At 36.0% G+C, this 72089-nt stretch overlaps 2 protein-coding genes and 1 pseudogene across 2 annotated transcripts; 2 read left to right on the forward strand and 1 right to left on the reverse strand.

Moving 5' to 3' along the window:
- Positions 1–16676: 16676 nt before the first annotated feature.
- On the forward strand, positions 16677–21173 carry LOC11405162 (mannose-1-phosphate guanylyltransferase 1). The gene is made up of 5 exons (XM_003616427.4): positions 16677–16842; positions 19174–19305; positions 19619–19681; positions 19802–20041; positions 20140–21173. Exons 2-5 carry the CDS (start codon positions 19195–19197, stop codon positions 20809–20811), a joined length of 1086 nt encoding a protein of 361 aa, XP_003616475.1. The 5' UTR covers positions 16677–16842; positions 19174–19194; the 3' UTR covers positions 20812–21173.
- Positions 21174–24963: 3790 nt separating this feature from the next.
- Positions 24964–29114, reverse strand: LOC11406605 (histone acetyltransferase type B catalytic subunit). Its single transcript, XM_003616428.4, has 10 exons — positions 28943–29114; positions 28809–28850; positions 28013–28122; positions 27831–27899; positions 27656–27694; positions 27491–27567; positions 27320–27395; positions 26377–26458; positions 26122–26282; positions 24964–26008 (listed from the first exon to the last, which is right to left on the reverse strand). The coding sequence occupies exons 1-10, from the start codon at positions 29025–29027 to the stop codon at positions 25349–25351; spliced, it is 1401 nt and encodes a 466-aa protein (XP_003616476.1). The 5' UTR covers positions 29028–29114; the 3' UTR covers positions 24964–25348.
- A 40350-nt stretch (positions 29115–69464) lies between these two features.
- Positions 69465–71971, forward strand: LOC11418972 (uncharacterized protein At2g39795, mitochondrial-like; annotated as a pseudogene).
- Positions 71972–72089: the final 118 nt, after the last annotated feature.

A 72089-nucleotide genomic window follows, 5' to 3' on the forward strand; every position in this document is an offset into this window, starting at 1 on the left:
CATCACTCGCCGTGGCGAGCGATGAACAGAAGCACGGGCAGACTAGGGTTTTTCTCAAAAATCCATCACACAACATGGTTCAAAGCCTAATTTGATTTCAGAATTCATCCTAAACATATTCTAAGGTTATAGGACGGTTCTTACATCAATCTAAACAAGTTTTACCGTTTGATCATCAATTTTTAGGGTTTTAACCTAATTCCAAAACTTTTCTAAATCAATCCTAACTTTGTCAATTAATCATCAGAATTACAACAATCAATGCTATTGAATTACTAGTCTCACCCTTACCTGGTTATGAAGAAATCGCAGCACTCTACCTTGGTTCCTCTAGACTTGGCTTTTTCTCCCTTTTCCAAAAGTTTTCACGTACAATGAGTTTCTAAAATATTAGGTCTTCTCCTATTTATACCTCTTTCTAATAACTTATCTTATCTCACTTTCTCCCCCAAAACTATCTAAAATATCAAAACAGCCCTCAACTAAATATTTTTCAAATCTTTATCTTATTTAACAATAAAATAAATTCTATAATCTTATCAATTCCTCCAAAACTCATAACCTAACACGTCATCAATCAAATCACCAAAATCACCACAATTTATCAAAACATATCAAAATCATACATATATTATATAAATATAATATAATCACTTAAACTCGATTAAATAACTATTAAACGAAAGTGGGCGTTACAACTCTCCCCCACTTAAAGGATTTTCGTCCTCGAAAATTTACCTCAAGCAAACAACTCTGGATAAGACTCCAGCATCTTACTCTCAAGCTCCCACGTCAAGCTTTCACCAGTCGCTCCCGACCAAACGACTCTCACGAGAGGTATCTCCTTGCCTCTCAACGTCTTCACTTTACGATCATCAATCCTTACCGGTAAAGTCTCTACCGTAAGGTTGTCTCTAACTTGCACATCGTCGCTTTGGATTACATGAGATGGATCCGGAACATACTTTCGAAGTTGCGACACATGGAAAACGTTGTGCAAATTCGAAAGATGTGGCGGTAAACCCACTCGGTAAGCCACCGTTCCAACTCTTTCCAATATCTGATACGGACCAATGAACTTCGGGGTCAACTTCTTTGACTTCAAAGCACGTCCTACACCGGTCATAGGAGTGACTCTCAAAAACACGTGGTCTCCTTCTTGGAACTCAAGATCTTTTCTACGCTTATCATGATAACTCTTTTGTCGACTCTGCGACGCCTTCATTTTCTCTTGGATCATCTGAACTTTCTCAGTAGTTTGCTGAACAATCTCTGGTCCTAAGACCACTCTTTCTCCTGATTCAAACCAACACAACGGAGTTCTGCATCTCCGACCATACAAAGCTTCGAACGGTGCCATTCCAATACTAGAATGATAACTATTATTATATGTGAACTCGATCAACGGAAGATGACTATCCCAAGTTCCTCCTTGCTCAAGAACACAAATTCTCAACAAATCCTCTAGCGACTGAATTGTCCTCTCCGACTGACCATCTGTCTGTGGATGATACGCCGAACTCAATCTCAACTTCGAACCCAAGGCCTCTTGCAAACTTTTCCAAAATCTAGAAGTAAATCTTGGATCTCTATCTGATACAATGCTCGAAGGAACACCATGCAACTTCACAATCTCTTTGATGTAAATCTCTGCCAACTGGGCAACAGGGAAACTAATATTAATAGGTAGGAAATGAGCTGACTTCGTCAACCTATCAACAATAACCCAAATTGCGTCGCTCCCTCTCGGAGTATTCGGCAAACTCGTCACAAAATCCATCGATATACTATCCCATTTCCATTCTGGCACGTCTAAAGGTACCATCATTCCAGCAGGTTTCTGATGCTCAACTTTCGACTTCTGACAAACTAAACAGGAATACACAAACTGTGCCACATCTCGTTTCAAACCAGACCACCAGAAAATCTTCTTTAGATCATGATACATCTTCGTAGCTCCCGGATGAATACTCAAGCTACTTCTATGACTCTCTTCAAGAATCATCTTCTTAATCTCTTCATTGTCTGGGATACAAATTCTTCCTCGGAATCTCAACACACCTTGATCATCGATTTTAAAATCACTGTCTTCAGTCTGATCTCTAGCAATCAACAAGTCCACAAACTTTACATCAACTTTCTGTGCTTCCTTGATACCTTTCAGAAATTCACTATCAATCTTCAGCATACCCAGTTTCACACTCTGAGGTGACCATTCGCAAACCAAACTCATATCTCTAAACTGTTCAAGCAATTCGAACTCTCTGACCATCATGGCGGACATATGCAATGTCTTCCTACTCAAGGCATCTGCAACAACATTAGCTTTACCTGGATGATAATTCAAACCAAAGTCATAATCCTTCAACAATTCGAGCCATCTTCGCTGTCTCATATTCAATTCCTTCTGATCGAACAAATACTTCAAACTCTTGTGATCACTAAACACCTCAAATCTCGAACCATACAAGTAATGTCTCCATATCTTCAATACAAAGACTACAGCCGCCAACTCGAGATCATGCGTAGGATAATTCTTCTCATGAACTCTCAACTGTCTTGAAGCATAAGCTACCACTTTACCTTCTTGCATAAGTACACCTCCTAAACCCAACTTGGACGCATCACAATATACCACAAAAGGTTCATCCGACTTCGGCAAAATTAACACTGGAGCAGTCGTCAACCGTTTCTTCAATTCACCGAAACTTTTCTCACAATGAACGTCCCACACAAAAGTTTTACCTTTACAAGTCAACTGCGTTAGCGGAAGAGCTAACTTAGAAAACCCTTCAATAAACCTTCTATAGTAACCAGCTAAACCCAAGAAACTTCTAATCTCAGTAACGGACTTTGGAGTCTCCCACCGTGATACCGCTTCAACTTTAGACGGATCCACTGCAATACCATCACCAGAAATAACATGGCCTAGAAAACTCACTTCTTTCAACCAGAATTCACACTTAGACAATTTAGCATAAAGCTTCTTCTCTTTCAACACTTGTAAGACAATCTTCAGATGCTCAGCATGTTCTTCTTCAGTCTTGGAGTAGATCAAAATATCGTCGATAAACACAACTACGAACCGATCCAAAAATGCATGGAAGATGCGATTCATATACTCCATAAACACTCCAGGTGCATTGGTCACACCGAAGGGCATAACTTTATATTCATAGTGACCATAACGCGTTCTGAAAGCCGTCTTCTGCATATCTTCGTCTTTTACTTTAATCTGGTGATAGCCTGATCTCAAATCAATCTTGCTGAAAACTCGTGCACCCACTAGCTGATCCATCAAATCATCAATTCTCGGAAGTGGATACCTATTCTTGATAGTTACCTTGTTCAACTGCCGATAATCAATACACAACCGCATACTACCATCTTTCTTCTTTACTAGCAAAACCGGCGCTCCCCAAGGTGAAACACTTGGTCTAACAAACTTCTTCTCAAGCAAGTCTTCCAACTGTTTCTTCAACTCAGATAACTCAGAAGCAGACATACGATAAGGTGCCATCGAGACCGGCTTCGTTCCAGGAACAAGATCAATAGAAAACTCAACTTCTCTCTCTGGAGGCACATCAGGAATCTCATCTGGAAAAACTTCAGGAAATTCACACACCACCGGTAACCTGTCAATCACTGCTTGATTCTCAATAGATATAGTAGCCATTAACGAAAACATCAAGATACCGTCGCGTTCCAGTTGCTTCAGCTGCTTAGTAGATAAAAACTCTGCACCACTTTCCTCTTCGACGGAAGAGAAATGCACTGACTTGCTAAAACAATTAATAAGAACGTGGTTGTACTCTAACCAGTTCATACCCAAAATCACATCCATACCACTCAAAGGTAGACAAACTAAATCCATTTCAAAATCACGACCAAACATAGACAAAGGACATTTCAAACATACGAGAGAAGTAGTCACCGAACCCTTAGCTGGAGTTTCGACAACCATCTCTCCATTCATATCAGACAAAACAAGACCCAAAGCAGAAACACAATCGAAAGCAATAAAACAATGCGTAGCACCAGTATCAATAATAGCAACTAAAGGAGTATTATTAATATAGCAAGTACCTCTGATCAAACGATCCTCATTCTCTGTCTGAGTCCCAGTCAAAGCAAAGACCCTACCAGTAGTCGGCGCCCTCTTAGGCTGAGTACACTGTGAACTAATGTGACCCTCTCCATTGCAATTAAAGCAAACAATGTCTGTACGGTTGCAATCAGCTACAACATGACCCTTCTTACCACACCGGACACACTTCTTGATTTCCTCAGGGCAGACGTTGCTCTTGTGGCCTTTCTCACCACAATTGAAACACACAATCTCTGCAGCATCCTTCTTCTTAGGCCGCCTAACATCGACCATCTTCTGTTTCCCTTTGTCAGCGGGGGCACTGTACGGCTTAGGACGACTCTGCTGTCCCTTGCCCTTCCTCTCATTCACTACCTTGTAGTGAGCCTTGGTATCCTCCTCATAGATCCTGCAGCTATTAACCAAGTCCTGAAAAACTCTCAGCTGTTGGTATCCAATCGCCCTCTTGATGTCGGGCCTCAAACCGTTCTCGAACTTGATGCATCTCGAGAACTCAGCATTCTCTGCAGTATAGTGCGGATAGAACTTAGACAGCTCCACGAACTTGGCAGCATACTCTGTCACGGACATATTTCCTTGCTTCAGCTCAAGGAATTCGATCTCTTTCTTCCCGCGAACATCTTCCGGAAAGTATCTTCTCAGGAACTCTCTCCTGAAAACAGCCCAAGTCACAACAGCTCCTTCCTGCTCGAGGGTAGGCAGAATAGCAACCCACCAGTCATCAGCTTCATCGGCCAGCTGATGAGTACCAAACCGCACCTTCTGATCTTCAGTGCACTGCATAACTCGGAAAATCCTCTCAATCTCCTTAAGCCACGTCTGGGCTCCATCAGGGTCATAACGTCCTTTGAAAGTCGGAGGGTTCTTCTTCATGAACGTCTCCAACATCCTAGCTTCAGCATTTGCACCAGCATTCACGTTAGGTTGTTGTCCCACAGCTTGGGCAACAGCTTGTAGAGCAGCAGCTAACGCAGCATCATTCCTTCCAGCCATTCTGATATTCTTCAAAAGTAGCAACAACAGTATAAGATAGTAATATAATATTACTAAGACTCGACACGACTCTCTAATTGACCGGACGGACCGACCTGCTCTGATACCAATTGTAACACCCCGTTTTCCCAATATACAAATTTCTTAAACAATTATCAGAGTAAAAACCATAAACGGGATATCACATAGAAACGTAATCCAAAACAGTTAAATAATGATTTAACCTTCACAAATATCTTTAACATAGCAGCGGAAATTCATAAACATAAATCATAAACGTTTTCGGCACGCAGGCCCAATAAGTATCTCAAAAGAGTTTATCAAAACATAAGCAGTTCACGTAAAAGAATGAAGCATGTTATAGCATTAAACCCCATCCCGTTACGTATCAGAGCGACCTAGACGACACAGTGAAGGCAAGGCCAACTCACGAAGCAACTGCACACTAAGCACGATCACCTGCAAGTTACCCATACGAAGGGCAACATTTTCAAGCAGAAGGGGTGAGATTTCATAATAAAATAACATTAATCAATGTAATTGTGAATCATAAATTAACATCAATCATTCCATTATTAACTTTGCATAAATGCTAAACAGTTATCACGTAATCACATATCCAATCATTATAAACAACATAACATAATCAAATAACACTTATCACATAATCACATATCCATTCATTATCAACAAGGCATCTTAATCATGACAATGTGACAATGCTCCTAGACTCCTTATATGCATGTGGTACCAATCGTCATCATAAGTATTAATATACTTTAATCGTGCGGAGGACAAAGCTCCTATAAAACGTGCGGAGGACAAAGCTCCTAATTTTCGTGGTGAGGACTAAGCTCAATGATATGCTATGCATGGACACATATGAACAAAACATCATAATCATCGTAATCATGTGCATTCAATAACTTGATGCAAAACGTCATCATTTTCCTTATATTCATATATAAACATTGCATACTCAGTTAAATAACAGCAGCAGCATAGTCAAGTCGCATAACAGCAAGGAGATATCAATATATCAACAACAATTTACTAGAATCATAATCATTTCAATTATATCTTACATATTGCATAATACCTTAATCATGCTCAAATAATATCAACTTAACTCAATAGCTTTACAGACTGCATTAAACGTTATCATAAGGTTTCATTACCAATTAGGGGTTCACTCTGGACTAAAAAGTGCGACACAGATCGCACAAACACATAATCAAGTTCATCCTGGTTGTACTCGCGAGGCGAGAGTACTTACTCGCCATGGCGAGCACCACTCAACTCACAAACTAAGCTTGTTCTAGGTTCCCTCTGATCCTACATTCATTCCTAATCAATACTAGGTAAGTTCAGGTACTCAAAGGCATACAAGATTCAACTAAAAAGGTCGAAACACGAAATATGACATGCACTCTGCCTAAGCTCGCGAGGCGAGGAAGGTTGCTCGCCATGGCGAGTTGCACCAAACAACTCGCGAGGCGAAGGAAAGGGGCTCGCGTGGCGAGCGATGAAGTTCACCACTCGCGAGGCGAGGATCATCACTCGCCGTGGCGAGCGATGAACAGAAGCACGGGCAGACTAGGGTTTTTCTCAAAAATCCATCACACAACATGGTTCAAAGCCTAATTTGATTTCAGAATTCATCCTAAACATATTCTAAGGTTATAGGACGGTTCTTACATCAATCTAAACAAGTTTTACCGTTTGATCATCAATTTTTAGGGTTTTAACCTAATTCCAAAACTTTTCTAAATCAATCCTAACTTTGTCAATTAATCATCAGAATTACAACAATCAATGCTATTGAATTACTAGTCTCACCCTTACCTGGTTATGAAGAAATCGCAGCACTCTACCTTGGTTCCTCTAGACTTGGCTTTTTCTCCCTTTTCCAAAAGTTTTCACGTACAATGAGTTTCTAAAATATTAGGTCTTCTCCTATTTATACCTCTTTCTAATAACTTATCTTATCTCACTTTCTCCCCCAAAACTATCTAAAATATCAAAACAGCCCTCAACTAAATATTTTTCAAATCTTTATCTTATTTAACAATAAAATAAATTCTATAATCTTATCAATTCCTCCAAAACTCATAACCTAACACGTCATCAATCAAATCACCAAAATCACCACAATTTATCAAAACATATCAAAATCATACATATATTATATAAATATAATATAATCACTTAAACTCGATTAAATAACTATTAAACGAAAGTGGGCGTTACAAGCGGAAGATCTAACCATCTGTGTCAATTGTAATCTATAGTGATAAAGATCATTTATTAAGCCATTTGATAATGAACAACATAGTTCTATAGTTCTTTTACTTCTGTCTAATTTTTTCATTTCCTCATAAAGAATTTTTTATTTTTTGGAAAATCATAAAGAATTTTTCTTTCATATACACCTTCATGTCAAAGAGGTATAATTGAGTTTAAAATCCATTTTCAACCAATGCTTCATTTTCTTTTGCAGAAATAAATCTCGTGACATTTTTTATGATTGAATGAAAAAGTATGATTGAGTTGAGGTTGCAAGAAATTAAAGCATTTATCAAACTTATGATGTGTTTGGTTTTACAGCCAAAACACCTTTTCCACGTCCCGAGACAATTTTTAACGTGATTTAAAGAAGCTTCAAAAGATAGCTTCTCCTCAAACGTGGGTTTTTGCCGCTGAATTAATAAATCAACCGCTTGCACAAACATGCTATTATACTACTATATATATATATATATATATATATATATATATATATATATATATATATATATATATAAATAGGACACATATACGTAACATTATACAATAGTTCAAAGTAAGTTACATTTATATAAAACTACATACACTTATATTATTCTTGTTTCCGCTAAAGTATTGATCAAATTCAAACATCTTATAATTGCATTATATAGATAGATGGTAAAGTATAATTAGGTTCAAGACTTTGAGTTAAGAGGGAACTTAGGCCAAAGAAAAGCACCCATAGCAAACTCTCTTTTGTAAGCCAAATCACCATGTGTAGGCAACCCATATTCCTTAAGGAGCCCATCAAGCTTCCATTCAGGCATGTCTTGGTAGTCTTTCTCAGTGTATCTTGGATAATGAAGAGGCATTTGAAAGAAGCTAACATTATTCTTTTTTGGACTCTCCATTCTCTGATAATGATCTTTTCTCAATATTATATGAGCTCTTTTTGTTTGAATAATATGCTACTTAGTACTTATAAAAAAAAATGTGTTCAATTGGAGTGTTAGTATAAGTTGATGGAAGGCTCTGTTGGCATGAGAGGTATCACATGAATCAGTTGGTGTACCTTCTCTCATGCATTTGGTAACTTGAGTGAGTGATTCATAGTATGTGTCCGTGTACATGTTTTTGTTTACACTTTAAAATATTTTACCGAATATCTATAAAATAAAAAGGTGCATGGTTTTTAACTTAGATAATGTGGACAGTTCTGTCTTAAAAGGATATTTTATTATTTTTAATTAAACAAGTTAATTGGAGACAAAAGGTTGAGAGATTGTTTTAATCCAAAAAAATAATGTGGTTTGTTATTGGTGTTGGGTCGGAAGTTTGAATGTAAAGTAGTGGTTGGTGGTGATGCTCGTAGTGGCTGGTGTTGATTTTTGGTGGTGATGCTCGTGGTGGCTAGTGTTGGTTTTTGGTGAGGAGTAATGGTGGTTTTGTGGTGGTTAATGGTAGTTTTGGTGGTGGTGCTATTGGCTTTTGTGGTTGTGCTTGTGGTGGCTATGTTTTTTTTTGTGGGTTTTCTTCTATGAGTTTGTTGTTGATGTGGTTTCTCAAATACATGGATGTTAGACAATGTAGCTTGTTTCAAAAATTGAGCTATGTGTTTTCTAGGTGGTGATTTTACCTGTGTTTAATTGCGCTCAACTGTAGAAGAGAAGCAAGGTGCGGTTGCACGATTTTTTGGTAGGTTTGATGGTTATTTTGGAGGGCGGTTAGACTTGTGGTTTTGGGGTTTTAGTTTTTATTGGTTTCAGGGCCCTCAGTGGAGGTTGTTTTTGGTTTGTTTTTAGAAGTTTGCATTTGATGTATGAGTGTTTGCTTGAGTGTTCCGTGTATATACGACACACTTTTTCTTTGTATGTTGCTATTTAAGTATCCTAGTCTAGCATTACTCGTGCTAGATAGGATTCTTTACGTTTTGAGTAAATTTTATTTTAACTTCTTAAAAAAAAAATCCAAAAAAAATAGGTTGAGAGCTATGGCTATATTTAAGGTAAACACTACCAGGAGAGAAAGGGCACACTAAGCATAATGAAGGCAGTCGCAAAATGTGGGGCGACTACGAAGGCAAGGGAAAGACACGATTAGGCTCACTAACATGCGAGCTTTAGCTGAGTGACGACACTTAAGATACACTCTTAGTTGATCGTGATCAATGATCATGACTAATAGAACCTACAAGTTGATATCATTGTTTATAATATCACTTCATAATATCCTTTTTAACACAACTCAATCAAACAAGAGCATATTCTTAACTCAAAACCTTAAAACATTGTATGCACTAACATGGATTAAATTCAAAAATTCAACATACACAAAATCAAGGGTTTTCTTCTCAATTTAGATCAAATTTCAATTATTGGGCCTAAAGATTTATATGATTTACATAAGCCTTTTTTTTCTGACCTCTTTTCTCTATTTTTGGCCATACATTTTTGAACTAAAATGAAATTTTTTTTATGTACAACAAAAGTGTGAATAATTTGTTTTCACGCAAGTGTAAATATCTTGTTAAAAAAAATGTAAATTACTTGTTAAAAAAAGTGTAAACAAAATCACAAGGATGATCGTTTTATAACCGGAATAGAGAATATAAACTTAAAGGTTGATTTTTTTTTTCCTTCTTGTGGTGGTTGGGATTTGATTTCCGGACATTGCATAGATGCATTATTTACGAGGACATTTAAAAGTTGATTTAACGTGAAAATATTTTCTATTTTTACTTCTAAAAAGTTATATTAGTAGTTTTACTTCCTTTTATTATGAAATATTTTCTTTTTTTAGGGGAGATTAATTTAACAATTAGATGGTGTGATATCAATTTTAAGAAAGGCTTTGTCACCCATTGTTGATCTTAACAAAGGTTGTTATGACAAGTAGGAAACATTCCATGAAAGCAAGGGTACGCCTAACAGTCAATTAATTTATAATGGAAGATTATCAAAGATCCGTATTTCTGGTACTTTTCCATATTTCCAGTCAATGGTTTCAATTAAGCACTCTTGGACCATCATCATTTGGTCTTTCCTTATCATATTATGGTTTGAGAGTGATATCATAAAAAAAATATACCCCAAAAACAAAAGTGGTTCCTTTCGAATTTGTTGTCCAAACCAACTACGCACATAAATAATATAAATCATACAAATTATAAAAATAAAAAAATATTTTATTTTAGAAAATACTACATTAGATTTAAGCTTGTGACTACACAAGTCTTGTCCATTAGCATGTAGTAATATATAATTGAGAAACTTCTACTTTTTTTTTTTTCTGCGTTAACCCTCTGATTTTTAGGAAGAAAAAAAAAATCAAATGTGACTAAGAATTTTTTTGCATAAGAATCGAAACAAAACCTTATATAAGCAATAAACAATGTGTGGCATATAGGCCTTGAAATAAAAGGTATGGCATATTCCCAGTATCAGATCACAATCGTCTTATGTACATTTTCTTAAGGTTGACATCACCTATAGTTGGATCTTGGTCCTGCATCACCCTATAATTTGGCATTAATTTATTCTTTTTATTAAAACTCACGTAAGAGAGGTTGTTTATATTAAAATGATTTTTGTTGGACAATGTGTGTCAATTAGTCAAATATTTTTCTTAATATATCTAGTCATGAAATCATTTATAGTAAAATAATTGGATTGCTGAATTATCACATTTGTTGAAATTTTTACATTGGAATGTAGCCTGCATTTCAAGTGGGGAACAACTTTCATTGAATGAGTTAGACTTAAAGGTTGAATTAGGTACAAAATCGATTTCTAAAATAGCAGCCAGGCATATGTTGGGTCATATACAAATTAAAGTCTCTGGCCTACTAGATTTGTGCTTCAAGATCTAGTTTTGGACGTGACATAGAATGAGATTCCATTTTATAGTATTATGAATATTGGGAAAAAAAGACTTGCATGAAAAAAATGCATCCCCTCTAAAGTTTAGAGTCTAAACGGCACACCTAGGATTTGCCTAAAAATATAATGTAAATTGCCTTCGGAATATACATATGTTCCGAAATGTTCATAATAATTATTGGTTTAATTGCACTTTCCCCCCTATCTTTTGCTAATTGTGCGATTTTACACCCCATCTTTTTTTTGAGCGATTTTGCACCCCATCTTTTTGCCCCCTTTCTGATTTTCCACCCCATCTTTGTGTTTAATTGCACTTTTGCCCCTTATCTTTTTGCTAATTGTGCGATTTTGCACATTCTCTTCATTTTTTTAGCGATTTTGCACCCTATCTTTAGCCCTTTTCCTCTCTTTTAATGATGATTTTGAACAAAACACAATTGACAAAAGATGGGGTGCAAAATCGCTCAAAAAAAAGATGGGGTGCAAAATCACACAATTAGCAAAAGATAGGGGAAAAAGTGCAATTAAGCCATAATTATTTGAGAAAATGTTAACTAGTACCATAGGGCACTAATATTTGTAGCTCCCTAAAAAAAAAAAAATTGTAGCAATATTCAATATATATGCATATGTATAATTTTGAGAGTTACCCAACATAAGTTTGTTCTCCTCTAATAAAAAGTGTGTTATCGAATCATTTTCCAAACACGTGATTTGCATGCATGTAATATTTCTTATGATACGTGTTAGAAGTGTTTTGAAAGTATTTAATGTAAGAAATTAAAAATATTAAATTACAATTAAAGTCTTAAAGCACTTTAAGGTATAGATATTATACGTTTCATTTTTCCTTTCTATGTAAATATACCGTTACTTCCTGTAATCAAAAGAAGCAAATACCGTTAGTGTACTTCTTAGCAAAACTTTACGTATTTCTTTTTTTGGTTACAAAAAGTTTACGTATTTTAGATTATAGAGATTTGTAGAAGTAACATTGATTAATTTATAGGAGGTACATAACATTAAGAAATTGGAGGGTATGCAGTTCGTTGCTGGCAAATATGTGTCAAGTTACTCAAAGTATAATAAATTAATTAATTGGAATAAAAAAAGGTCATCAGCACATGATTATTGGAGTGATTTTGGCCTTCAAATCTAAGCATTTTACATAAATATTATTCCCACAACAATCCAAAATCACACTGCTCTCAAATAACAGCGCAGATTCATTACGGACACGTCATGTTATTCAGGTTTATATGTCCAAATATCACACTGTCAATGATAATTTTAATACTAATTCGTTAATATATATAGTAATATGGGTTTGTCTAACATGTGCAATATTCCACATGTTAAGGTAACTAAAAGTAATAATTTTTCATTGAAAATCAACAATTGTTGATTAAAAGCTACATATTTAATATAAAAAATACAAGTTTTAAGTTAAAGTTACTATTTTAAACTTTTTAACATGTGCAAATTTGCACATGATAAAAAAATCCTTATTAAGGCAAGGTTTTGCCAAAAAATAGTTATTCAGGTGAGGTTTTGTCAAAAAATTATTCAGGTGAGGTTTTAATGTCTTTACTCAAAATATATCTTTTAAATAAAGGGTTAATTAAGTAAATGGTTCCTATAAATATTCAGAATTTTTTTTTAATCCCTATAAAATAAAATCACACTTTTTAGTCCCTATAAAATTTTCCATCAGCATTTTTAGTCCTTATAAAATTTTCCATCAGCATTTTTAGTCCTTATAAAATTTTTCCATCAGCATTTTTAGTCTCTATCAAAAATTTCTATCAACATTTTTAGTCCCTAAAGTGCTTAAGGAAAATATCACAAGGACTAAAAAGCGTAATTTTATTTTGTAGAGACTAAAAACAAAACTGTAAATATTTATAAGGACTAAAAACTTAATTAACCCTAAATAAACTCCTCATTTATTTATCTTTTGATTTCAACCAATTATGACCACATTTCATTTACAGAAAACGATCACACTTCACCTTATTTTTTGGTTAAGACATTTCACTTTAACTAAAGAACAATTTGAACTCATTTTAAAAGGATAATTATGTCAATTTAGTCAAATGTTAATATGTTGTTTAAATATTTTTATTTTTAAAATGACTAAAGCAAACAAGTACTGCCTTGGTCACAAAATAAGTTACTTTAGCACTTGACATAAAAATTAAGAAATGCTGTTAAGTTTGTCATTCATTATGAGAAATATAAATTATAAGAATTAAATATAAGAGTAATAAATAATTAAAAAATAAAATTAAGGTTCATTTAGATATCATTTTTTCTCTTGATTCTATTTTTAGTTAAAAAAAAAAAATTGGGGCTGTGGAAATTTTAGAAAAATATCTTAGATTAAATGAGATACTTTATGTTTGGAAAGAGAGAATGGAGGTTTGGGGTGAGGCGGTTGAAGGATTTTAAGTTTGCTTTACTTGATAAATGGGTTTGAACGGTATTGATGGAAAGGGAGAGTTTGTGGTTTAAAGTGTCGTGTGCGAGGTATGGTGAGGAAGGTAAGAGGTTATGCTTTTGGGGAATGAAAGGATCAGTGTGGTGGAAAAATTCGAATCAAATTACAAGCGAGGATGGTTTGCTAGTTAAGGGGTGGTTGTTTGAGAATATTAGTAGGGAGGTGGGGGATGGTGCGTCAACTTTGTTTTGGAAGGATATATGGATTAATGATTTTTCTTTAGAAGTTAGTTTTAGTAGACTTTTTGAGCTGGCTGATAATAAATTAGCTTATGTTGCTGATATATTTTTGTTGGGTTGAGGAGAGTGAATGGGGAGGCGTGAAAATAACGTAGGAGACTGTTTGTGTGGGAGGAGGAGATGTTGAGGGAGTGTGTGGTTAGATTCTCTAATCTTGTCTTGGATGTGGCGGATCATTGGATTTGGAAGCTTTATCCTTCTCAACAGTATACGGTGAAAAGTGCTTATAATAACTTAATTGTAAGTGAAGTTGTTTTTAATGCGTCATATAAGCATATTTTGTGGATAAAACCGGTACCGCTCAAGGTTAACATTTTTTTTCTTCTGGCGTTTGTGTTTCAGATTGGGCTAAAGCCCAATCCAGCTCCGCTCGGGTCCGACCCGAGTTCACTAAGCAGGTGATATCATACAATAGACACAGACCAGAAATGGCGACCACGCCTACAAGGTCTGAAGGCAACCCCTAGGGTCGAGCTTACCCACATCCGTACTAACATGTACGATTGTCATGTTTTGCAATTTTAAACTCCTTTTCAAATTTTCTTGAAATATTTTCCTACTGTTTCAATCTTAGCTGATTTACCACTAAAAATATTTGGATGTATGGATTTTGTTCAAAAACAAAAACAACTTCGTAAACTTGAATCTTGTATTATCAAATGTGTCTTTATTTGTTACTCATATTATCAAATAGGCTATAAATGAATTGATCCTAGTATAGAGAAAATGTTTGTAACAATACCTTTTTTTAAATAAACCAAGAAAAACTATTTTTAAAGGGGGGATCCTACGTTTATTTCATTTACCAATTGTATAAGCCTATGAGGACCCCGAGTCACTGAGACAAGGCTATGCAAAATTGTAATTTTATTTGTTGATTTTAACACCCATGTGCCCTAGTAACCATGGATCAATGAATCAACATGTAACATAATCAGATTTTACCTTTCAACCCACAAACTTTATATTTATTATGCTATTATGTGTGATTTACATAAAATAAATCATCACAACACAATACACGTATAAACACAAATTTCCTAACATGAACCTAGAAATGCAAATCTACCTTTTATCAATTAGAAACTGTCGTTTGGCGTGAAAGAATACAGTAGAGTGTAGGAGTGTTTTTTTTTTGACAATTAAGAGTGTAAGAGTGTTATAAAATAATATATTAAATAATATTTGTCAAAAACATATATTAAATAATACTAAAAAAAACGTCTTTGTCTGTACAAAAAAAAACCTCTTCGTCTTCAAATTAAATGAAGACGGGATGTGTAACCCGATTTCTGTTTCGATGTAGTCCTTGTCACGTCCTTTATTTTTTTCTCTGTCGATTTTTTTACCGGATCAAGCCCGATCCATTATGTTGGGCCGGGCTGGATTTCGCACACCCTCAAATAATACTTAATTCACATATTTTTTTTGAAATATTTACTGCAGTACTCTCTTGAATAATAGTTTTTTTTGGCAAATATTTTTTTTAAGAATTGTTGAGTATTAAACTAAACATCCATAAACGCTTAAATAAGATGACACGAGTCTCTTTTATCTTAATCAAGATCCTAGTTATAAATCCACAACATTGGACATGGAACATTATTAAAACTCTTAAGAAAAGTTTGTCGTCCATTTAAATTTCACAATACTCGAGAGTTTGATTTATCAGAGATACTGAATTTACATTAAAGAATATTAAACTAAACAACAAGAAAAGGAAAGTGGATTAAAAAAAACAAGAAATAGGAAAAGGAAATTTCTAGCACAAGTCTGTGTAGTTGTACTATTTCGTTCACGGTAGAGAGAGACTAGAGTGGCAAAGAAGTCACAACATTTTGTGATATAGCATGTGTAGTACTATCGTAATAGGCAAGTAAATAAAAGGTACAAATTCAAGAAGTGGCCACAATCCGAAACAACGTAGAAAGCCTCACCGACACTTTTGCCCACAGAAAAATTCATGCATTCATAATCCACTAATAATTCATGAATAAATTAATCGTACTGCTCTTAAAAGTATACAATGTTTTACATGATAAGAAACTGTTTAATATTTTATCAATCAATAATACTATCATTCTCTTTATTTGCAAAAGAAATAGGCACAAATAAATTATTTGTAAGTCAAACTTGTTTACTGATAAAAATATTTAAAATTAGTGTAAATTGTCTAGACGTAAATATTTTTCTTGTTAAATAGTTTAGTGCTTCAATTCACGTATTTAAATATAGAGAAATGAATAATTCGAGGTTCAAACTCTGACCTTTATATATTTCCAACTATCAATTGAAATGTACTTACAAAAAAGATTTAAACATTAATTAATCTTTATGAGAGACATGTTAAGATAAACTATTTTACTATATCTCAATTTAATATTCGACTAAAATTACATAATCATCGGCTAAAATTCACATAACAACTTCAATATTTTGAAGTCGAATAAAGATGTTCGGTCTAACAATATCATCAAATTTCAGTCGTGGACTCATGGTAGACCCTTGGAACTATATATATATATATATAGAATATAATTTGAGATATAAAAAGTCAAAATCTAAAAAAAAATAAATGAATATAAAAAAGAAAAGAAAATAAAATTGTAGAGTAAATAAGTGGATAAATGAGAAAAGGTAGTTAGTAATATGGTTGGCGCGTGCGTGATGTATATATAAACACGAAGACATACGAGACGAAATTGCGGCATTGATTTTCTTCACAATCTTCTTCTCTTCTTCTAGATTCCGACTCGCCGTGTTGACTCGGTCCGGGTCGGGGTTTAACCGCGCAAAACTCACTTCTCAATCTCGATTTTCAAATTCTCACACAGATCCAAATCCTCTACTACCGAGGTACATAATCGCTTTTTTTTTTTTTCTTCTTCTTCTGTTAATATGATCGTGATTATCGCAATGTAATTGCTGTTTAAATTCAATTTAGTGTTTTTCCCGCTAATTTTTTTTTGTGTTCTTTGTTGTAATCAATGTATGTGTGTGTTGTTAATGAATTTTGATTACGTAATCATAATATTTGAGTTGGTGAATTTTTGTATTTTATTGAATTGTGTTGTGATCTAATTTCGATTTACTCAGATCTGGTTCTGTGTTGTGTTGCTAAAGTTTTATTGATTTATGATTTATTTTTTTAACTTGTTGAGTAAATTTTTACATTAATGATCATGGATTTGGATTTACTACTGAAAAATTTGAACAAAGATACATATGTAATGATGAAATTAAACTAATGCGGAGCTTTTTTCGTTTACTTAAAACTAGCTACACGGACACCTAACAGAACACAAACACATACATCAGATCGACACCGTAATTATTTGAGAAAATCACATAATGATCTCTCCGGTCTCTAATATAAGCAAAAAAGTCAAAACAATGTTGATGTATTTGGTTTAATATTTGAACATGATTTTTGTTTATATTTGTGATCGGAGTAGTATTTGAATGTAATCACATGTGTCGGTGTATGGACATCTGACAATGACACATGTCAGACAGCTGACATGCTTTTGATTTGAAGTATCAGTGCTATATTAGGGGTGGGAATAGGCCAGGCCGCCCGTCAGGAGCCTATGGCTCGGCCTACTAAAAGCTCGGCTCGGCCTAACTCGTTTAATCAATGAGTCAAGCTTGAGCTTTTTAAAAAGCCTATTAATTTAATTAGGCCGGGCTTAGGCTTGTAAAAAAGCCTATCAGGCCGGCTCGTATATGAGTATATTACACTTTTCCACATTTATTATTTATATATATCAAAAAGAATTACTGATATGTCTTATTAGATTAAGTTTTAAATCGTTGTTGTTATCAGACATGATTATTCTTGAGTTTCTACCCATCTATACATTTTACAATTGTGTTTTATTAGTTTAATTTGTATCTAATTAATATTTATCTTTATATTAAGTACGTTGCACAAATTGAAAGGAGAAAAAATTGATGAACAGACTCTATTTGAAATTTGTAAGACAAACTAGGCTTTTAGACAGGCTAATAGGCCAAGCCAGGCTTTTAAAAAGGCCAGGCCAAGCCAGGCTTTTAAAAAGGCCAGGCCAGGCTTAAAATAAAGCCTCCGACAGCTAAAAGGCCAAGGCTTAGGTCTTAGTTTTTTCAACTAGGCCTAGCCTATTTAAGTAAAGCCCGGCTCGGCCCGGCTCATTCCCACCTCATATATAGTAAACTAGTCAGGACAATATTTGCTCTTTTGAAAAATTATCTAGGAAAACAATAAATGTGGGTTTGAATCACACTGAGTTTGATGTAATTACGGTGACATCGTGATTTCGTTGAAGTTCTAAAGTGTATTCTATGCCTGAATTACTGCGATTCACCGTGATTCTGCTGAACTCAATGTGAATTCAAACATGTATTAAGAAAAAACTTGTATTTCCTTTTATCCCGATGTCAATGGTATTTTTTTTTTCTTTCAATTATTTATGTCCGAGTAGGCAATTTGGTTTGTTGAAAAAAGAGACTTTTTGGGAATTACATTTTCCTTTTTGCTCTGTTTGCATCCTAACATCTCAATTTGAAGTTTATTTGCTTCTCTTAGAGACCGGATTTTGATTGATTTCTAGTTTATGAAAATCTCTTAATCAAGAAAAGTTTTTGGTTCAATTTATACGAGAAGCTATTGGTTAAATACTTGCATTTATTTCACAAGATTCTTTTAATATTTATTTTTCCGTAAGTGTTTGTGTAGAAGTTTATTCAAAGTGACTCAAAGCAATGTGCTTTACTTGAAGGATTTTCAAAGAAGGAAACAGATGCATACTTTTAAACTGCATGTTGAACACTGTATATTTACCTTACCATGCACCTTAATTGACACTTATGCCATTTATCGAGCAACCTGCGTCATATTTCAATCCTTTTTGGTCATTCTCATTGAAAGCTTGTGGCTTATTAGCTGGATTTTGTTTTTGTTTTTCATATCTAGCTAAACATTGGTATTCATGAGGTGACACATAAATTGATTCGTGTCACGCTCGGTAGTACACCCGTCTCTTCATGATCAACTTACTTGCCAGTTGTTTGCTTAAGTTCTCTGTGCAAGTCCTTCTTTCTTTACTGGCATGATATATATAGGATTTGGTGGAATCTATCTGCTCATATTTCAGATTACATTTTCTTGGCTTATCTTGATCTGCTTCTAATTTTATAATCTCTCAGGAAAACAAAGGACTTATCACAATGAAGGCATTGATTCTGGTTGGGGGGTTTGGAACTAGGTTGAGGCCATTGACACTCAGTGTTCCTAAGCCTCTTGTTGATTTTGCTAACAAACCCATGATTCTGCATCAGGTAAAGCTATTTTAAACTATTTTCCCTATAAGTTTTATATCTGTTATGTTCTAGAATATATTAGGGATATGCTTTATTGTTAAATGCTTTCTAAACCCGGCATCTCATTCTGATGCTTTTCTTTCCACATAACTCATAGTTGCGATTTCCTTTTTAAAATTAAATGACTTCTCATATTGTGAAGAACCACTTTTTATTTGTGTAGAACCGGTCATGTATTTATGTGCATATTTTATTTCTATTTCTCTTAATATGGCAAAATAAACTATCCTACTGACATACTTGTTAATATTTAATCTGGCTTGTTTTTCAGATAGAGGCTCTTAAGGCGACTGGAGTCACTGAAGTGGTACTGGCCATTAATTACCAACCAGAGGTAAGGAGGATCACACTCAATTCATGCCTCTTCTTAAAACACTGTTTTAGTAAATGCTTCAAAAACAAAATTGTGGCTCAAGTTTCTTTATTTTGACTTTGGCAATACTTCCTACGTCAGGTTATGTTGAATTTCTTGAAGGATTTTGAAGCAAAGCTTGGCATCACGATTAGTTGTTCCCAAGAAACTGAACCATTAGGAACTGCAGGGCCCCTGGCTCTTGCTAGGGACAAGCTGATAGATGACTCTGGAGAGCCATTTTTTGTTCTTAACAGTGATGTTATAAGTGACTACCCACTTAAAGAAATGATTGAATTCCACAAATCCCATGGAGGGGAAGCTTCCATAATGGTAACAAAGGTAAGTCAATGAAATAATAATTGCAAACATGTGAGACTAATATACAATATAATAGTTAGAGCATCTAATTATATCATTTTTTTCGTCTACTTCTGTAGGTTGATGAGCCATCAAAATATGGTGTGGTTGTTATGGAGGAGACAACAGGGCAGGTTGAGAAATTTGTTGAAAAACCAAAGTTGTTTGTTGGTAACAAAATCAATGCTGGAATTTACCTATTGAACCCCTCTGTTTTGGATCGAATTGAACTGAGGCCCACTTCTATCGAAAAAGAAATTTTTCCAAAGATCGCTGCAGAGAAAAAGCTATATGCAATGGTCCTGCCTGGATTCTGGATGGACATCGGACAACCTAGGGACTATATCACTGGCTTGAGGCTTTACCTGGACTCACTGAGGAAGAAGTCTTCTTCTAAGTTGGCCGGTGGATCTAACATTGTGGGGAACGTTATTGTGGACGAAACAGCCAAAATTGGTGAGGGATGTCTCATTGGACCTGATGTTGCTATCGGTCCTGGCTGCATTGTTGAGTCTGGTGTTAGGCTTTCGCGCTGCACAGTAATGCGAGGAGTCCGGATCAAGAAACATGCTTGCATTTCCAGCAGTATTATTGGGTGGCATTCCACTGTCGGGCAATGGGCTCGAGTGGAGAATATGACTATCCTTGGAGAAGATGTTCATGTTTGTGATGAGATTTACAGCAATGGTGGTGTGGTTTTACCCCACAAGGAGATTAAGACAAATATTCTGAAGCCAGAGATTGTCATGTGAGGTCTATGTTGCTCAGCATGTGGTAAGGAGGAGGTAGTAACTTATTGAGTCCGAAAATGTTTGTTCTTTTCAATTAATTTTTTCTATATCCCATTGCTTTCCTTTCTCCCTACAGTGTACAAGTCAGTTTTGGATTAGATTGAGTGATGCCATTACAATATTGAAAGGTCATAATCCTTGTAAAGGGCATCGGTTTGGTCTTTTGTGCAAAAGTTGTGTAATTTTAAGTTATGTATAGAAATAAATTATCAATTAGTTGTTTCCATCAAGTCTTTGCAACTCATTAGCAAGATGGCAAGAATGTAGTTCTATTTACTTTAATTGGGCAATATAATATAATTCATGAATGGTTGTTTTACAAATGATGATTGATGCTGGTTGAAGTATTAGAAGGATACAAGAAAGTATTAGATATGTGATTTTATTGATGAAAGGATGATAGTTGAGAATCTCAAGTCTCAACTGTCCAATATTCTCTTACCCTCTTTTGATAGCCTATAATTTGCTAAATTAAGGACTTATTTTACTTTCTGTTTGCAACTTAATTACAAAATTGTCATTTTATTTTCAGTAAATAAAATTCAGCTTAGTTACACTAACTTCCTCAACTAACAAAACTCAACCTAATGCAGAGACTAGTTCATTAGACTTTCTACATTAACATGATGTATCTTGGAAAGTTGAAGTGGCTTGGAGCTGTAATCTTGTAGTGATCACCCATCTATTCCATATTTGAATGGCTTAATTAGATTTGTGGTCCTTAATTTGCTAGAAATGACCAATGTGGGGTAATCAGTGCACAAGAACTCCTATTCTTATTTGAATGATGCAGGCTTGCCAAGAATGAGACAATTAGATGAGTTGGTGGCCTTGTTACGACACTTACATGTTTGAATATTTCCATGTTATGTTATGGGTTGATGAGAACCTCACTATATAAACCTTTCCATATGGGTCCCGTCCAGCGTGGATGGGATGTTTAGAGAGGAACTTTCTCCATCCCTCACTTACATTTCTAAAAAAACAACATACAGCTCTAGAAGTATACTTTCATATACGGTATAATTTGTTCGAAAGTGTACTTTAGACAACAACAAAAAAAAAAAGTTTTTTTCTTTCTTTCAATGTGTATTTTTGGGTGAAAAAAGTTCATCTCGGGTGTTTATGAGTTACTTTTCCCTATTTCTAGTTACAACAAGACCATGTGACTGAGGGTCCATAAATAGAACATACATTGATACTTTCAACCACTAAGAAATAATTGGAGATAATGGATAGGTTGAACAGAATTTTATGTGGACATTGTGGTGTACTACTATTTTACTTGGTCAAAAATCATTTTGCGACGCGGTTCTAATTAATCTTTAAAGTAACAGGATATTAAATATAGACATCTCTCTCAATCGGGTATCTTTAAATTGAACTACAAACATAATTAAAGGGGTCTAATATATGATCAACAATAATTTACAATTCTTTTTCTTCTTTATCTTTACTTATCAATTCTATTATAATATTCTTACATCACATTATCTCATATGTGATAGTGGTACGGTTGGCAAATAATGCTTATGGCTGGCCCCAAACATTGATGTCTAATTGCCTCAGCATTATCACATTCTTGCTTCACTTTCTTTAACAAGACAATAAAGTCACTGCCTATTATTTTTTTTGTTAAGCAAACAAGTGTAACAAATCTAAAAGTAAGGAAAATGATTTGCAACAATAATTTACCATATATGTGATAGTGATACATACGGTTGTGCAAATAATACTTATGCATGGACCCAAACATTGATGTCTATATCACATGACAATAACTGAAACTTCTGCTTATTTATCTTTGCCTTTAATATATTTGTCCATATTAGAACTTTTTCAACACAATGATAAGAAGTGGGGCAGGATTTCCTTAGTGCAGCAGCACCTTTAGAACCCATCTCATGACAAACGAAAGGGAGGAGTTTTTACACATCCGAAAAAATACAGCTATTTGTCTTCTGAATATACATTTTCAAACAATGTTCAAAAATACACTTCCAAAGGTTTTTTTTTTTAAGTGTGAGGGTGGCCAAAGTTGTTTTCAAACAAAAATGTTACCATGATTGTTGTATAGGCTCCCCAGGTTGATCAAACTGAGAAAAAGACCCAATGGATCGTAGAATCCAAGAGATTTTAATCGAAAACAGGCGACTGAAACCTGCCATCGGAAATTATCTTTCAATAAATGGGGGGCTTTAACAGCAAAAATGGGGGCCATATAGCAATTCCCAAATGTTACTTGCACAACATACAATATCCACAAAGACTAAAAGAGATGTCATTGTTTTATGAAAAAAAATAACTTTTATCATTGATAATTGATATAAAATCTTGTGATGCATTTTAGTTCAAAATAGAGTATTTACATTCATGTAAGTGAGTAGATGGAGCTTTTAGTGCTGGGCAGATAACATGCCTCCTTCTAAGAAACAGCAAACTGAAAAACATAGAGGTTAAGCACATTGTGTGATGGTATTTTGAATGTGATTCTACAATGACAAATTAACAGCCTTCAAGACACATTGACAGAAGGATAATGCTTTTAGCTGTTATTTTTGTTAAAATTTTCATTTTCACTGCACTGTCCGGGTAGGTAACATTACTGCCATAAATTAGTTATCCTATCACTTACTATGTTCAAATATGTTTATTTTATGATTTTAAAAAAACTATAACTAAAAGCACTTAAAAAGAAGTTATTGTTATTGGAAGAACAATCATGAAACAAGGTCAACAATACCTGCTAAGAGCTTATTTAGATTTACTTATTTAAACTTTTCTCTTAAATGATAAACACTTGTGAAACTCATTGGAAGAAGTTATAAAAGTAGTTTATGGCTCTGTTTGGTAAAAATAAGCTATAAGCTAGCTGATAGCTGATAGTTGAAAAGCTAGCTGATGACTGATAGCTGATAGCTTATAGCTGAAAAGCTTGCTTATTAAAAATAATGTGTTTGGTAAAATTAGCTGTTGAAGTGGCTGATAAGTATAAAATGACATAAAAGGATATGTTTTTTTTTTTTAATATACATATAGACACACACTTTTTTTTTGTAATGTATTTATTTTTTAATAATTTTAATTATAGTTAAATATGTTTTTGGTCCCTATAAATATTCAAACTTTTGGTCTTAGTCTCCATAAAAAAATTCTTCGACCTTTAATCCTAAAAAAAAATTCATCGACAATTTTGATCTCTGCTTTATGAATCCCAAAAATAAGAGAAACGTGAAAACAAAATGTGAGCTAGAATATATAAAATTTTACAACGTACAATAGACTAGTTATTTTTTCCTTTAATAAAAAATAGGCTAGTTATTTTTTGTGTGGTGTACGGCAGGTTAGTTATAACAAAATATAAAGCATTTCCTTAAAAAATACATACATATATATATATATATATATATATATATATATATATATATATAAAGTGCTCTTTAAAAAAAAAACGTGACATTTTTTTTAAGGGAAAAAATAGGGCGGTTATAAAAATGAATATGTGTAGTTGTTTAATTAAAAAAATAATTAATTTAAATTAATAGGGTTAAAGTTGGAAGAAAATATAAAAAGCTACCAGCTATAAGCTAAAAAACTACTTGAAATAGCTTTTCAAAAAACGTTATAAGCTCATGAAAAAAGCTTGTTACCAAACACGCCATGTTTTCATCTAACGAGCTTATAAGCTAATCCAACAAGCTATAAGCTAGCTTTTTTGTGTTACCAAACACAGCCTATGACATGCTTACAATCTGTTTTCAACTTATTTTTTAAGCTCCCTAAAATATAATGAAAACAGTTTATAACTTATTCGAAAACAATTTAATTTAATTTAATTATCTTGTTATAAAATCTTAGGACATTGTTTAAAATTTAGATTACATGGGTAAAATTGAGATAAAAGACGTTAAGCTTTAAGCTACTCAAATTAGCTTATAAAAAAACGCTATAAGTTGGTAAAAATAAGCTACAAGCTAATGGGACAATGACGCTTACCAAACATGTCTTTTTTTATAAGACATAAACCATAAGCTCAAAAAAAATGCGTTGCCAAACAGACCCATAAGTGCTTATCATGATAAATACTTATCCTATAAGCTGCAAAATAAGTCGTTTATCCAAACAGGATCTAGTTAATAATGAATCTAAATGATGTTCACAAGTACCAAAAAAAACCTAGAACTCCTTCAATGTACCAATCTAACAGAAGCAGAAAAATTTGAAAAAGACATAACTTTGATATCGACAATCAACTTCTATGTTTCCGAAAATTAATCTCAGTTATAATAGCTCAAGGCTACATCAAATGGTTCCTTCACAGCCTATGATACGAAAATTACAAGAACAGCCTAAAACAGTACCGACTGCCTCAAACGAGTTTTTGTTTTCTCTTTGCCAATGTAAAAATGTGTAACAAGATAACAATTTCTCTGATTGTGAAACCAAACTCAAATTGGTCAGCAGGAAGTACCGAAGTTCACATTGACGAAGGTCAAACTCAATTAGCCACCTCTGAACTCCCAAGAGGCGAGGTTACCTTTTCAGCAATCAACTGAATTTCCTTCACCCTATCCTGAACTAACTTTCGGAGTTGCTCTTCTTGGCTTGTCTGATTGTCATCCATCTGTACAGCAATATCTTCACCAGCCCCTGATTTGAACATGACAAATGACATCTCCTCATTGACATTGCAAGGAACTTCAATAAGTTGCTTCCCAGCAGTCCCAGAATCTTTCCCCAAAATATCATACTTCACACGTTCAGAAATAACGCTGACAAAGTTCTCCAGGTACTTGTCAATAGGATTGAGGCCAATGTAGATCAAAACCTCCCAACACTTGAGAAACTGTGTCTTGGTAATTTTCAAATGTTTCCTTACATCCTCAACAGCACTGGGAGGTGGTGTAAGTCGAGGAGAATGTGTTCTCTTTGATAGTTTTCCATCCTTCAGGAGTGAAACAGCCTTAGTAACTAAATGCTGGATTGGCTCAAAACCAAGCAGGCGTTGTGTGTCAACACAGGAACGGACATGTTGGAAGTTATCTAACGGCTCTTCTACAGTGAGGTCAAAAACATTTTCAGCTATAGCAACATCATTGAGCACTTCGAGAAGGTAACGCCCATAACCCTTGTGCTGATATGGAGGCAATACCAGTATCTGCCATCAACATAGAAATAGCACTTGAGAGTATTCTAATAGAAACATGATATAAGTTGAGAGTAATTTTGAGAGCACTGCAGCTATTAAGGAATATCCAGTATATGACATACCTGACCCAGACGCAATCGGGAGTTATCGGGATAGTGGTAAAATCGATAAATGGCAGTAAATCCAAGCAACAAACATTGGATCTCTCCCTGCTGATCAGTTTTCTTCTGAACCACGACATACAGCTCCCACATTGAATCGGTAACATCAATGGGACTGCTACCTATATGACACAAGAGTTTAACAGAAAACTACATTAGCAAGCAATCTAAACATTGCATACAGGGGTAAAGAGTAGTAAAATGAGTGAAAATTACCATCAACAAGGAGAAGAACAAGGGGTATTATATGACTGTAAAGTTGTCCAGTAGCCATGTTGCCTGCTTTCAAACGCACAACCTGGGGTCCAGTAGATAGACATCAAAATAGCATTCTTAAAATGTGCATATGAAAACAAAAGACATCCCAGAGAAGTTTAAAGGATAATGAACACAGGCAAAAACTTGTGTTTCAGAATACTGTTTTTTATTAAATAAATTTCTTTAGCTGAACATTTTCATTGAAAGGAAGGTTGTTCAAATTGATGTTAATTATAATTGTTAAATGTACATTTGGAAACTGGATGGCCAGAATTTACAACACCATACATAAGTTTACTAGACAACTCAAAGAACTTGTGTATTTAACAGCTGAAGATTTGGTAGAAAAGGAGGATGACTAGTCACAGAAAAGTGGGTATCAGCCTACTCATATATCTAATGTTAAGTTAACCAAAATCAGCATAGCCTAACTGATTAATGCCATTAGGGGTCAGTGAGAATTTAGCAGAGCCATGTAAAAGTTGTCACATAGCAGGCTCTCCTTAAGAATAATGGTATTAAGAACAACGTTATACTGACAGTCATAAATACGCATACAAAGAACAGACGGTCAATAGGGACACGCAATTTACTGGACACACAATATTTAACAAGAAATTTGAAAAAAGTCGGTCAATAATAAAATCATAATTTGAGATGATCAGTAACAGGAAAAAGCTAAAGTGAAAAGCAGCATAACAAATCTATTTTGTCACTCTTTTTCCATGTCTAGAAAAAAAGTATTTAAATTAGATGATTGGTCAAGACATAGTGAAATTTGAGATGCAACATGTATAAATAAGGATTTTTCATAGATAAAGTTTTATGCCAGTCCTTCAGAATCAACCACCCTATCTTTTAACTAGAGTGCAATAAATTGAGCCTAAATGCAAATTATAACCTCAACATTAGAATCATCCGAATCAGCATGCTTGAAAGCTTTGTGCTTCAAAATCTCCCCAGTTGAGATGCTTTTACTGCAAACCAAATTAAAGTCACCATCCACAGTCTTTACAATTTTATAAAACTAATTTCATTTCAGGTATCATAAAAATCAGCAAAGTCTTCATACCTAACAAAATCCTTGTCCATCAAATACTTTTGAAGGAATTCATCCTTGTTATCAACAAGAGTCTCAGCAAAAATTGCCTGCAGAAAAGAACAAACCAAATTGAAGGGTCATATGTCAAAGGTACTCAACATAACATTCAGTGACACGGTAGATGTTGATGCATACCTGAAGAGCAACTTTAAGATCTGTTATCCCTTTGCCTCGCTTAAACAATCAAACAACACATTCAAATGAAACGTCAAAATCCACAGATAACTATGAATTAACCAATACTGTAAACAAAAGAATAAGAACGTTTTTTTCCCATTAGTTTGTAAGTCTAAACAGATTCAAAACTTACATCAGCGGAACTGTCGAATGCAATATCAGCATATGCATAAAATGATATTCTGCTAACCCAGATGTTAATCTGCAAAAGTCCAAACAATCTAAAGATGAAAACAGCATATACCATGAAACATTCAACTATCTTTATTTATATATATAAAAAAAATCTCATACTATAGTTAAAATGAATCAGACCTTCAAACCCTCATAGCCATAAATTTTCCCATCATCATCGAAATAGCTATTCAAATCCACAGGATTGATGATAAAACTCTCTGGAGCATCAAACTCTTCTTTGCTTGAAACTGTACAATAATAACACAATAAATATGGATGCCAATTGCAAAATCACAGCATATCAATAAACTATGAAGCACTGTCACCGACACCAAACACGACACTGACAGACCTTCGATCACAAGTGTCAGTGCTACAGACAACCCAAAACATCCCCGGAAAAAAAAGGGAACACAACAGAGAGAATTATGATTGTCATAAAACAGCGGCCGGTATTTGGGAAAACCCCATTTGCATCTCCCAACTTGACAACATTTTAAATACAACGATGCCATTTCCTACAACTACCAACAAAACGAGAACCACGATAGACTAATGGTTACTACCACAAATATTATCAATAAATACATGATAAAAAAAAGTCATTTGGTGGAAAACAAGGTCATGTGTGTGTTATTTGTGTTTCCCCCTGAATCCATATTTCGTGGCAAATGGCATTTCCCTTTTAACCTACCAAGAAAAACTTTATAAAAAACAACCCAGTTGCAAAATCACAGCATATCAATGACAAACCAATTTTTATATATTTTTTCATTAACAACCCAAAAGAAAATAGAACAAAAAAAAGAAGTTATTAAAGTTATAATTATAAGAATACACAGTGTCCAATGTTCAGGTAAACCCCATTTTCATCGCAAACTTGACACAAAACTTCACTAAAGAAAAATGAATCTTTCAAAAAAATTGATCATACCAAGGAAGATTCTGATGCAGTCTTTGGCTTCAACCCCAGCATCTACAAAACGCAATGAAAAATATCGTATAAATCACAGCAAAATGACGAAACAAATTCAACAAAAAATGAGTAAAAATATAAAGAAAACTCGCCTATGCCGGAAAATCCAACACGGCGTTTCTTCTTGGTTTCATCGTTGGGATCTGATTTCAAAGCGTGCTTCTGCTTCTGACCCATTTCTTTCGGTTCTGTGTTTTCTTCTTCTGTGTCTGAAAAAGGGGTTAGGGTTTTTACAGAGCGGGAAATGAAATGCGAGGGAGGGGGAAACTAGATTAGGGCTTTTAAATAAGAAATCGTGTTGGGTTTTTGGGCCAATGATGATGATGGGCCAAAAGTAAACACTTGAATCGTATTTTGAAAAGATTATTGCTCTTCTCCCATCTTTTTTTTCTCATTCCCGTTAAATAGCCGAGCGTGAGTTAACGCACATAGGTATATTTGTCGGCGTGACGTAAGGTTGGAATGAACAAAAATTGATGGGAGAAGCAACCTTCCTCCAACTACTCAACAATTATGACTCTCTCAAAATCTCTACCAAAATCACTCAATCTCAAAATCATCCAAAAATTTTCATCAAAATCACAAGTAAGTAATCACTAATGCTATTAACATACATTTTTGTTGGTATATTTATTTTTTTATTTTTTTTATAATTTTAGTTTTAGTGTTAATTTAAATTTTGATTTCTTTTTTTGGTAAAAAATTAATCAATGTTTACATCTGATGAATACTTGTTGTAATAGAGTTATGTTGCTTAAATATTTGGAAGTTTATGTTGTAGTTTTGAGTTTTAGAGTTTATGTATAATTTGTACTACAAATGTTTGATGAAATGTTTGAATGAGTTTTTCATTGATTGTTTAATTTCTTATGGTGTAGATCTGAAAGAATGGACAATTTGTTCGGTGCTCAAATACGTTTCAACGCTGGAAACCCTTATTTGTTCAAGGTACGAGACGATGTCACACTAAAGGATCTGAATGATCAACTGAATGAAATCAACCCCGGAGACACAAGGAGGGTGGATAACGTTCAGTATGCACATCCCGGTTTAATTTAAGCTGATAAGATAATGCTCACAAATGATGATTGTGTGAGGAGCATGTTCTCCGTATATCGTCATCACCGCATGTTTTCAAGGATTGAGATGGATGTTGCGTTGCTGAGATCGCCTGAAGATATTTTGTTGAAACTTAAGTTTAATTATTGTTAGTTTGTTGAAGATGCAAAGGTTTGCAAGCCTTTTTGAAAAGTCAAAAGAATTAAGAGAGCACAACTTGTATTATACCAAATCAACTATATAGGTTTTCACAACAAATTCCTTTGTATAAGATGAGTGTGACGAAAGGGAATGCACCTCTAAGATGTTGTTTTGTGCTTGATCATGCTCCTTTGTCAATTGAAACTTGTCAGTTGGCAATGCAAGTATGATTAAGTTCAAAATAATATATTGGAATACATTACTTTTATCATTACTCATCTTATATGAAGGAATTCGATGTGAAAACTTATATAGTTGATTTGGTAGAATACAAAGTGTTGTGCTCTCTTCATTCTTTTGAGTTTTCAAAGAGGGCTGCAAATCTTTACACTAAGCATAAAACACTTCAATGCTAGTATTTTCGATAAACTTTTAAGAATTTAATTTAAATTCAACATCATGATGATACCACATATTTAAGAAGATTGTAATGTAATGTAACAATTTGTTTAAAGTAAATAAATTTGTCCTATGAATTGAATTTATATCGTTTAAAATGTATTGACATTGACTAAATGTGGTTAAGATGCAAGATACATGTTTTAAAAGAAGTTATCAATAATGATGTGATCATGAACTCATTAAGTATGTGGAAGGAAACATATAAAAAAAATTCATGGCATAATTTGTTGGGCAGCAAAATCTAATTGTTTATTCTTATTGGTCCAATAAAATGTGTTTCAATGAAATCATTCGTTGACTCACGTGTGGAGTAATGTGGTCAATATTTGTCTTTAAAGTATCACTATTTTTTTTGACAAAATTTGTCTTTAAAGTATCATTATTATTTAGATGGCAAATTGAAATTGGCAGTTATGAAATGATTGGAGAAATATATGGTACTTGATGGTAATTACATGTTGCATTGAAGAATCGTCTATTGGCAGGGATAACTCTTGGACGGAAAACGTTGCACGTTATTTTAAGGGTTTAGCTAACCAGTGCTCTAAAGGTAATGGTTATAAATTTTATTAGTAAAAATTTTATCTTGGGAATACAAGTATTTTATTTTTTTCTTAGCAATTATACCACATTTCGATGCAAACTTATTTATTTTACCATTTTAACCAATGTCCCAAAGACAATGGTTAGCATTAGCCTATTTTTAATTGTCAATTTTATTGCTTTATAAATGTAAATGCTAATCAGCCATTTATTTGTTTTCCTTAGAGTAATATTAGGTGTCTTTTAATTTATTAGGGTCCTTTGAATTTAGGGGAAATTACATTCTCCCTGAGGTCTCCTTAAATAACATAAACATCCTCTCTAGTTTTCAAAATAGACACCAACCTCCCTCAAATTCTCATAAAATAAATAAAAACCTCCCTTACCACTTAACACCGTTTATTTCACCGTTAATTAATTATATTTCCTCCAAGCTAGTCTCCCTTGTTGCACACTTTGTTCTTATTATATATATATGTTGAATTGGTACGTTCTACCCTTTTTCGTTCTTCACACATGTGTATTTCGTTATGTTCAAATCCCTTGTGATATATATTTTTTTTCCAATCCCAGGCTTATGTTTTAAGTTGTGTTTTTTATTCCAATTTTATTGGGGAAAGTTTTGAGTTCGTCTGTAGGCTTGTCATCACCTGCAAATCCAGCCTCCCCCCATGTTAACAAGATGTTGAAATCCATGCGTTTACCACATCATAAAAGATTAAGATCTTATTAAAGTTGTAGTTTTTTTTTGTTGTAATTTATGTTAAATTTATATCAAGATGATCTAAATAATCGTAATTCTTTTAGAGGAAATAAAAATAAAGTAACGAGTAGCAATACTCAAGATTGAGAATTTGAGGTTGATAATAGTCATAGACTTACTGAATTATGGAGATCAACGCAGGCTCAACTTGATCTTCCACTATTGCAAGCCTGAATTTGTAATCCATTAATATAGTCACACATAGTGCATAGTGTTTATGTTTTAGAGAAAAAGGTTCTTACCACAATCAAGTGATCCTCACTCTTGTACATTGCTGCAAGATAGTGTGAGCTTTAACCATTTTGTGTTTTTTATTGTAATTAACGGTGAAACAAACGCAGTTAAGTGACAGGGGAGGTTTTTATTTATTTGATGAAAACTTAGGGGAGGCTAGTGTTTATTTTAAAATTAGAGGGGATGTTTGTGTTATTTAAGGAGACCTCAGGGGAGGTCAATGTAATTTTCCCTTGAATTTATTAGACCAAGAGCTCTATAAACTCTTGTGGTTCTGGATTGAACCATCCTTATCTTATCAAGAAATCCTTTTTTGTAGAGATCCTCATCCACCAACTTATCGTTCTTTCTTGAATTAGAAAGAGTGTAGTGTTCTTGTCTATCCATTCCATTTCTTCATTGTTTGAGTCTTTTCACCTTTTCTAGACTAACATTTCTAATTTGCTTACGATGGTTCCCCGACACTCATCAAATAACTTTTGTGATCTATATGCAGTGTAGCTGCATCATACCACGCAAGAGACAATATGGGGATACATAGGTTCCTGCACAAGGCCCCCATGATTTTTTTATTCACAAAATAATGTGTTTTTTTTATTCACATAAGGATCGAAATCTGTTTTAAATTTGTCTCCTCCTATTTTAATATAATGGGTTAAATATGTTTTTGGTCCTTATAAATATATCAACTTTTCATTTTAGTTCCTTTAGAATTTTCCTTCAACTTTTAGTCCCTAAAAAATTTTCAACCAACACTTTTGGTCCCTATTTTTAAGTCCCTAAAAAATTTTCAACCAACACTTTAAAGGAGGGATCAAAAGTGAAGATGACAAATTTTTGGAAGACTAAAAGTTGAAGGAAAATTTTAAAAAGACTAAAACAAAAAGTTGACATATTTATAGGGACCAAAAAGATATTTAACCCTAATATAATTATATTATGTTCATTTTTTTTCTCTTTCATATGCTTACTTCAAAAGCACTCAAAGCACGCTACTTCAAAAACATATACTTATAGAAACACTTATTTCTATAGGCACCCATTTCTCTAATGACACAATGAGGGTGAGGACCCTCTCCCCCATTATTGATGGTCTTAGAGAACAGTGTTGAAAAACCCTAGAAGGCAATGAAGTTAGTCAAACCACTCATTCTCTCACCCCATGTCTCTCAATCTCTAAAAGATACACGGGTTTTGATCATCGCCAAATATGAATATATGCTATAATTTTATATCTATGGTTTGGCTAATTTGTTAAAAATTCATCAATTGAAATCAAAAGGTGATAGATACATGTTTGTTTTGATAAATAAACGCTATATGAGATGACTGTATAATATTTTGATCGTGTTGTTTGCCATCTGGAGTGTATAATCTTTGAAAAGTTTACTGAAAAGATTCCAAAATCAGGATATACCATAATCAGATAGTTTGAAGTGTAAACACAAATTACTACAGCATTTGCATGTACAAAAGACCCGACAATTTTCACTTCTTACCCTTTTTTCCTCCCTTGTTTTTCTTGGACTTGTTTTTCTTCCCCTTGTTATTTTCCTTGGCCTTTCGATGTCCTGAATTAACTGCACCTTGAGAATTATTGGACATGTCCTGAATATAAATAATGAAGAAAAATTGGCTAACCTCTATGCAGGGGCGTAGCCAGGACCGTGCGGTAGGAGGTGCGGGAATTTTTTCTCATAAAGAAAATTTAGGATAAAAGGATGATGCTCTAGTATAAGGTAGAGAAAATCTTCAAACTCAAAAAATATTTATAGAAAGATTTACATTCATCTCCTTTCAAGAACATTGACGGGGCTAAAATCCAAGAAATTCCCAATCCAAAACATGTCTTTAATCACCATTAAACTCTTGAAATAGGTAAAAGCTTTCTAACTTTACTTAATAATAATAATTAAGCTAAATTACACCAGATGTTCTTTTAAGTTATTTAATTGTAATAAATTAGTTATTTAAGTATTTTTCTTAATGCTTAAGTCCTTTAAGTTGTTTAATTGTAACTTTTAGGTCCAGAATAACTTACATTTTTAAGATCTAAAATACCCAAAAATTGTTACGGTTAAATAACTTAAATGACCTAATTAGTACGAAAAAAAACTTAAAGACCAACTCGTTACAATTAATTAACATAAAAAACCTAAGTGATAAAAAAAAAGACTTAAAAAACCTACTTATTACAATTAAATAACTTAAAGGACTTTTGATATTATTTAACCTAACAATTATTATATACACAAACTAAACATAAATATTAAACATATATATTCTTATGATTATCCATTTTGATTAGTTATAGTAAATAATTAAGAATTATCATATGTTTTATATTTTAGATATACGATTACATTTCAGTATTTGCAGTTTAGGATAATGGCTAGGCCTATTTAATTTTAATTCAAACCCATAATAAGGGTTCTACCCATAGATTTGCCTTTTATAAACAAAACAATATATAAAAACAAAGATAAAAATCAATGTAGAACTAAAACATAAAATTGAATTGAACTATTATTATTCTATGCCTGCAAAAAGAGAACGAAGAAAAGTCAAAAGGTACAATAATCATTATATAGAAAACTTGATTTGAGAGCTATTGGTTAATCTCTTGTATTGGAACTCCAAAGACCGAAAGAAGCAAGCAGGCAAGAGAATATTGAATTGAGGAGGTGCAAAGTTAAAATCTCAACAGATTCAGAGTGTAACAATATCATATATATATATATATATATATATATATATATATAAGTTAGGATCCGTTGACATCAGGTGTCAACGAATTCGTTGACACCAAATCTCAACCGTTTATTTTATTTAATCCATAGCTCATATTTTTCTATTCTGTGTGTACTCATTCCCTCAATCACATAGTATTATTGTTTTCGATCATTGAAAATCTGAAATTGGGAACATCATCACATCGTTGTTATATGCCACCACTTCCGTTAATACAATTTCTTGTTTGCATCTATCTTCTCTCTTGGTTAATTCGATGTATGAATTGCAATTGGAGATGAAGATATTAATTAAGGGGTTTTAGGTATCAATTGGTATGGTGTTTAACCATTAATGAATAATTGAACATCCTTGCAAAATACATGGATTTCTGCCATTGCTGCCAATCTTTGGTGCATATACAAATCTCAAGAGTTATCTATGATGGGGTCTAATTGAGATCCGTAAAGGAGAAGAGATAACTTCAGGTTTTGTTACGTTAGCATAGCACAGATCAATAGGAAAATAATAATGTTGTGCGATTGAGGGAAATAATACACACAGAATAGAAAACTACAAGCCATTGATTAAATAAAATAAACGGTTGCGATTTGGTGTCAACGAATTCGTTAACACCTGGTGTCAAGGGATCCTAACTCTCTCTCTCTCTATATATATATATATATATACACACACATACATACGTGTAAACTTTAGAAAGCCGGGTGTTCAGGTGCATCCCCTCAAGCCTTAGTGGCTCTGCCACTGCCTCTATGGAATCAGGTGAAACACTATTACGACATAATACATCCGCTGCAGACTTGAAATTTTCCAACCAATTCCAGAAGCACTCACCATCCACATCTGATGCCTGATCTGAAACAGAAGCAGAGCTTTTATTTTGAAGGTTTGAAGGAAACTCCTTAGATTTTGATTCAGAGGCTTCTGCTGTGGTTTCCCCACCCACACTGTCAACTATACTAGGAAATAACATTTCTAACACGAGTTCTCTTTTTTTGCACGTCGCTAAATCCACAAACACAGCATCTGAACACATGATTTTGGAAGAACTGTTTTGAAGCCTGACGATTACCAAGGGGTTTCCAATTACTTTAAATGCCTCAGCAAACCCATGTGTTTATTTCCTTTTTGAAGAACATTGCAAAATTCCAATGGCATTTGAGTGGTCATATAGCTATTTTTCAACAAACAGCGAAGTAATTCTAAATACTTCCGACTCCCAGTACTGAGGTGAAGCAAGCACATCGAAACAACCGATCGCAGGAAAAGCGATGGAAAATAATTATCCACATCCAAGTTTGATTTTTTAATCCAGGTTTTGATATCATTTTGATCATTAACAAATTTTCGGAGGAAGTTCTCAACGAAATCATGGACATCTCTTGTGTCTACAGGAGCAAAGCTCAAACTTGCAAGGGAAAATTTATTTTGACAAATAAGCCATTCAGTGAAAGATGACTTTGTCGCATAAATGAGCCTCCCCCTCGAGCATGATGTCAACAGAAGTAGCTGTTCAAAAAGATACATAAAGCAACTGGGAGATATGTAGTCAACTTCCTTTATCCGATTCACACTCCAAGTATAACACAATGCTTTGTAAAGCTTGCAAGTGGGATGCATCTCAAATTCTGTTTTCTTGTGTGGTAAAATTCCATGTGCTGAATACAACCGTAAGCTATCAATGAAATCTTTCCCGTGTTTGTTATCTTCAAACCTTGTCATAACTTGCACAAACGGATCATCTTTTACATTAGCTGTACCAAGAATCATAACTACCACCCTTCCAATTTGACCAAATAATTCAATGCAAACTTTACATAACTGCTATGCTGATGAGGCTCTTGAACTTTGAAATTTGAAAGGGATTCTAGCATATGAACAATGTTATCCTTCCAACATGTTCAACTATAAAACAATGTCTCCACGGAAAATTGATTCTTCATAATCATGCCTTCGACAGAAACATCAAACAAGCTGTCTTGCCAGACATACTTAGAGGAGTTTAGCCGAAAATGAGAATCCAGCAGTTTCCACAAACATAATATTTCCCCTCTGATACTTCTATAAATGCGAGAAGATTTCAATTGATTCATTATTTCAAAAATATTATCATGCTTATTTGATAGTCTTTCAACTTCTGTGGATGCAAGCTCATAAAAGCTGCTTGACACTACCTTTGCAAATGTCAACGCTCGTCCCAAAAGATCTTCCTTCTCTGTAAACTGCTTGAAGGGCCATGCTTTGCTTCCTCCAGACCAAAGAGATTTTGCAAGTACATAGAAAAACATTAGTTCATATACTTCCATAAAGTTGCCTGATTCCTCTTCCAATTCAAGAAGCTCATCAAGTAAGCTTAATGATAGTAAGAACCTGCGCTTTAAATTCATCGAGTGAAAAGCTCGAACAAATTTCATCATGGATTTGATATCTTTCTTCTCAAAATAATTGTGGGCACAATTTTCCATAAATTTCTGTTCAATTGCGTTCAGATCATGGCTATTAGCCCAACCAGGGTCAGCACTCTCATTTTGTTTCCAGCACTCAATGTAATGTAATCCAATGTCAAACAATCCACCTTTTGCACAAACATTCAAACAATCTGAGAAGAAACTTCCTCTAGCATACACTTGAGCAGCCATTTCGTGACAACGTGCTAAGTAAAAGCAATCCCTTGCCCTTTTCAAATCAGGCTCTTCACATTTTTCCAAGTAAAGTTTCCCTGTTAGCAGAAAACGATTAATTTTGAAGAGTAAAAGTTCACAATGCAAAAAATAGCCTAAGCATAAAATCAATTAAAATATGTAAGCTTAAGTGATCTCATTAGAGGATTAAAAATGATGTTTACCAAATTAAATTTGCTTCTACAACAAAATGAGTCAAATGATTAACTCAAATCAAACGGATTCATCAACAACAAATAAACTACCAACACTCACATAATATGAAGTCAATTAACTACAACTAAAGTTAGGTATAGATGAAAGTTCTGAATAGTCATATAAAAGCTTTGTCCAAGTGAAATATGCAAGTCTTTATAAAAAAGCTAAATTTAGATGAAAGGTGTAATTTTTATACGAATCTGCATAAACCTTTTATATCTTGCAGTACTTATAAAAACAGTTTTAGTCCAGAGTATATTTTTGTTTGATTGAATTTCATCTGCAAACATAAAAGGAAAATAAATTTTAATCAAAGCATGCGATATATAATTCCTTTTTGTAAATGATTTTATGGATAACTATGACAACTCAAATATCCAAGTAAGTTGGCTTATGTACTTTCTTGTTATTGTAATTGAAATATTACTGCTTTATGGTAATATTTATGAAGTGAACAACACTAAAAAGTTAAACTTAATGTAATTTCCTCACCTGATGGATTGAAAAAGAAAAAACATAAAAACATAAACTGGTCTCAGGCTTCAAACCATCAATAGAATGAGGAAAAAAATGGAAAAGAAGCTCAATGATGCTCTGAGACAATTTCAACACTCCAGCATGAGTCCGAAAGTTCTGATTCAACAAAAAAAATTCTGAAACTTTCATTTTATCCTTTCCTTGGTTATAGGCACTTCTCTTTGATTCTAGCACAAACTTCTTGTAAAAAGAGAGATTTGATATCCTGGAACTTAAAATCAATTCCCCTTGCGATGGTCTGTGCAGTATCCCCGCAAAAAACGAAACCTTCTTCTACATTTTGACACACATACTTAAATAAAGTAATTTGACTCATGGTTAGATCCTGCACTTCGTCAATCACCCTCATATTTTTGAATTCTGAATCGGCAGTGAAGGTCAGCAACAAAATCAGCCAAATCAAAATCCCCCTTATCCATCTTCATTTTTTCATAACTTTGATAAATATCATATATGATCTCCCTTTTCCGCTTGCTTAAACTTGACGCCCGGTTTTCATAAAAGAAAAGATAATCTTGACGGCTTAACTTCCCTTCACCAGACTCCACAGATGACATACTCCCTTTTATATGAGACATGATTTCAGTGAACACTCTAGATGAATCAAACCTGTCATAAGTCACCTCCTTCTTCCTTATAAAAGTCTCCAAGACAACAGATCTTACACCAAGGTTCTCACGTAGAGAAGATAGATCACTAAATCTTTCAAAAAAAGAATTCCCCACAGTCCCATCAAGCATCATTAGAAACTTCTGAAATGTTATCACAAGTGGATATGAGTTGGCGGCAAGATTGACAAAAGAATCAGGTTTATTCCTAAATTGTATTGATGTATCAACATCAACTATTTCTTCTTCAATCGAACAACTTTTGGAGGAAATATCAGCACCACATACGAACCTGTATGCACAACATAAATAATATTAGATCCCAATTAAATACTGCATATAAAGCACACTTTTAGCTTTTGAAAGTAACAAGTAGGTGAAGATATCCTTTGACAAAGTTTATGATAAAAACCTGCTGTTTCGCTGAAGTAAAAATTCCATACCTTTTCATTCTAGCAACCTGCTGTTTCACTGCTTGACAAAGTTTAGGACTCACTGTTACAAATAATTGGTGTAGGACAGGCCTATCATTCAAGGTAGAACTGTCTTTATACTCTTTCTCATAACTCAAACAAGGAACTTCAACGATCTTAATTCCATATGTGTGTTCAAGAGCCACATGGTGCAATTCCTCCTTTTTAAATAGCTTCATGGTCAAAACAGTGGTTTTCCCGGTACCAGAGCGACCCAATACAAATGTACTTTTAGAAAAGAGTATAATGTCATGTTCTTCATCTGATACTTCAAATGGAAGTTCCAGTTCATTACTATTACGATCAGAAAGCAAGTGGCTAACCACAACAGATGATAAAGAATAGAATTTCATCAATAAAAAACTCTCCTCAACCTTTGAGTTCTCAAAATAAATCCTTTGATTGATTCTGCTTCATATCCATTATTAACAAGATTCTTAATTTTGATGATTTCTGTTGATTTTTCCCAACTCATTAGAACCTCCATCTTCCTAGAAAAGAAGCAAAACACAGTTATTAGTTAGCTAAAGTAACTTAGGTGTAATAAAATACAAATCAAAGTACTTACCCTTCAAAACGTTGCTCACTGAAGCGACTTATAAAATCATCAGTATAGCTTTCAAAAATACTATCTAGACGCTTCAGTACTTTAGGAATATCCTCCGGAGGCAGTATATCCCATATCCTTAAAACTTGAGTGAAAATCACTTCTTTTACTATGTCCTTCGAACAAACAACAAAGAGACCTTCAACTTTATATTGCTTAAACATCTGGGATGAATTTCCACAAAGCAAATCCACTTTTATCCTTTTTGGTCTCCATCCACTGGAAAGTTTAAGTAAGAGGCTAATGACCCACATTTTTGTCCGCTTTGTTGGAAGATTTTTAAATGACTTAAGGAAGTTATCACTAAAAAGAACCTGCACAATTTTTGGAGGAATATATGAACTAAAGGTCAAGCACATGATCACAATAAGTAATATTAGAATATCGGAAATCCTAATACCTTCCACCTAGAGTTTCTAAAAATGACACTATCTGAGTTAAGAAAATCATAAAGTTGATCCAGCTCTTTCTTGGCATCCCAAATACCTTTCACTAAGTCCTCGTCCTCATCCGCATTAAAGAAGCATTGACGTTTTTTAGCATCAAGCACCAATGCTTTCCATACATTATCCTGACTTACTAGGGTTCTTTCATTTCCCAATATCCATAGACAATGCCTGTTGAATATAAAATCAATAGCATTCATGCAAACATTGTTTTTGGAAAAAATCAAATGCAATTGTAACGGCACATAGTAGGTTTTACGGTTTTACCTAGCCCTGGTGAGAGCAACATTAGTCCTCTGATCAAGTGAAGTACTGCAATCAGTTCTGACGGTTGAAAAGATAATAATGTCCTGCTCTCCACCCTGGAAACCATCTATTGTTTTCACCTTCACATTGAAATCTTCGTGTTTATCATACTTCTGTCCAAGCATATCCTGAATTGCAACAACTTAAGCAGCATAAGGAGACACCACGCCTATACTAAGGTTCTCGTTTGAGCCATTCCATGCTGCAACATTCCATGTAAATTTCTCTATTAGAAAATATGTACACACTAATAAAGTATTTTTTTTTTAGGCTTAATTGCACTTTTAAACCCCTATCTTTCCAAAAGTTGCGGTTGGACCCCTAACTAATTTAAATACAAAACAGCCCCCTATGTTTTGATTCTTTGGCAGTTTTGGACCCCCAAGGCAAAAAAAAAAAAAAAATTGACACGTGGCACCTCACTTAGGGTGCCACGTCAGCGTTGACCGAGTCAACAATGGACTGGGGGTCCAAAACTGCCAAAGAATCAAAACATAGGGGGCTGTTTTGTATTTAAATTAGCTAGGGGTCCATAACCGCAACTTTTGAAAAGATAGGGGTCCAAAAGTGCAATTAAGCCTTTTTTTTAGGGAATGTACACTAATAAAGTATTAAAAAAACTCATAATATATATATATATATATATATATATATATATATATATATATATATATATATATATATATACTCCCTCCGTCCCAAATTGTATGACGTTTTGGGCATTTCACACATATTAAGAAATGTAATTAATATTGTGTGGGAAAGAGATATTATGAGTTGTTTTACAAAATTATCCTTAATAAAAGATATGAGAAAGATAAATGAAAGAATTGAAAAAAGAAAGAGTAATAAATAGTTAAGGATATAATAGGAAAAGTAACATTAATGTTTCATTGGTATTCTAAAGTGACATACAATTTGGGACAAATATTTTTTCTAAAGTGGCATACAATTTGGGACGGAGGGAGTATATAGAGGACATATCATATGAGAATGACATTCTTATATGAGAATGATGAGAATGAATTACAGCCATCAAATTAAAATAAAGGGATGAGATTAAAACATCACTTAAATAGCACATGACTCATTTAACCATAGGAATACTGCAATAAACTCTAATAATAGGTTCTGATCCATATTCTCAACACTCCTCCTTGGATCAGAAGCTATTGACACCAAGCTTCTCTCTCAAGTTCTCAAATCTTCCTTTTGAAAGAGTCTTTGTAAAGATGTCTGCCAATTGGTCTTCTGTCTTGCAATATTGTAACAAGACTTCTCCTTCCTTTTGGACTTCTCTAAGAAAGTAGAGCTTAATATTGAAGTGCTTCGTCTTCCCATGAAAGACAGAATTGTTAGAGATTGCAATTGCTGCTTGATTATCTACAAACACCTTAGTTGGTTCTGCTTGAGTCATTTGTAGATCAACTAGAATTTTTCTCAGCCACAGAGCTTGATTAACAGCTGCAGCAGCAGCAATGAATTCTGCTTCTGCAGTTGACTGTGCTACAATATCTTGTTTCTTTGAAGACCAAGAAAACATTCCAGAACCAAGTGTAAAACAATAACCTGATGTGCTTTTCATATCATCCAATGATCCTCCCCAATCACTGTCAGAAAATCCATGAAAATTAAATTCTTGATTCTAATTGAACCATACTCCATAATCAAGAGTACCTTTGATATATCTAAGCACACGTTTAGCAGCTTAAAGATGCACTTCTTTTGCACAATGAATGAATCTTGAGAGAATGCTCACAGCATGCATAATGTCAGGTCTTGTTGCTGTAAGGTACATGAGGCAGCCAATAAAGATTCCTACCTCTGCCTTTTTATCTAACTGAAATGAGACCTGACATTATGCATGTTGTGAGCATTCTCTCAAGATTCATTCATTGTGCAAAAGAAGTGCATCTTCAAGCTGCTAAACGTGTGCTTAGATATATCAATGGTACTCTTGATTATGGAGTATGGTTCAATTAGAATCAAGAATTTAATTTTCATGGATTTTCTGACAGTGATTGGGGAGGATCATTGGATGATATGAAAAGCACATCAGGTTATTGTTTTACACTTGGTCCTGGAATGTTTTCTTGGTCTTCAAAGAAACAAGATATTGTAGCACAGCCAACTGCAGAAGCAGAATTCATTGCTGCTGCTGCAGCTGTTAATCAAGCTCTGTGGCTGAGAAAAATTCTAGTTGATCTACAAATGACTCAAGCAGAACCAACTAAGGTGTTTGTAGATAATCAAGCAGCAATTGCAATCTCTAACAATTCTGTCTTTCATGGGAAGACGAAGCACTTCAATATTAAGCTCTACTTTCTTAGAGAAGTCCAAAAGGAAGGAGAAGTCTTGTTACAATATTGCAAGACAGAAGACCAATTGGCAGACATCTTTACAAAGACTCTTTCAAAAGGAAGATTTGAGAACTTGAGAGAGAAGCTTGGTGTCAATAGCTTCTGATCCAAGGAGGAGTGTTGAGAATATGGATCAGAACCTATTATTAGAGTTTATTGCTGTATTCCTATGGTTATGACTGTTATGATAACTCAGCCATAAAACACTACAAGAAATCTTGTGTATTGCTAGGGAAAAATGCCAGGAGCAAAAACTCCAGGCAAATTTGCCAGGGCCAACCCCTCACAAAAGCCGTGGCAAAATGTATGGACATAAAAGATTCTTATGTAGTCAGGAAAAAACAGGACGGTACAACACTTTGCCAAGGGTTGTGCCACCAAAAACCCCTGGCAAATTGCAAAGCCTGCAAATTGGTCAGCACATCCTGAAAAGGCTACGTGAGTAGCTGTTTAATTGAATTGATTAAAGAGCCGTTGGGCTCTGTGCGGTTTGCCAGGGGCTAGACCCTCGGATAACCCGTGGCAAATTGCATCTATACAATTGCATCTATACAACTGCATCGTTCCCTTTCATTTAGTTACCGAAAAAATTTCTCTTCTTAACAACCTCAAAAAACTCCTCTCCATAATTTCCCTCAAAAAAAAAAAACTACTCTCCACAAATTACTCTCTTCTTCAACAACACTAATTTCTTTTACTTTGGTAAATTACTACACCTACATTTTTATGCTTCTATTTTATTTACTTATATTGGCATATAATTTTATATATGTTGTTGTATTTAATAATAAATATGCATATTATTTTTTGATGAAGTATTAATACATGTTGAATATATGTTTGTTTTTATCTAGATCATCTCTTGAATATATGTTTTTTTTATTAGTTCTATTAGTTTTTTTATTAGATCTATAATTAGTTTCTTTTTATTTGATATATATGTTAAAAAAAAAAAAAACCAGAATCAAATTTTTTTTACAAAAAATGTTTTTATTATTTAAAACCGTATTTTTTTAAAGTTTAATTAAAAAAATATGTTATTTATTAAAATTTTAAATTTATTGGTGTAATAAGTATTAAATTGATGTTATTATAAGTAAATAGAATTAAAAAAATAATTTCAATGAATAAGTATAAAACTGATTTTATTATAAGTAATTTGAATTAAAAAAAGTATAAAAAGTGTTTATTTAGGAAAAATTTTAAAAAAAATAGTTGAATGTTATTCACGTAAAAAAAAATAGTCTTGTCTTACGCAAAGAAATAGCTGAAGGTTATTCACGCAAAATTTGATTATTAGTGGTGTAAAAAAAAAATTATTCACGTAAAGAATTTTTGCGCAATTTAGTTTACTTACGTAATCGGTTATTTAGTCTTGTCTATTGAAAAAATTTGTGTTACTAGCGATACTTGGGGAAAAAAAACTAATTGGTATATATGTGAACGTTATAGCTGAAGGTGCCAAAGATGGAATATTATCAGCATTATCGTAGTTGGATGTATGACAGAACGTTTCCGGGAAGAAGAGGATTAAAACCCCATTTTGTGGAAGGAGTTCACGGATTTATTTCATGGGCATGGGGACAACAAGCTTGTAAAGATGAGGGAGGGATAAGATGTCCGTGTCTGAAATGTGCGTGTAGATATATAAAGACTAACCCCGATGAAGTGAAGAAACACTTGGAGAAAGTTGGATTTATGCCTGATTATTGGGTTTGGATTTATAACGGTGAACAATTTCAGAATTTTGGGGTGGGAGTCAATGCACAAGCTTCGAGTAGTGGAATAAATGTGGATGACAACCAACAATTCAACGATGAACAATTCAACATGATGAATGATATGGTCGCTGATGCTTTAGGTGTGGAATTGTCTTACAATAATGACGTTGAAGATGAACAAGGCGAACAACCCCCAAATGAGCAAGCCCAGAGATTTTACGAGTTGTTGAATGAATGTAATGTCCCACTGTTTGAAGGGTGTACGCAATCAAAGTTATCAATGTGTGTGAGACTTTTAGCTCATAAGGCAAAATATGGTGTTGCTGATAAAGGCGTGGATGAAATTACGGAGATGTTGTTGGATGTGACTCCTTTTAAAGATAATTTGCCAGCAACTTATTATGACGCTGAGAGGTTGGTGATGAGGTTAGGATTAAAAGTTGATAAGATTGATTGTTGCATAAACGGCTGCATGTTGTTTTATGACAATGAATTTGGGAAAAATGACGGAGCATTGGTGGAATGCAAATTTTGTCAAAGTCCACGGTATCGTGTTATACCCCGTTTTTGGACCTAAAAATACTAGGGCCCAATTTCATTTCAAACTTTGTCAATTATCAAATTTCAACTGTACAGTTCAATTTGTCTCTGCCTCGCAGTATTTTCAATCACAATTTTACCTATGTTTTTCTTGCATAAAACCTTTCGAAATGTCTTTACTTGTCTTGTAAGTCATTCAAAAGTGTCTCTGAATCATTGCATTGCTTTTTCTACAGTTTATTTCAAAATTTGCAAAAAGTCATACAGAAGGGTATTTTGGACATTTCCTGCAGTGGGACCCATTTTTATCCTTGTGACTGTCTCTGAGTCTTTTCGGATTGTTTTTTACATTTCATCAGTAAACCTTGTTAAAATTCATTTCAAACTTGCGTCTGAGTCAGTGTTGAGTCAATTTCAATCTGTTTAGGTCGTTTTTAGCCCTAGGGGCATTTTGGTCATTTCACATAAAATTTTGGCATGGGGAGGTTACTTTGAAGTACCTCATTTAGGCCATTGGTTCGTTTTAGTCCGTTTTGTCAATTTTATTTTTTGTTTCACTTTACGTTTGGTCAAATTATGTTTTTTATTCAAATTTTATTTTTAATTGCATTTTGGTCCCTCAATTGAGGTCCCAAAATTGCATTTTTGTCCAAACTGTTTTTTGTTTATTTCATTTCAAGTTTTTTTTAATTTTGCAGTTTAGTCCTTAAAATTCTTATTTTTGCAAAAAGGTCCAAAGTCCATTTTAAGTCCAAGGCCGTGCCCCTCCCATACAAATCCAGATGTCACAATTCCATTGGCTCAAGTGTACACATGTCAACTATATAAACAGTGAGTCAGATTCAAAGCCATTAATCACACGCCACTTCACCAAAGAAGAAAAACAGAATCAATTTTTCTCTCTCTTGTCAGTTAGATCAAAACCAGAATCACAGAGAAATCATCAAGAACACAGAGAAAAATCAAAAAACCCTAAATCACCAGAATCACAAAATCATCAAGAAATTCATTGAATTTTCCACGATTCTCAGAGATTCGCCAAGGAATCATCATCATTGAATCGTTGCTCTGCAATTCGAGTGCGAGTCCACCACTGAAAGCGGCGAACTCAAGCACGATCGCAGAGGCTTTCCCGGAGACGAAGAAGAGGGACGAAAATCCATATACCGAACCTGTGAAGAAGAAGAGCGGATCAGAACAGCAGGGAACCAAACCAGAATCAACGGAACAAGACTAAAATCAAGCTTTCCTTGAAGATCCGGATCGGAACCACCAAGAAAACCACAGGTAAAACTCAAACTTCCTTTTTTTCGCAAAAAATGGATAAAAAGGAGAATCAAGTATAAACATGTAGGATTCTAGAAGCACGTAGCCAAAAAGCACAAAGAACAAAGAAAAACTTCATTCAAAACCGCAACTTCAAACTTAGATCTACTCCGGTTGAAAATCTTTTTCAAAAAACCAAGCTCGGATTCATGAATAGCACGAAAAAGGATGTTTAAAAACGTAAAAAATTTTTGAATCGGAGCAAGGAAGTTTTTCCGGTGGCCGGCCACCGCGCCGGAGGAGCTAAGCCATGCCGGAGAAGACAACCGGATTTCTAGAGAGAAGTGGGAGCTTCTCTCACTAGGATGAGAGAAGAGAGAGAAGGAGAGGAGAAAATGAAAAAAACCGGAGCCTTTGTGTTTATATAGCCAGTGAACCGGACCGGTTTATTTCCGGTCCAGTCCCCCTTGTTCCTGGCCGTTTGATCTAGGGTTTCAGAATCCTAGATCAATCGTGTGGCTCCTGTGCAGTCTGAGTTTTGAGTGTGGGCTTTGGGTTTGGGCTTAGTTTTCTTTCACGTTTTTTTTGTTTTTTTTGCTATTTGCACCGTATTTCTTTGCTACTTGCACCTGTTTCTTGCTCACTTTTTTTATAAAAAAAATCCTAAAAATCCTGGTTATTTCTTGGTATATTTTTGGCATTTCTATGGTGTTTCTTGCATAAAAAAAGATGTGAAAGTGGCATGAACTAATTCCATGTGTTTTTACACTTTTGGTATGCATTTTGCTATGTTTTGTTCTTGACATTTTGATATTATGACATGGATAAAGGATGCCTAATATGATGATGAATATGCCTCTGGAAATGTGTTTTTGTTTGCTGTTTTTGAATATGATTTTATGAATTTCTTGTTTTGCAAGCAACAAGTTTAGTTTTAAGGAATAAAGTGGCAAATTTCTCTATGAACTTGGTGTGATATTTTGCATGCATATGCCTCCATTAATTGCATGTCATGGCTTGAAACAAAATTTCTTTCTAAATTGCCATGATGTGATGATTATGGGCCACTAGCATCTTTAGGTATCATATCAAATGTCTTTTAGGTTTATTACCACTTTATTACTTTTTCTTTGCCATCTTTATGCATTTCCTTTTAATTACTTCCTACTATTGTGTGCTTTATGATTACTAACCATTTCATCTCATGTGCCATACATTTCATAGCATTCCACCACTCTCTCCACTTTCTTTAGCTTAGCATTTATTTTTTTTCGCAAGTTTTAATTCATTTGGTAATGTAATTTGTTATCATTGGTTTGTAGCTTGGCAAAGGGGCCATAGAATGTATTTAGGCAATTTTTGTAATATGGACTATGGACACTATGACGCACCGACACGCACACACTCACCTTAGATGTATGCATAGGATTGTATGGTTAGATAAGCGTTTAGGTTTGAACACTTAGATAAAAATCCAACTTTTTTCCAAAAAGAACATGCAAATAACTTCACTTGAAAATCTTTTTTTTGAAAATAAAATGGAGTCAAAACTCCTTATTTCCCCTTTTATTTTCTTAAGTAAAACTTTCAATGAATCTTAACCCTTCTTAGACTTTATTTTTGCAAAATGACTAAATCCACCTCACACTTTCCAAACCTTATGCCCTTGAGGCCTCTCATCTCTATTCTTCAAAATCTCTTTTCAAACCTAAAATCAACCAACAAACACAAAAACTATTTTTGAGAATGAACTACGAACGGTTTTGATCCCTTAAAAGGGTACGTAGGCAATGAGTCAAAACTCATCCAAGCCGAAACAAAAAATCAAATTCTACTTCTTCTCACCCCCACTCTTAACTAATCACACCTTCTTTTTTTACAAATAAGCAATAAAATTAAAGCGTAGAAATAAACTTAGGAGAGCGGTTCTTATGGAATACCATAATCGCTCCGGGTGCCTAACACCTTCCCGTAGCGAAATCGACCCCCGAATCCGGAAACTCAAGGGTTTTTCTCAATTTTGCCCTTCCCAAGAAAAAATAGAGATATCAACGGTCAAAAGGTTCAAGTCCAAATTAATGGCTTGGCACCCAAAAACCATGATAACAGAAATGGCGACTTCACTGGGGATTCTTTTTAGCGGGTCGCGCCTAGTTTTCCTTAGTTTATATTTACGCTTTATTTTATTGCTTACATATGTGAATATTTGTTTATTTTCATTTGACGTGTGGGGTGAGAATATCAAAAGTCCTATACCCGGGCTGAGTGAACTTATGTTTAGGTAGAGATATAATCGACAATTCGATCCGGGGGTTGCCTCGTGTATTGGATTATGCGATCAATCTCACATAGCTGAGGCATTTTGAAGGTGATATTGTCGGCGTGTGTTGTCATGCTTAGGCACTTCACTTTCAATTGTTCGACGAAGCTATGAACCGTAGTTACCAAACCCATCCTAGCCTTTTTAAGACGTAGTGCGGTGGCTAAATTGAGTGTTGTCTCAAACTTTAGTCGTCACGCGATACTACACTCAAGCTAGACCTTCTCACAAATAATCATGGAACGGGTGTCGTCCTGTACTACCATGATATATGTGAGAGAGGTTGCAGTTTGGGAACTGTGTTAGAACCTTGGTTACTATTATCTAAAGCCTTAGTTCACCGGACGCCGTGTCCATCCGTGGCCTTGTTACTTTGGATCTCAACCCACATTGTAACTAAACAACACAATCATGCATACATGCATAAACATTTTTTCATGCATTCATCGAAGGGTTTAAACAAATGGAAATTTTTGTAAATAACCACAGGTATGAAGAAGACTAAGTGCTACAAGTTCAAGGAAGTGGATTTGGTTAGTTTGAGAGAGTTGGCACTCAAGGTCAAGAGTCAAACAGGGTTCCGACTCCGGTATGGGGGATTGCTTACTTTGCTCCGAACCGATGTGGACGAGAAGTTAGTGCACACTCTAGTGCAATTTTATGATCCGAGCTTCCGCTGCTTCACTTTCCCGGACTTCCAGTTGGTTCCTACTCTCGAGGCTTACTCCAATCTAGTGGGTTTACCCATAGCCGAGAAGGCACCTTTCACCGGTCCCGGAACTTCTCTTACTCCTCTGGTTATTGCTAAGGGTCTCTACCTCAAGACTTCCGACGTCTCCAACCATCTTATTACCAAGTCTCACATCCGGGGGTTCACTTCGAAGTATCTTCTTGATCAGGCTAATCTCGGTACCACTCGCCAGGACACACTCGAGGCTATTCTTGCTTTGCTTATCTACGGGCTCATTCTCTTCCCGAACCTTGACAACTTCGTGGACATGAATGCTATCGAGATCTTTCATTCCAAGAACCCGGTTCCTACTTTGCTAGCGGATACCTACCACGCCATTCATGACAGGACTCTCAAGGGCCGTGGGTATATTCTTTGCTGCACATCTCTTTTGTATAGGTGGTTTATTTCGCACCTTCCGAGTTCCTTCCATGATAACTCGGAAAATTGGTCCTACTCTCAGCGGATTATGGCTCTCACTCCTGACGAGGTCGTCTGGATCACTCCCGCCTCTCAAGCCAAGGAAATTATCATGGGTTGTGGAGACTTTCTCAATGTACCTCTTCTTGGTACCCGCGGAGGAATCAACTACAATCCCGAGCTTGCTATGAGACAGTTTGGTTTTCCTATGAAGTCGAAGCCCATCAATCTTGCTACATCTCCAGAGTTCTTCTTCTACACGAATGCCCCTACAGGACAAAGGAAAGCTTTCATGGATGCTTGGTCCAAGGTTCGAAGGAAGAGTGTGAAGCATCTAGGTGTGAGATCCGGTGTTGCTCATGAGGCTTATACTCAGTGGGTGATAGATCGAGCTGAGGAGATTGGTATGCCTTATCCAGCTATGAGATACGTGTCTTCATCCACTCCATCTATGCCTCTACCTCTACTCCCCGCGACTCAGGATATGTATCAGGAGCATCTAGCCATGGAGAGTCGTGAGAAGCAAGTGTGGAAAGCTCGGTACAATCAAGCCGAGAATTTAATCATGACTTTGGATGGTAGAGATGAGCAGAAGACTCGTGAGAATCTAATGTTGAAGAAAGAACTAGCTAAGGCCCGGAAGGAATTGGAAGAGAAAGACGAGCTGCTTATGAGGGATTCCAAGAGAGCCCGAGGACGACGAGACTTCTTTGCCAGATACTGTGGTTCAGATTCCGAGTCCGATGATCTTCCGACTACTTCCTATGCTTGAGGGCTTCATCTGTTTATCTTGTTGAAATTTCAAAGTCTTCCTTTTGAAAATGCTATGTAGTTTTGATTATTTGCAAGATTTCTAATTTGTTTAAAAATCCTTCGATGAAAAAAAAAAAAAAAAAGTCTTTCGCATTTGCATTTGCATATCATGCATCATATGCATCATGCATTGGTCACAAAGGCTTCCAAGTGCTTACCACCTCCTGGTTTCTCTGCCGCAGTGTGAAAAGTGGCTCGTGCTCAGAGAATTTACGAACCTGATAGAATTGATCGAACCAGAGAATACAGAAGAAAGAAAAGGGCTATGGAAGAAGAGAACACACAGCTTCGTACCGAATTGGCATCTCTAAGGGAGGAATTGGCCAAAGCTCATGATGCTATGACTGCTCTGTTAGCTGCTCAGGAACAACCAGTTCCTGTAGTTTCTACAGCTGCAAATGTGACTCCTACCGTAACAACTGATCCCCGCTCTATCATGCCATCCGGGTATCCTTACGGGCTTCCGCTGTACTATACTGCTAACACAGGGGCAGGGACCTCTGGTACTACCAACAATGGCCCAATCCCAGGGGCAAACTTAACTCCTGTTAGTACCGCCTTGACTCAAGCTGCAACAACTGTTACCGAGCCCATCGTGAATGCGGTGCCTCTATTTGTCCATGCTAATGCGCACCACGGGAATATTGCCACAACCGGAACTATGGAAGAGAGAATAGCAGAACTTGCTAAAGAGCTCCGACGGGAAATTAAGGCCAACAGGGGAAACGGGGACTCCATTAAAACCCAGGACCTCTGCTTAGTATCGAAGGTAGATGTTCCAAAAAAGTTCAAAGTCCCGGAGTTCGACAAGTATAACGGGCTGACTTGTCCTCAAAATCATATTGTCAAGTATGTCCGGAAGATGGGCAACTACAAGGACAATGATTCCTTTATGATCCATTACTTCCAAGACAGTCTGATGGAAGATGCTGCAGAGTGGTATACTAGTCTGAGCAAAGATGATGTCCATACTTTTGATGAGCTAGCCACTGCTTTCAAGAGCCACTACGGGTTTAACACTCGATTGAAGCCGAATAGGGAGTTTCTCAGGTCCCTATCTCAGAAAAAGGAGGAAAGTTTCCGTGAATATGCGCAAAGGTGGAGAGGGGCAGCTGCCCGTATCACTCCTGCTTTAGATGAAGAAGAAATGACCCAGACATTCTTAAAGACCTTGAAGAAAGATTATGTTGAGAGGATGATCATCGCCGCCCCGAACAACTTTTCGGAGATGGTCACTATGGGAACCCGTCTTGAGGAAGCCGTCAGGGATGGAATCATTGTGTTTGAGAAAGCTGAATCCTCTGTGAGTGCATCGAAGAGATATGGTAATGGACACCACAAGAAGAAAGAAACGGAAGTGGGGATGGTGTCAGCTGGAGCCGGTCAAGCTATGGCTACTGTTGCACCTATCAATGCAGCCCAAATGCCTCCGTCATACCCATATATGCCGTATTCTCAGCATCCGTTCTTCCCACCGTTTTATCATCAGTACCCTTTGCCACCCGGCTAACCTCAGGTTCCTGTCAATGCCATCGCTCAACAGGTACAACATCAACCGCCAGTTCAACAGCAGCAGCAGCAATATGCTAGACCAACTTTTCCTCCTATACCAATGTTGTATGCTGAGTTGCTTCCAACTCTACTCCAGAGAGGACATTGTACAACTAGACAGGGTAAGCCCCCACCTGATCCGTTGCCTCCAAGGTTCAGGTCTGATCTCAAATGTGACTTTCATCAAGGTGCCTTAGGTCATGATGTCGAGGGGTGTTATGCTTTGAAGTATATCGTGAAGAAACTCATTGATCAAGGGAAGCTGACTTTTGAGAATAATGTTCCACATGTCCTCGACAATCCGCTACCAAATCATGCCGCTGTGAATATGATCGAAGTGTGTGAGGAAGTTCCTAGACTTGATGTCCGCAACGTCGCAACTCCTCTGGTGCCTTTACACATCAAGCTGTGCAAAGCTTCTCTGTTCAGCCATGATCATGCCAAGTGTCTAGGATGCCTTTGTAATCCCTTGGGTTGCCATACTGTTCAGGACGACATCCAAAGCTTGATGAATGATAATCTTCTGACTGTCAGTGATGTTTGCGTGATTGTGCCAGTTTTTCACGATCCGCCTGTCAAGAGTGTACCTTTGAAGAAGTGTGCTGAGCCTTTGGTGATAAGGTTGCCAGGACCAATTCCTTATGTTTCGGACAAGGCAGTGCCATACAAATACAATGCTACTATGATAGAAAATGGAGTAGAGGTGCCTCTAGCCTCCTTTGCCACAGTAAGCAATATTGCCGAAGGGACTTCTGCAGCGCTAAGAAGCGGGAAGGTTCGTCCGCCATTATTTCAGAAGAAGGTAGCTACGCCAATCACTCCACCAGTTGAAGAAGCAACTCCAACCGTTGTTTCACCCATTGCTACAGATGTGAATCAGCCAGGCAAATCTATAGAGGATTCGAATTTAGATGAGATTCTGAGAATAATAAAGAGGAGCGACTACAAGATCGTTGATCAATTGCTGCAGACTCCTTCGAAGATATCTGTATTGTCATTACTCTTGAGCTCTGAGGCTCACAGGAATACCTTGTTGAAAGTGCTGGAGCAGGCTTATGTTGACCACGAAGTTACGGTAGATCGGTTCGGTGGCATAGTGGGAAATATTACTGCTTGTAACAACCTCTGGTTTAGTGAAGAAGAGTTGCCGGAAGTGGGAAAGGGTCACAATCTGGCTTTGCACATCTCGGTGAATTGTAAATCAGACATGATATCAAATGTGTTGGTGGATACCGGTTCCTCTCTCAATGTAATGCCCAAGACAACTCTAGATCAGTTGAGCTACCGTGGGACCCCTTTGAGAAGAAGTACTTTCTTGGTCAAAGCTTTTGACGGATCTCGAAAGAATGTGCTGGGGGAGATAGACTTGCCGATAACCATTGGCCCTGAGAATTTCTTGGTTACCTTCCAAGTGATGGACATTAATGCATCCTACAGTTGCCTGCTGGGAAGACCGTGGATACACGATGCAGGTGCGGTTACTTCCACCTTACATCAGAAGTTGAAATTTGTGAAGAATGGAAAACTCGTTACAATCCATGGTGAAGAAGCATACTTAGTCAGCCAGTTGTCTTCCTTTTCTTGTATTGAAGCAGGGTCTGCTGAAGGGACTGCTTTCCAAGGTTTGACCATTGAAGGTGCAGAGTCTAAGGAAGCTGGGGCTGCTATGGCTTCATTGAAGGATGCTCAGAGAGCCATCCAAGAAGGTCAGACTGCCGGCTGGGGCAAGATGATACAGCTCTGTGAGAACAAGCGTAAAGAAGGTCTCGGGTTCTCCCCGTCATCAAGGGTTTCCTCGGGAGTCTTCCACAGTGCAGGGTTTGTTAATGCTATCTCTGAAGAAGCCACTGGATCTGGTCTCAGGCCTACATTTGTTACACCAGGAGGCATTGCGAGAGATTGGGATGCCATTGACATTCCTTCAATCATGCATGTTTCTGAGTAATGTGTCTTGTTGCTTTAATGATTTGTTTTCAAAATAACAATCCTCTCGCTCTGCCCAAAGCGAGAGTGATATTTTCTGTAAGGGCATGTTTGTTTCGGCATTGCCGTTGATTAATAAAATTTTGTCGTTTCTTCCACGACTACTTTTTTTTAAGTGTTTTTCCCTTGGAAACAATGGTAATGCCAGAAAAAACCAAAACGTCTGTATTTTCTTATTAATTTCAAAAATCTGCATGAAAAAAAAACTCTTTCTAAAATCATCCAATCATTATATGCAGGTTGAACCATAATAAACCCGTTGAACACAGTAATCCTACGGTTCCTCCAAATTTTGAATCCCCTGTGTATGAAGCCAAAGATGAGGAAAGTAATGACATACCATATGAGATTACTCGGTTACTTGAGCAAGAAAAGAAAGCCATTCAGCCTCACCAGGAAGAGATTGAGCTTATCAACATAGGTACCGAGGAGAACAAGCGAGAAATCAAGATTGGTGCTACTCTAGAGGAAGGGGTTAAAAAGAAGATTGTCCAGCTCCTCCGGGAATATCTGGATATTTTTGCATGGTCGTATGAAGATATGCCAGGTCTAGACCCTATGATCGTGGAGCATCGGATCCCTACCAAGCCTGAATGTCCTCCCGTCAGGCAGAAATTGAGAAGGACTCATCCTGATATGGCTCTCAAGATTAAGAGTGAAGTTCAAAAGCAGATTGATGCGGGTTTCCTCATGACAGTTGAGTATCCCGAATGGGTTGCCAATATTGTGCCTGTGCCAAAGAAGGATGGTAAAGTCCGGATGTGTGTTGACTTCAGGGACCTGAACAAAGCCAGTCCAAAAGACAACTTTCCATTACCTCATATTGATGTGCTTGTTGATAATACTGCTCAATCTAAGGTGTTTTCCTTCATGGACGGTTTCTCCGGTTACAATCAGATCAAAATGTCTCCGGAAGATAGAGAAAAGACATCTTTTATCACTCCATGGGGTACTTTCTGTTACAAAGTGATGTCGTTCGGCCTAATCAATGCTGGTGCTACCTATCAAAGGGGAATGACTACTCTGTTTCATGACATGATTCACAAAGAAGTCGAGGTATATGTGGACGACATGATTGTGAAGTCAACAGATGAGGAGCAGCATGTCGAATATTTAACAAAGATGTTTGAAAGGTTGAGAAAATATAAGTTGCGATTGAATCCCAACAAATGTACATTCGGTGTCAGGTCCGGAAAGTTATTAGGCTTCATTGTCAGCCAAAAGGGCATTGAAGTCGATCCTGATAAAGTCCGGGCCATCCGAGAAATGCCAGCTCCACAGACAGAGAAGCAAGTCAGAGGTTTCCTCGGGCGTTTGAATTACATCTCCCGGTTCATATCTCACATGACCGCAACCTGCGGGCCGATCTTCAAGCTACTCAGAAAGAACCAGCCTGTTGTATGGAATGATGAATGCCAAGAGGCTTTTGATAGCATCAAGAATTACTTGTTGGAACCACCTATCCTTGTCCCACCCGTGGAAGGAAGGCCTTTGATTATGTATTTGGCAGTGTTTAATGAATCCATGGGATGCGTGCTTGGTCAACAAGATGAAACTGGAAAGAAAGAGCATGCTATCTACTATCTAAGCAAGAAGTTCACCGATTGTGAAACTCGGTATACAATGCTTGAAAAGACTTGTTGTGCTCTAGCTTGGGCTGCCAAACGCCTGCGTCATTATTTGGTGAATCATACAACTTGGTTGATATCCAGAATGGATCCGATAAAGTATATCTTTGAGAAAGCGGCCGTTACTGGGAAGATTGCACGCTGGCAGATGTTGTTGTCTGAATATGATATTGTGTTCAAAACTCAAAAGGCAATCAAAGGTAGCATTCTTGCAGATCATCTTGCTTACCAACCTCTTGATGATTATCAGCCGATTGAATTCGATTTCCCTGATGAAGAGATCATGTATCTGAAATCCAAAGACTGCGAAGAACCGTTGATTAATGAAGGTCCAGATCCCAATAGCAAGTGGGGTTTAGTCTTTGATGGTGCTGTCAATGCTTATGGTAAAGGAATCGGGGCAGTCATTGTATCCCCGCAGGGGCATCACATTCCTTTTACCGCCCGAATTCTGTTCGAATGTACCAACAATATGGCTGAGTATGAAGCATGTATCTTTGGGATCGAGGAAGCAATTGACATGAGAATCAAACACCTCGACATCTATGGAGATTCTGCGCTCGTCATCAATCAGATAAAGGGTGAATGGGAGACCCACCATGCTAAGTTGATTCCTTATCGTGATTATGCGAGACGTTTGCTGACATATTTTACAAAGGTTGAGCTGCACCATATTCCTCGTGATGAGAACCAAATGGCTGATGCTCTTGCTACTCTATCCTCCATGTTTCGAGTAAACCATTGGAATGATGTGCCAATAATCAAAGTGCAACGCCTTGAAAGACCTTCGCATGTGTTTGCTATTGGGGATGTGATCGATCAGGCTGGTGAAAATGTGGTTGACTATAGACCCTGGTACTATGACATCAAGCAGTTCTTGCTGAGCCGTGAGTATCCGCCAGGTGCTTCCAAACAAGACAAGAAGACCTTGAGAAGATTGGCCGGTAGATTCCTGTTAGATGGAGATATTCTGTACAAGAGGAACTATGACATGGTATTGTTAAGGTGTGTTGATGAACATGAAGCAGAGCAGTTAATGCATGATGTACATGACGGTACCTTCGGGACCCATGCTACAGGGCATACTATGTCAAGAAAGTTGCTACGGGCAGGTTACTACTGGATGACTATGGAGCATGATTGCTACCAGTACGCCAGAAAATGTCACAAATGTCAAATCTATGCTGATAAGATTCATGTGCCTCCGCACGCCCTCAATGTTATGTCATCCCCATGGCCGTTCTCAATGTGGGGCATCGACATGATCGGAAGAATTGAACCGAAAGCTTCAAATGGTCATCGTTTCATCTTAGTGGCAATTGACTACTTTACCAAATGGGTTGAAGCAGCATCTTATACCAATGTGACCAAGCAAGTGGTAGCTAAGTTCATCAAGAACAACATCATCTGTCGATATGGTGTTCCCAGCAAGATTATTACCGACAATGGTACCAACCTGAACAACAATGTGGTGCAAGCTCTTTGTGAAGAATTCAAAATTGAGCATCATAACTCTTCTCCTTATAGACCTCAGATGAATGGTGCAGTTGAGGCCGCCAATAAGAATATCAAGAGAATTGTCCAGAAGATGGTAACCACTTACAAGGACTGGCATGAGATGTTACCCTATGCTCTGCATGGCTACCGTACTACTGTGCGCAGTTCAACCGGGGCAACCCCTTTCTCTCTTGTATATGGTATGGAAGCAGTTCTTCCTTTGGAAGTGGAGATCCCATCTCTCCGTGTGATTATGGAAGCAAAGTTATCTGAGGCTGATTGGTGCCAAAGCCGGTATGATCAGTTGAATTTGATTGAGGAAAAACGTATGGATGCCATGGCTCGTGGACAGTCATATCGAGCAAGAATGAAGACTGCCTTTGACAAGAAAGTCCATCCTCGAGAATTCAAGGTAGGGGAACTTGTATTGAAAAGGAGGATAAGCCAGCAACCCGACCCAAGGGGCAAGTGGACGCCTAACTATGAAGGTCCTTATGTTGTCAAGAAGGCTTTCTCCGGTGGTGCTTTAATCCTTACACACATGGATGGTGTAGAGCTTCCAAATCCAGTGAATGCCGATATAGTCAAGAAATACTTTGCCTAGAAATATGAAAAGAACAGCGTGGTAGGTCGAAAACCCGAAAGGGCGGCCTAGGCAAAAATGCGCTTCCCGGTGGATCGAAAACCCGAAAGGGCGGTCCAGGCAAAAATAAGGGACACAAAAAACAAATATGAAAAGCTCGCTGAGATTGTACACAACTCAGGCAAGAATGAGCGTCTCGATGAGCCGAAAACCCGGAAGGGCGGTTCATGCAAAAATGAGATTGAAACAAAAGGCAAGTAACTATATCTGGCCAACCACCGTCCCCCTTGGGGCATCTGCAGCTGTTAATGACCATCTTCATCTAAAGCTCCTACGCTTGCGAATTCAAAGTTTTCAGGAAATGTAATGATTGCTGTGTTCAATGTACCACCAACCAATAAAAATTACCATTTTCCAAGTTTTGTGAATCCGTGGAGTCACGCCTCCGGCTGACCACCACTCTTATACATCAATTTGAGCTTGTGCTTTTGTTTGAAACTCTGCTTTCTTTTTACTTTCAAAGCTATATACAAAACATTTTCTTTCTATTTTGATAATGATAATGCTCGAAACAAACATTTTTGAAAATTAAAAACTTTTTGTCTGTTTTGAAAAGCAAACCTGAGCAACAGGGTACATTCAAATGAAACATGCATGAGCGAGAGTATGTTGATGTCTATTTCAATATATGTTACAAGCAGGTTCTTCTCAAGGATAGTCTGTGGTCAATGGCAAGAATGAAAAAACAGAATGAAAATGCATGAAAATGAAAAGGCTCGCTAAGTTGAAAACCCGGAAGGGCGGCTTAGGCAAAAAATGAGTACCCCGCTGGATTGACAACCCGAAAGGGCAGTTCAGGCAAAAATGGGGCATTGAAAAGAATTTATTTCCCCGGTGGGTCGAAAACCCGAAAGGGCGATCCAGGCAAAAATGGGATGCAAAAAATGAAAATGAGAATATAACATGCAAAAAGCATTGACCACAGATGCAATGTCTACAACATGCCCAGCACAACGGCGTTTTCCCCGGTGGAGTCTCTCAAGATTCTATCCCCAGCAAGTTGCATACCTACCTGCCCCCAGCCTTGGCTCCGATACGTCTCCCAACGACGTCATCTCCAAAGAGGATTTCCAAGAATGTGTAATATAGCACGAGCCACTACGTGCCCAATACTCTGATGTCTTGTCTTCCCCGTGAAGTCGTGCCTACAAAATGCCAACAGTCATGCATTACAAGCATTCATACATGCATAATCATGCATATTACGTACCCATGCATTTAATGAATCTGTTATATCATCCATGCATATTGCATTTCCAATGTCAACATCAGTCTCAATTCAATACCCATGTCAGGTTCTCTGTCAAAACCTTGTGAGCCAATAATATCGGTCAATTTCTACCTTTCAAATCAAATCGACGTCAAGTCAATCTCAATCTATATTTTGTCAAAAAACTAATCCCCAGTGAATATGTTTCTGTTTGGTCAAGTGGCTAGTTCAAGTCCAGGAACAGCTTGTACCTATCAATTTGCTTATATTATCGGTCGAGTGCCCAGCTCAATCCAAGAGCAGCTTGTACCTGTTAATATGTTTCCGTTTGGTCAAGTGGCTAGCTCAATCCAAGAGCAGCTTGTACCCGTCTATCTGTTTCTGTCCGGTGGAGTAACCAGTTCGCATCCAAGAACAAGCTCACACCTGTCTATTTGCCTTGCTTTCAGTCGAGTAACCAGTTCGAATCCTTAAGAACAACTCGTACCTGCCAATTTTACATGTTTTCAGTCGAGTCACCAGTTCGAATCCGTAAGAACAACTCGTACTTGCCAAGTTTCTCTTTTTCCCAGTCGGGTCACCAGTTCGAATCCATAAGAACAACTCGCACTTTCCAATATCCCCAAGTGAGTTACCAGTTCGAATCCATAAGAACAACTCATGTTTGTCCAGTAACCTCTATCCCCTGTGGAGTGACCAGTTCGAATCCATAAGAACAACTCGCAGTTTGTCTGTTTGTTTCATTCCCGGTCAAGTGGCTAGTTTGAATCCAAAAACAGCTTGTACCTGTCCAACTTGTTTCTAGTTTCCCGTTACTCTGCTATTCACTATCTTTGTCAATGTCTACCAATCCCGCAATGGATACGACATATTTTGTTAATTCCAATCCCCATGAGGTCTTGCATTCATAATCCAAATGATGCATGGCATGCATATTATTTGAAAATGGGTAGGCATATTTTTACGTCCAAACACAGTGCAAATGCTAATATTTAAGTATCTTCGTCCTGTCAAGCCAAAGACTCCGTCTCTTGACTCTCCAGACAAAGAAACTTAAATAGGGGCAGCTGTTATACCCCGTTTTTGGACCTAAAAATACTAGGGCCCAATTTCATTTCAAACTTTGTCAATTATCAAATTTCAACTGTACAGTTCAATTTGTCTCTGCCTCGCAGTATTTTCAATCACAATTTTACCTATGTTTTTCTTGCATAAAACCTTTCGAAATGTCTTTACTTGTCTTGTAAGTCATTCAAAAGTGTCTCTGAATCATTGCATTGCTTTTTCTACAGTTTATTTCAAAATTTGCAAAAAGTCATACAGAAGGGTATTTTGGACATTTCCTGCAGTGGGACCCATTTTTATCCTTGTGACTGTCTCTGAGTCTTTTCGGATTGTTTTTTACATTTCATCAGTAAACCTTGTTAAAATTCATTTCAAACTTGCGTCTGAGTCAGTGTTGAGTCAATTTCAATCTGTTTAGGTCGTTTTTAGCCCTAGGGGCATTTTGGTCATTTCACATAAAATTTTGGCATGGGGAGGTTACTTTGAAGTACCTCATTTAGGCCATTGGTTCGTTTTAGTCCGTTTTGTCAATTTTATTTTTTGTTTCACTTTACGTTTGGTCAAATTATGTTTTTTATTCAAATTTTATTTTTAATTGCATTTTGGTCCCTCAATTGAGGTCCCAAAATTGCATTTTTGTCCAAACTGTTTTTTGTTTATTTCATTTCAAGTTTTTTTTAATTTTGCAGTTTAGTCCTTAAAATTCTTATTTTTGCAAAAAGGTCCAAAGTCCATTTTAAGTCCAAGGCCGTGCCCCTCCCATACAAATCCAGATGTCACAATTCCATTGGCTCAAGTGTACACATGTCAACTATATAAACAGTGAGTCAGATTCAAAGCCATTAATCACACGCCACTTCACCAAAGAAGAAAAACAGAATCAATTTTTCTCTCTCTTGTCAGTTAGATCAAAACCAGAATCACAGAGAAATCATCAAGAACACAGAGAAAAATCAAAAAACCCTAAATCACCAGAATCACAAAATCATCAAGAAATTCATTGAATTTTCCACGATTCTCAGAGATTCGCCAAGGAATCATCATCATTGAATCGTTGCTCTGCAATTCGAGTGCGAGTCCACCACTGAAAGCGGCGAACTCAAGCACGATCGCAGAGGCTTTCCCGGAGACGAAGAAGAGGGACGAAAATCCATATACCGAACCTGTGAAGAAGAAGAGCGGATCAGAACAGCAGGGAACCAAACCAGAATCAACGGAACAAGACTAAAATCAAGCTTTCCTTGAAGATCCGGATCGGAACCACCAAGAAAACCACAGGTAAAACTCAAACTTCCTTTTTTTCGCAAAAAATGGATAAAAAGGAGAATCAAGTATAAACATGTAGGATTCTAGAAGCACGTAGCCAAAAAGCACAAAGAACAAAGAAAAACTTCATTCAAAACCGCAACTTCAAACTTAGATCTACTCCGGTTGAAAATCTTTTTCAAAAAACCAAGCTCGGATTCATGAATAGCACGAAAAGGATGTTTAAAAACGTAAAAATTTTTTGAATCGGAGCAAGGAAGTTTTTCCGGTGGCCGGCCACCGCGCCGGAGGAGCTAAGCCATGCCGGAGAAGACAACCGGATTTCTAGAGAGAAGTGGGAGCTTCTCTCACTAGGATGAGAGAAGAGAGAGAAGGAGAGGAGAAAATGAAAAAAACCGGAGCCTTTGTGTTTATATAGCCAGTGAACCGGACCGGTTTATTTCCGGTCCAGTCCCCCTTGTTCCTGGCCGTTTGATCTAGGGTTTCAGAATCCTAGATCAATCGTGTGGCTCCTGTGCAGTCTGAGTTTTGAGTGTGGGCTTTGGGTTTGGGCTTAGTTTTCTTTCACGTTTTTTTTGTTTTTTTTGCTATTTGCACCGTATTTCTTTGCTACTTGCACCTGTTTCTTGCTCACTTTTTTTATAAAAAAAATCCTAAAAATCCTGGTTATTTCTTGGTATATTTTTGGCATTTCTATGGTGTTTCTTGCATAAAAAAAGATGTGAAAGTGGCATGAACTAATTCCATGTGTTTTTACACTTTTGGTATGCATTTTGCTATGTTTTGTTCTTGACATTTTGATATTATGACATGGATAAAGGATGCCTAATATGATGATGAATATGCCTCTGGAAATGTGTTTTTGTTTGCTGTTTTTGAATATGATTTTATGAATTTCTTGTTTTGCAAGCAACAAGTTTAGTTTTAAGGAATAAAGTGGCAAATTTCTCTATGAACTTGGTGTGATATTTTGCATGCATATGCCTCCATTAATTGCATGTCATGGCTTGAAACAAAATTTCTTTCTAAATTGCCATGATGTGATGATTATGGGCCACTAGCATCTTTAGGTATCATATCAAATGTCTTTTAGGTTTATTACCACTTTATTACTTTTTCTTTGCCATCTTTATGCATTTCCTTTTAATTACTTCCTACTATTGTGTGCTTTATGATTACTAACCATTTCATCTCATGTGCCATACATTTCATAGCATTCCACCACTCTCTCCACTTTCTTTAGCTTAGCATTTATTTTTTTTCGCAAGTTTTAATTCATTTGGTAATGTAATTTGTTATCATTGGTTTGTAGCTTGGCAAAGGGGCCATAGAATGTATTTAGGCAATTTTTGTAATATGGACTATGGACACTATGACGCACCGACACGCACACACTCACCTTAGATGTATGCATAGGATTGTATGGTTAGATAAGCGTTTAGGTTTGAACACTTAGATAAAAATCCAACTTTTTTCCAAAAAGAACATGCAAATAACTTCACTTGAAAATCTTTTTTTTGAAAATAAAATGGAGTCAAAACTCCTTATTTCCCCTTTTATTTTCTTAAGTAAAACTTTCAATGAATCTTAACCCTTCTTAGACTTTATTTTTGCAAAATGACTAAATCCACCTCACACTTTCCAAACCTTATGCCCTTGAGGCCTCTCATCTCTATTCTTCAAAATCTCTTTTCAAACCTAAAATCAACCAACAAACACAAAAACTATTTTTGAGAATGAACTACGAACGGTTTTGATCCCTTAAAAGGGTACGTAGGCAATGAGTCAAAACTCATCCAAGCCGAAACAAAAAATCAAATTCTACTTCTTCTCACCCCCACTCTTAACTAATCACACCTTCTTTTTTTACAAATAAGCAATAAAATTAAAGCGTAGAAATAAACTTAGGAGAGCGGTTCTTATGGAATACCATAATCGCTCCGGGTGCCTAACACCTTCCCGTAGCGAAATCGACCCCCGAATCCGGAAACTCAAGGGTTTTTCTCAATTTTGCCCTTCCCAAGAAAAAATAGAGATATCAACGGTCAAAAGGTTCAAGTCCAAATTAATGGCTTGGCACCCAAAAACCATGATAACATATCGTCTAACCAGGAGTGGGAGGATTCCGAATAAGACAATGTTTTACTTGCCAATAATACCCAGATTACAAAGATTGTTTGCATCGATGAAAACTGCAAGTCATATGACGTGGCATCATTCAAACAAAATTCATGGAGTCATGCGACATCCTTCTGATGGTGAAGCTTGGAAACACTTTGATGAAGTATATCCTGATTTTGCAGCAGATCCGCGTAATGTAAGACTTGGATTGTGCTCTGATGGTTTCACTCCACATATTCAGGCATCAGGGAAACCCTATTCTTGTTGGTCGATCATTGTAACCCCATACAATCTCCCTCCTGAGATGTGCATGACAAAGCCGTACATGTATTTGGTGTGTGTTGTTCCAGGGCCAGATAACCCTAAAGCAGGCATAGATGTGTTTCTAGAACCTTTAATTGATGATTTGAGGAGGTTGTGGATTGGAGAATTGACATACGATATTTCAACCAAACATAATTTTCTAATGAGAGCATCTTTGATGTGGACAATTAATGATTTTCCAGCGTATGGCATGTTGTCTGGTTGGTGCACTCATGGGAAAATGGCTTGTCCACATTGTATGGAAAATAGGAAGGCGTTTACTTTGGAAAATGGAGGGAAGAGTTCGTGGTTTGATCATCGTTGTTTCTTGCCTCATGATCACCCGTTTAGAAAAAGTAAGAATGGCTTCCTGAAGGATCAGAGAGTAGTAGTTGGCCCGCCCCCTAAAATCACATCAGAAGAGGTGTGCACAAGAGTTAGTGATTATCCTAAAGATCATGTAAACTATATTCTTTAGACATAAATAACTATTGCAGCCATATTGCATTGTTTAATTGTGTTATGATGATTTATTGTATTGATATGATGTTTTTGTTATTGATAAATATCTAGAAATGCCTCCGAAAAATAAAGGAAATGGCAAGGGCAACAACAGGAAGCGGTATAATACTCACGTTGTGGACGCAGCAACAGAAGCTGGATTAAACCCCATGCCCGTCACTTCTGCTGCATCTTCTAGCCAGGGATCAGCTGGGTGCTCCCAGGCTAGTGTAGCTGCTCCTCCTACGAGTTCTGCTCTTCCTCCCACTTACATGTTGCCTCCAGTATATCCAGGATATTATGGCACCATACCTCCTAGGTATCATTTCCCACCATATTCAGTCCCACCACAAAACCTTCCCTTTCCCCAACAACAACAAATCCCTCCACAACAAAATAACCTTCTCTTTCCCCAACAACAACAAATCCCTCCACAACAAAATCCACTCTTTCCCCAACAACAAATCCCTCCACAACAAAACCCACCCTTTCCCCAACAACAACAAAACCCACCACAACCCCAACAAGAAAATGTGGTCGAAGAGGATGGTGCAACCCAGATGAATGGTGGTAGAGAGCTAGTGCCGTATCATGATGTTTTCCCGGATTATCCGAAAGATTCTCTTGGTCGATACATTTTAAGGCCTAGTGGAAGCTCGTAAGTATTATAGTATTAGCTACATAGTTCAATTTCAATTCTTTTATGTATATTTTAAGTTGTAGTAACGTCACCATATGAGTTTTTATTGTTTCAGCTTTTTGCCGTGCAAACCGACTGCTGAAGCTATCAGAGACATAATTCATAATTGTTATCATCACTTTTGGAAGAAATATGGTGACGTGGATGACAATGAGAAAGACCGCTGGTTTAGGCTCTTTGAGGTTACTTCAAATCTATATCATAATTTTTATTTTATTTCATATGCACAATTGTTATAGTATACTAATTTTCTTTAATATGTTATAATGCAGTGCAAGTGTTCTTGGGACGTCGTTTATCAAGATATAATGCGGCGTAATTTTCACATCAGAGCTTCTGCCCGTTTTTCAGATTTGCTTAGAAGAGCCCGTATTCGGTTTGAGGAGACAGGAAAACGGCCACATTGGATAGGCCCACCTATCTTTGCTGACTTGGTTAAGTATTGGGCGCCTGATGAGTTCAAGAAAATATCACAGAAAGCAAAGACGAACCGGGCCTCAGAAAAGGGAGGATGCGTTCACACTGGCGGTTGCTTAAGCAACGGCGAGCATGCTGATCGATTGGTAAAAATAATAAACTTTTATTTATTTTTCCATATCATATTTAAATTTGATTGTTTTAAATCAATACTACTAAATTGATGCATTTGACCATAAATTTTAATGTTTAATTAATTCATAATTTTATTATTTCTTGTGACAAATAGACTCAGAGGTTACGCCGGGATCCGTTCATTAACGAGATTCACGACAAAACACACAAAACTAAGTCCGGCCAATACTGTGACGACCGTGCTAGGAGAGTGCAGGTAATCTTTGATAATTATGTCACATTTTAGGCCTTAATGTTATTATTCTGTACATGTAATGTTTATGTGTCAAAGAGCAAATTTGCAATAATGAAAGAGCATTTTGATTACTCTGTTCCTTATAATGAGAATATTTTGTCACATTGTGTGTTTTATTTTCTTGGTAGACCCGGAAGAATGTGCTTATGATATGTGTGACTCCTGTTCAATTTTAAGTTTTGTAACTGAAACTTGTGGCTTTCACTAACTCTTACCTTTTGGGTGGGGTCTTATACTTTGCTAGTTATTATTGGAAATACATAAATAGCTCTTCCAATATCGTCATTCAGGGACATTGAACATGGTTACACGAAAGAAAGAATGAAACTAAGCATCAAATATATGGTGGTTATTTCATGCTAACTCCGGTTTTGTGTTTCATTTTCCACCTTTTTTTTTCATAGGTTTTGTCCCTCTAATGCATCATAGGTTTTTTCCATTACAGACCTCTTTGTCTTGCTCTATTGTTGATGATGATACTTCTAGTTATTGTTTAATGTTGATTTACTGGACTATAAAGCATAAACTAGGTGTGAATGATGCATACACATTGAATACTCTCCAGTTGTGTCCTTAATTATTTTGTTATTATTTGAACAGGATGAGTATGACCGGCTGCTTGCAGAGGCTATTTCTGAAGGGTCAACTGTTGATCACTCTTTGACCTTCCGCACTTGGAAAAAAGTTGTTGGCGACAAGAAGAAGGGTAAGCTCTATGGTCTTGGTAACTTGGCCGCTAACTATCGGCCGGGTAGTGTTGAATCAACGCTCACATTTACGCTCAATCATGGTGAAGGATCCTCCCGGCAGCCTGAGCTGACGCCAGAGATGCGGGAGCTTATAAATAGATTGGCACAAGAGCAATTCGCGCAGCATATGGCGACTCAAGCGGCTTTTGTGCAAGATTTGCTCAACCGCCAAAGATCTTATGAGGAGCAGCTCGCTCAATTTAGGCAAGCACAGGCTCAAGATCCCTCGCCGATTTTAAGTCCCAATGTTGAGCCTTATCCGGTCGATACAGATGAGGAGGAGGATGGTGTGGATGATGATTGAAGGTGGTGTGTCCTTTATATGATAAAATTTTTGGGTCTGTAATGTTTGGGGAAGTTTCTTATACTTCCCAATACAATTTCTACCTATTTGATACCTATGGTGTGTGATGTTGGTACAATTTTAATTTCAATGATGCTAGACAATATTTTATGTGTGATGTTGCTTTATTTTTCAATGTTAACTACATTTAAATTGTTTGTTAAAATTATTTTAATTTCCATTAATTGTTATTGTTAAAACAATTTTTATAAAAAGAAATAAAAAACAATTTAATTAATTAATTAATTTTCGAAAAATAAAATTTAAATTCTTTTTTACAATTATTTTAATTATTAAATTTTAATATTTTGATTTTTTTTAACAAATAAAAACCGTTTTTAAAAGAAAAATCGTACACAATTTGCCAGGGGTTAACCCCTCGCACAGTCCCTGGCATATGATCCTGACACAGTCTGCAAAAGTCTGTATTGACTAGATTGACCAGAATACGTCAGAAAAGCCTGCAATCTTGCAGACACAATTTGCCAGGGGTTGTGCCAGGGCCTGTGCCAGGAGCGCATTTGCCAGGAGCTAAACCCCTGGCAGAGTCATTTGCGATGAGCAGATTAGCCTGGGATTCTGCTCCTGGCAAAACCCCTAGCAAACGTCCATTTGCCAGGGCTTCTGCCCCTGGCAAAATGCAACATTTCTTGTAGTGAAATTGCCAATCTTTGAGGGTGAGAATTATCACATATGGGCAACCAGAATGGAGGCTTATCTTGATGCTCTGATACCACTGTTGGAATTTAGAAAAGAAATTAAGCAGAGACTTATGAGTTCTGAAAACTGAAACACACACATTTCATTCCTTCTAATAACCTTTAAATACAAGAAATTCATAATCAGAAATAAACAAAAGAAAAAATGCCTATAAATTTGTAACGGACAAACATAAATCTATAACCTCCCATAATTCCTATAGTTAAAATCATAACAGTCATAACCATAGGAATACTACAATAAACTCCAATAATAGGTTCTGATCCATATTCTCAGCAGATACACAAATGACTTCAAATATTGTACAACGGAATTGAACGATAAACTGATATAATCCACCTAGAAAAAAATCGATTAAAATGTAATGCCAAAAAAAATAAAAATAATGTGATAGAGTAAGAAACGAAAGATGAATACATGGTTGCTGCGAAGATCATGGTTGAAAATTTCTTGAAGAGACCAAGAAAAAATAGTGTTGATGAAGTTATGATTCTCGTAACTACCCTTCTTCTTCTTCTTCCTTGAAGTTGAAGTTGAACTGCATTCATGGTTTTTCTTCTTGCTCGAGAATTTCAACTTGTGTAGACTCATACACTCATTCTAGAGAGAGAAAATGAGGTGTTTGTTTTTTTGAAGGAGAAACTGAGGTGTTATGAGTGTAGAAAAGTGTGTGTGTATAATGGGTCTCTTTCTTTCTTATCAAACAAGAATGGAACGAAAATTTGTACTATGCTGACTCTAGCTTTTGTTTTTTTCTTCATGAAATGTAAATGAACCTGCACGACGCCGTTTCATATAATTCAATCGCTAGTTTCACGCTTCGTTATTAAGGTATTGATATGAACTTTTATTCGCTGTATAACAGTGATTAATCTCTGTTGGAGAATTTACAGAATATACAGGTGGGTTCTCTTCTCCCAACTGTATTTTTTCCATACGTATGAAACAAGAATCGAACCTCTAACTACAATACCACATATTTAAGAAGTCTAAATTTTTTATCACTTCGACCAACTTTTAAAGGATCTTTAGTTGTTTATCATTAAAGATGTGTCAAGAGAGAATACAAGAGATTATTTTGTTGTCTCTTCCATTTTTTTCTTCATATCTACTCTTCTATACCTTCTCTTATTTTGGTTGATTTCATAACATCTGTGTTATTTTTTTTAGATACAACTAGTAAAATATATGTGCGTTTTTACAAGTCTTGTAAATAGTTGATCATGTTTTAAGTTGAAAATATAATTACATAATAAACATATTTTAATTTTATACTTTAAGTTGAAAATGTAATTACATAGTAACCGTATTTTAATTTTATAAGTCTTGTAAAATATATTGTAACTAGTAAGATATTTTAACCTTAATCAAACACAACACTCCTTTCCACCTCAATCAAACGGCCCACATTTCATCTGCTTCATATTCAGATCTAACGGATGATAAGACGCAAAGTGCAAGAGTAGAAAATAGAAATAGAAGAAACTTTCATTCACAATCTTTTCTAAAACCCTAGCAAAACCCTTTCTCTCTTCTCTTCTTCAATCCAACCAAAAATGGCGTTCAATTCAATCCTTCGTTCCAAGTCAAGCACTTTCGTTAGGGCTTTTTCTTCAATTGATCAGAAAAACTCAACCGGGTCATCGCGCCGTGCTTTCCACCACCATCAACCGCTACGAGGGTTCATTTGTTCCTAAGTTTAACTTTTCTTCTGTAGCTATAAAAAACGAACCCAACTCCGATGAGACTCTTCTCTGTTTAATTGAATCGAAGATCACTTGCACTCAGGAAACCGATGAGTTCCGCGCTGTAAACTTGTCTTCTTTAATTTATTAGACTCATGATTGTAGTAATAGAAACAGTGTTTTTCTTTTTAATTTCATTAGCTAGACACATTTTTGAACTTATACCTTATAAGCTAATATGATTAAAAAAGACCCATTTGGTAATGGTATGAAAATTTGAATTTGGTTGTTATTTATGATAATTATTAGGCTTAATTAATGATGTGGTCCTTTAAGTTATTTGTTGGTTACAATTTGGTCCCATAAGTTATTAACGTTACATTTTGGTCCATTAAGTTAGACTCTGTTAGTCAAATAAATCCCTACCGTCAAAACCGTTAACCCTTCTTTAATATTAACCATTCGATTTTTTGATAAAAATTACAACCATTAGATGATGTATGTCTACTAAATCTAACAATGCACCATCAACATCTAATTTTCACCTTTCTTCATCTTCTTCCCTCCTCTTCTTCTTCATCTTTATCCATAATATTCATACATTCATCAAAATCATCCAAATAAACCCAGCAATTAACAAGAAATCCAAAATTAGATCCAAAATCAAACCCAACTACAAAAATACAAAATTCCAGATTGAACAGGTTCAATTATCAACTCTAAGAAATCCAAAATTAAAAATATCCCAAATCAAACAAAAAATTGTACAGATTCAACAATCAACAATAAAATCCAGCAACAACAAACACAAAAATCAATCCCAACCATCTCAAATAAATTCGTACAACAATATGCAACAACAGACCAAGTTCCCAAAACAAACAATAACCCAGAAATTGTGTTTTGAAGCTGCTGCAACACACCCATTAACAATCAAATCAACCAATATCGTGTATTGAAGCTAGGCACATCCAAAATTGAAAGAGGAAGAGAAAGGGTTGAGGATAAATTTTTGATTTTGGACGAAATTGAAGGTAGTTCAAAGGGGTTAATTTTTTATTTTGGATTCCAGATAAAGTTTTAATTTTGGATCTAAGATTAAAAACCAAAAACGAAAAGCTTTTGTTGAATTTAATTTATGAGAGAGGAATTTAATTTTGGATCTAAGATTAAAAACCAAAAACGAAAAGTTTTTTTTGGGAGTTTTTTTTGTGATTAAAAACCAAAAACCAAATCATTAATTAAGCCTAATTATTATTATGTTGTGAAATGTTGAAAATTTGATTTTGGTTGATATAGGGTGAGGAAGTTCCGAGCAATTTCCCATTTAAGATAGTTGAGAATCCAAGAAATCAGACAATAATACTTAAAAGGACTTATCAAGGTGAAAAAATTGAGGTTAAGGTTCACATGGTTGATTTGGTTACCGGCGAAGAACATGATAAGGATGATGAGAGTGAGAGAGCAACTCAATCAAGCATTGATTTTTCAGTCAGTGTTTCTAAGAAGAATGGGACCTCTTTGGAGTTTTGTTGTGATGCTTACCCAGATGAGATGGTTTTCAGCGGCTTGTTTATTACTAATCGTGGTGAACAGATTCCTTATTATGACAGGCTAGATTTTCAGTATGTACTTCTTTCTGATTATTTTATTCTGTTTATAAATATGTGCATTCAATATTTGAAACCGGGGTTACATCAGTGACCATATCATACAGCTATAGTGGTGCGCTATAGCACTTTTGCATGGCGGAGTTTGAACAAATAACTATTTTCCGCAATTTGGAATTGAGATTGGGTGGTGTTGCTAGCTAACCTGTACTGCTTGGTTGTAGAGACATGAAAAATATTGATGTTGCAGTTCAGATTGTTGTTTTGGAGCTTTTTGTAAAACCCTGTCTGTATTACTCAAGTACTATATGAAGTCATTCCTATAGTACTTAGAAATAAGAGGAATCAAACCAAGCACAACAAATTTCTTGCAAGAGTACATGATCAAGAGGAAAAGTAGAGAATACTTGGTGTGGTTGAATAAGCTCAAGAATTTCATTAAAGCATGAGCATTGACATGGTCTGAAGAAATCACAGAGGATACTCAATTTGTCCCATAATTTGCATACACATTTGAATGGAAAGATTAATAGTATATGATGATCATTGTGCTTTCATTAGGAGGAAAATAATCAGATGTTGTGTCACTGTGGTTTAGTGGTAGTTTCGAGTTTCGACCTCCTTTTTTAAAGGCAAACTGGTTGAAAGTGTTGGCATTTATATCCTTAATAAGGCTTCATTACATCATCTTTGTATAATTTAAGTCATTTTGGAATTAGTTTTTGCATCTATATACTTTTGTGAATTATTTTACATTAGATGCTATTTTTCATAATTGAAACTCATTTTAGAATATTTTGTAGAAGTATTTGAATTATTCCCTTATTTTCCATTATAA

Source organism: Medicago truncatula, chromosome 5 (genome assembly GCF_003473485.1).
Source record: "Medicago truncatula cultivar Jemalong A17 chromosome 5, MtrunA17r5.0-ANR, whole genome shotgun sequence".
NCBI lineage: Eukaryota > Viridiplantae > Streptophyta > Magnoliopsida > Fabales > Fabaceae > Medicago > Medicago truncatula.

Bases quoted from the DNA above. Each gene is read 5' to 3' on its own strand.
- LOC11405162 (XM_003616427.4), top strand. From the start codon at position 19,195: ATGAAGGCATTGATTCTGGTTGGGGGGTTTGGAACTAGGTTGAGGCCA. The intron at 19,306-19,618 runs GTAAAGCTATTT...CTTGTTTTTCAG, and splicing joins AACCCATGATTCTGCATCAG to ATAGAGGCTCTTAAGGCGAC. The intron at 20,042-20,139 runs GTAAGTCAATGA...CTACTTCTGTAG, and splicing joins CTTCCATAATGGTAACAAAG to GTTGATGAGCCATCAAAATA.
- LOC11406605 (XM_003616428.4), bottom strand. From the start codon at position 29,027: ATGGGTCAGAAGCAGAAGCACGCTTTGAAATCAGATCCCAACGATGAA. The intron at 28,123-28,808 runs GTATGATCAATT...ATTATTGTACAG, and splicing joins CTGCATCAGAATCTTCCTTG to TTTCAAGCAAAGAAGAGTTT. The intron at 27,900-28,012 runs GTCTGATTCATT...GGACTTTTGCAG, and splicing joins ATGGCTATGAGGGTTTGAAG to ATTAACATCTGGGTTAGCAG.